Raw genomic sequence first — 72,089 nt, 5'->3', positions numbered from 1 at the left:
GAATAAGTTATCAAAATTATATTGACTAGTAGAAAAAAAAATAAACAGAAACTTTTTTTCGGACGATATTTTTTGTCCCACAACGTAATATTTTGACTAGTTTGGCTACAGCAACTAATTAATGACATGACTAAATGTTAAATTTAATTACAACTTGAGTAATTTTTGGTCATAACTTGTTACTAAATAATAGTAAAATACAAAATAGAATGTCATTATAAATTTTGTTCACCTTATATAAAGTCTCCTTACAACAAAGGAAAATCATTTCCTTTAGAAGAAATGTGATGCACTCAAAAAATAAAATAATACATACCATAACTCCTTGGTGAAAGACATATTCCATGAAATAGCCAAGTGGTAGCCCAACTAAATAATAGCAACCCAAGTTTATGTATGCAACATAAGATTGCCATCCAGATCCCACCGCAACACCTGCTCAAATTTTAATTATTTTAATTTTATTTATATTAAAATATAGGTATGAAAATTAATTAATATAAAATACAAATAGAAAGAAAAGTTCTTTACCAGAAAGAATAGGTTGAACACTATTGAGCAGAATTGTGAAGGCTAAGAGAACAGATAATTTGTTTACTTCTTGCAAAACAGGTTTGCTTGAGGAAAATATTAACGCGAGCTCATTGTGGAAAAGCATCACCAATAGCCAAAAGAATAGACCAATTGCAATGGATGTTACCACTGATACTGTTGCAGCAAATTTTGCACCTTTTCCATGCCCTGCTCCAAGCTCATTAGCCACCCTTACTCTGTATTAATTTATCACCAAAATCATTACAGGCACACATTTCTTTATGCATCAATTACCGAAACCAGATTGAAGATCCTAATATTCAAAATCTTATTTTATTGTTCGTTTGTAGACCAATGAACATCATGAAAATGGAATGTTTGCCACTTTAGAAGTTAAACATGTTGCAGAGGTGCCATCATTAATATTCTCAATCTGATTAATTGGTTCTTTAATACTTATATTTTTTCAATTGGATATTTAGTATTGAGAAATCACCTATCATTGGATTTCCACTGAATAAAGGAAAAGGGGGGAAAAAAGAAGTATTAAGAAATTATCTATCATTGTATTTCCACTAACAAAAGGAGGAGTTTAAAAAAAAAAAAAAAAAAAAAAAAAAGGAAAGAACGATAGGAAAGTACCCGGTTCCTGCAAAGAATCCCAAAGGAATCATCATCTCCCATCCATTTATATTCATACTGCCAAACAAGGCACATAAAAAATATGAGGCCACTAATTTGCACTTTGGTGTAAAAAAGTGGTCCAATGTAGATCTATAATTTATATTAACTTACAGATGTCTATACCTAAAAATTATTCAATATATATTTTTTTAATTACAAAAAGAATATATGTATTTATATATATATTTATATAAATAAATCAAACAAAGATACACGTTGCTCATACCATATGGACAAAGCATCGACCACAATTTCTGAATTCTCTAGATTCCCAGTCATCAATACTAGTATTTTGTAGTACCAGTACTCCAAGCTGTGGTTTTATACAAAACAAACAAACAGACTGTTGTAATCGAAAACGGTATTAAGCCAAACATTACCTAATTAGGTACTGACAGGATAGCAACATGTATGATTAATTGGACAAAGACGGAAAAAAAATTTTGAAAAAACAGATTTAAAATTATTTTTTTAAAAAAATAAAAAATTACCAGAGCATGACCCCTGAAGCAGCTGAGAGTTTGACAAACTCCCAGAGATCTGAAAATGCTGCAATTGAGAATCCATCCCATGTCAATGGACACCCACCAAAGACCGTGTAGAGCAATTGCAGAAGCACCATAACCCACCAAGAAAAGCCCAAAGTAATTACAGTAGCAACCAGTCCCAGTTGAAGCCGATAAACGAACAACCAATTCACAACCACATGCACCACAAGCGCTGCAAATGTTGACCAAGCAATCACGCTGTTCTTCCTCTGGCTCTGCAAGAACCTCTGCAATGGGCATTGAAATGCAAACGCAAAATGAAGCGGTAACAAACACAAGGCAACTTTCCCAGATAGCTCTGCTATATCTGTAGGCTGTCCCAACAGCTTTAGTACCGGAGACGCAAACACAAACATCGGCAACAGCAGAACGCAGCACAAAAACAGAACAATCCATGAACGTTGCATGTACACACCAAGCATGTAGTACTTCTTGGCCCCAAAAGCTTGCCCACATAGAGTCTCTAAAGCACTTGCCATTCCGAGCTGCCAGTCAAGAACATTAGAATAAGAGAATTTTACACAATTTTAAGATTTTTTTTTTTTTTTTTTTTTTTTTGGCATTTGAAAAGGCAAAATTAAGTCAGGGGAGGTGAAATTGATTAGTTACCAAGAAACCCAAGTCGAAGCCAATGATGACATTGCAGGCAATTGAGATTGCAGCTAGTTCAAGATCACCAAGATGACCAGCGAAGCCTTGAGTGATGACAATCATGGAACAGGAGGAGAGTCGGCTAAAGACTGCAGGACCTGTTACCTGCCAGAGCTTCTTTGATTCTATCCATACCCTCCTAGAAAGATCTTGTTCATCGTCATGATCTCCTTCTTCTTTCAATCTGATGGTTGGAGGTGAATCTTCCAACAATGGAACATTTTCTTCTTTTCTCACACTATTGTTGCTTGGCATGGTCTATGAAAGCTGTGTGGGTATTCCAAATGTTAAGAGAAAGAGGTGGCTCACTTTGTAGAACTAAGTTGACTCAAGAAGACAAGAACAATTTTGAGATGTTAATCTTTATATATTATGTTTTTTTTTTTTTAATACTTTTCTAAGACATTGTATTGAAAACAAAATTTAAAAACAGAAAACATGGTTGAAAAAGTCATTTCATCCGGCAAAAGCATGTTTAATTAGTGTACATGTACTTCTTTAAGGTAATATTGATGAGTATACCAAAAAGCAAAGTTTCTGTGCAAAAAAGAACTTATAAATGCCACTTATGTTTAACGTGTCCTGGACATCTGACTTGTAGACAAAATATCAAAACGCCAAAAACGCCAATTTCCTTCTTCCGTCTCTATTTTCGCTACCTTCACTCTTGAATCGGAAGCTTCCAACTTTGGCCGAATCTTTCATCACCTAGAGTTTTCTAAACCCAATCAAACTCTCAACAGATCTACCGACTTTGTTTTTTTATCAAAACAAAAATTTATAATTCAAAGAGGAGGAATGGTGTGTGTCAATCTCACAATTTCATGGATGTAAGTAATTATAAGAGTATCTTCCATGGAAACGTTTTTTCGTCACATCACAAATATAAGCAAAGATCTTAAAAAAAAAAAAAATTGGTTATGAACTTTTATAAGCTGATCATATGATAAAATATAAAATAGACATTGTTAAAAAAAATTATTTATTTTGGACTGTTACATAGTGTAAGTAATTAAATATTCCTTATAAATATATTTCTCAGAAGATAAAAAGTAAATAAATAAATTATTATTAAATATTATTATTTTAAGGAAAAAAAAATATGCAACAATGTCATTAAATTAATTGATATTTTGACGAAACCATTCAAGAATAATTTTTGAATCGACTGTTTATTAAATAGAAATTTATGCTATATAGACTAAAAGTTCTTTCAATAAATATGAGATATAAAAAAAAAAATATTACAAAGCTATTAAAGATGCTCAAAACTATACCAATTAAATCAATTTCACTTTATTAAATTTATCATATATGTATAAAAATTTAAATATGATAGACCGGCTATTTATTTATATATATAAGTAATGGGAAACGTCATGATATGGACCACGAAGCCCATAACAAATTTTATATTCTATTTTTTAAAACTTTGCCCATCGTCAAAAGTAAGTTTGTACAGGTAAAACACACATAGGGAAAAGATTTTTTTTGGTTGAGCATAATCATGTGTCTCATGAAAGTTCACAAAATATAAAATCAATATCTTTCCATTTTCTTATGTGCTTTGCTAGTTCCCGTCTGTCCCTTATTATACATACCGTGACCATCTTACTCTGTCGTATATATACCATTTTTCTATTCCCTAAATTTGGTTCCAATAATATCCCTAAATTTGGTTCCAATAATATTAACGTGCTATTCAGGAGTTTCAACCAAAATAAGTACGAAGTTTGGACCGGATAGAGACATTTTAATAATACTTGACAAGTTCACATGGCTTTTTATTATTATTATTATTATTTATTTTTATTTAACAATTTCACATGACTTGGCTACGTAGCTATGATATTCTTGACCTATATGATGGGTTCAGTCAATATTATGCAAGTCCGTACAAATTTGGACTTTAGGGATGTAAAATATTTTAGATGATTTAGGGATGAGAGTTATTTTATGCCATGGATCTAATGTGGCATCTACCATCTACTATTAAAATTTGTCTAGAAAAGTGTCATATGTCATTACTAGTGACTATTATCATTTATCATTAGTATTAGAATCCTTATATCCTCATGATAATTCGATGTTTATCCGGAAACGTTAATTGTCCCATATAGACTTTTAATTTTAAAGAAGCTAAAAAGCTTACATATGGAGCTAATCAGTTATTGTCAAATATCTTTGTGTGGTGCATGCTTTTCACTTTCCTTTTTTTTTTCTTTTTATTTGAATAATTTCACTTTCCTTGTTGAATTGCTTAAACAAACGACACATAAGTGCAATATAGTATAACTTTGGCGCATAAATGTCACATAAGTGCAAGATTATTATTTCCTTAGCTTTAAAGAAAAAGCTTGCATTAGGAAATTAAGTAAAGTGAAGGCTTTTTTTTTCGCCCCTCTTTTTTGAGCTTTTTTGTGGGTGAAGGCTTTGTTTGTTATTTGGGAAGCAAAATGAAAAATTTGTTTGTTATTATTTCCTTACCTTTGAAGAAAAAATTTGCATTAGGAAATTAAGTAACAGGAAGGCCTCATTTATATTTTTATTTTTGTTTTGGTGTGGGTGAAGGCTTTGTTTGTTATTTAGGAATCAAAATGAAAAATACATAATTTATTGAACTACCACTTATTTTTTTAATATTTCATTTTTCAATATGGACTTATATGTTTATATTTAACTTTTCGCTCATTTGATCGTTTTATATAATATGTACATATAAATATGTAACAATTCAACAGCATGAAATTGTGTGGGGCAAAAAAAAGGTTGGAAAATTAGAACGAGAAAGATGAGTGGTTATAATATTCTTCTTCTTTTTTTTTTTTTTTTTTTTTTGGGGGGGAGAAAATATAATATTCTTCTTTTGAAAATAACAATATGTTATTAACAATATTATACACCCTGTCAATATTTTTTTTTTTTTTTGTCAAACTGTCAATGCTTTTTTTTTTATAACACATCATGGCGCATTAATTGATGATTGATCTAATTTTTTTTTTTTGGCCAAACGATAATTAATACAATTTGATTCATTGATTAGTTAGATCTTATACATTATTTATCTTTTCTTATAAAAAGAAGAAATATATTTCAAACTGGAATCTTTAGTACTTAATAATTTAAACATTATCTTCATCGAAAGCCATGTGATCAAATGGACAATATTTAGGATGAAACAAAATATATCCCTAAATTTACAAGCCTGACTACATTCAATCTAATTAAGTTTATTTTTTATTTTTTTATTATTTTATTTTATTTTATTTTGTGTGTGTGTGAAAGTTTAATCTAATTAAGATTCATGTGAATAATAAATAAAGGGCCCAAGCCAACTGGCTCTGTTCATTAATATACAATAAATGGAATCAGAAGATTAACACAAATTGTATACATGTAGCTAATGAATGAGCTGTGTCGTTTCCTTGTCTCAGCAATGAGTCAGCTTCATTATCAGAAAGAAAGGTTGCAACTTGACTTATAAGACAATTGATTAATCTTCTGGCACCATCCTGGAATATATGCAAGAGTATGTCCTTCACCATCTGCAAAGTGTTCCTTTCTCCACTCCCCAAAGAAGAAAGTTTTATATTCAACTATTGTATAAATATTATGTTACGTTTAGTAAAACCATGGAGCATACATCTCCAAATCTGAAATCAACCAAGTTTGGAAAAAATATCCCCTCCCTTTTTATTAGAATATATATATATATATATATATACTCCTTTCTCCTCTCCTTCTCAAACAAAAAAGTTTTATATTTAACTACTAATTAATTTTATGATTTAACAAACAGTTCATAATCCAACATATTAGTATATTTGATTTAATGATCAAATTATTAAACATATATCTCCAAATATAAATTCTATCAAATTTAAATGAAATCTTCCTTTTCAGTTTATATAAAACATAAATATATATTGTAATCTTGTAAAAAAAAATAAAAAATTTCATAATTATTCAATAATTATTTTATAAATTTTATATTTTTTATTGTGATATTATTTATGTTTCAAAAAACTATTACTACAAAAAATAATAATAATAATAATAATAATAATTAAAAACTATTAGGCAGATGGACTTGCAAAACAGTTCCATGTATTTTTTTAATTTATTTTATTTTTTTGGGGTAATGCCTAAAAAGTATGTGGTTAAAGCCAGCTCAATTCCCAATTATAATCTTCCATTCGTAAGCCTAACATATCTCTATCGTATTGCCCTTTCCAATAAATGTGCTGCCATCGATCCGTCATTTCTTATGATTGTACATCCACACAGTATTCACATTTTCCAACCTACACCACATATAAAAAAATCATACAGAAAATTACCGACTGAGAGATTTAGAAAAGTACTCTGGCAACTTTTTGAAGGATAAAAAAGAAAAAGTCGGGCAACATATTTTTTCTTAGCGGTAAGGAAAAAAATTTATTCATCAACATTGATCATATACTATCGATCTTTCATGCCTTTTTCCCATCTCACGACTTTGTTCTTTTCAGTTTTCAGAATTATTTTAGCATCCCGAGGAACGTTTTCAAGATAACAGCTTTTTATTGTCATATATAGCATTTTTATTAAAGAAAGTCCAATAATATATACCTTTTTAAAATTATTACTTTCGTTACACTTTAAAGTGGTTTTATAATTATATTTTTTAACACTTTAATCCATAAGGATCTATTTGATAGCCAGGATTCAAATGAGTTGAGACTGAGATTTGGATTAAATGAAATAAAAAATAATTTAATTTTGTATTTGGTGTTAATTAGTTAAGATTAATTTTTTATATATATAATTATTATTAAATTGATTTTAAATGAAACAAAAGGATTTAAATTAGATAAGAACAATAAAAATAATATAAATTTTTTATTTAACTATTTTTTTTTAAAAAAATTATATAATAAATATACAAAATCATTAATATCAACTAGCATAGACATCCATAAATAGGCAAAAAGAACTGGAGAAACAAAAATAAAAAGCAAATTAAAAAAATTTAGAGGAAAAAAAAGAAAGAAATGGAAAGATAATAAGAAAAAAAAAGTAAAAGTAGAACTAGTGCAATAAAAAAATGAACAAAGATTTATTAAAAAAAAAAAAGGAAGAAGAAAAAGAAAATAACAAAGATTGAAAAAAATAAAATGATGACTAAAAAAAAGAAAAAAAAAAGCAAAGGAAAAGGAAGAAAATATCAAAAAATAAAGGACGATAAAATTTAAAAAAAAATACAAAAGAAAATGAAAAAGGAAAAGAAGAAAAAAAAAAGTGACATTGTAGGGGGAAAAAAAAAAGGAAAAAGAAACAAAGAAGTAAAAATAAAAAATAATCTGGGAACTAAAGAAACAAAGATTAAAAAAATAAAATAAAAATTTACAAAAATTCAAATTTGAGTGGGATAAAATTATCCCAACCTTTTGTAGGGAATTAGTTATCTCATTCTAATAATTTGATATGTCCAAGATTTTTTAATTATATCAGCTACTCACGTCAAATATGGAATTGGATAATCTTAATTTTGCCCTAAATATAAATTTTTGATGCATTTTAATTCTTGAATTATTTTTATTTTTATTTTAGTAATTTTGAATCGTGCAACATACTCGAAGCAACATATAAAAATCTTGTAATTTCATTGCTTTTAGTTACAGTAAATCTATTTAGATTAAAAAATAAAGAATCAAAATTTAAAAATAAAATAAAACTTTTGAGGATCAAAATGTAAAAAAAGAAAATAAAAAATTTAAAAAACAAAGTGCAACAACTATAACATAATTCAAAGAGAAATAGAGCAAATAATCTCTACTATTTCTCATGTTTTCTAATCTTTTTACCTTTCTTATTGAATTATTAGGAGTTATTTGTGCCTATTAAATAAACAATTTAATAAATAAAAATTATTGAATGGAATATCAATTGGGTAAGTGTAAGAGGGTTTAAAAATCTTAAACCCACTACACAATTGATAAAACAAAAATTTGAAAAGATTGAATTCACTTACAAGGATCTGGTCTAGAAAAACACCCCAAACTTAAATTTTTGAATGATTTGATTAGGATTGGTGAAGTTTGACTTTTTGTAAATTGGACCATATTTTACTCTGTTTTATTTAGAGGGAATTTGCTTTTGAATCTTGAACTATTTTGTAAAGCTTATTTATTAGAGTTCATAGATGCATGATGTGCCAAAATAAGAATTACGGTTTAAAAATTATGATAAAAACAAGTTAATATTATGGGCTATGAAATTAGGTCGTTTTCTCTATCTTCCCCATTCTTTTGTGCAGCCACCATTGCTATCCCTCTTTCTTTCTTTAGCTTGTACTTTCTCTCTTTATCCTTCAACTTCAAATTGCCATAATATGAGCTAAAAATTTCTATTTTCTTTCTCCTTTGGTCCATTGGAAAGCTTATGAAGTGAGGAACGATTGACATCTGACCAGAGTTTTGTCAAAATTTGGCCAAATTAGATGGATTTAGATTGTTCGATACTTAGGTTTTTGGAGACTAATTTAGTATTTTGATACTATTTTATGCATTTACAATGAGATTGGAGATGATTCTATTGAGCTAAAATCTAAGAGTGAATACTTTCTTTCAAAGCATATTTTGGGATAGTTATGTTTTCATATTTTAGTAGATTGTACTTCAAATGTTATTTGGAAACTATTGGTTTGATATTACTTTGATTAAATTTATGCAAAATTATTTGTTTTTAAACACTTTTGAATGTTTCAAATGAGTTGGATTTTTTAAAGGTTTCTAGATTTGTCATGGTTTGATTTTAAGGATTTATTTTCAAGAATTATCATGTTTTGGATTTTTCAAACTTTCAATTTCATATACATATATTTTGCAAGTATTCCACCAACTACATGGATTATGTATTTTTGGATTGAGATAATGGATATCAAGTATTTTTAGTGTTTTGAAAGGTTTATTGGATTTTAAATGAGTTCTTGAATGTTATGTTTTGATTTTATGCAATCAACTGAGTTCTTGGTATTTCATAGAAGCAATATTTTTTTTTATATCCAATGGAATCAATAAGTAATTTCTTACTATCCTCTAAAATCAACGAGTTTTTTGGTATTCTGTTAGATAAAAAGTTTTGAGTATAGTTGTGAAACCTTTTTCGTAATAACACAAATTTCTCATGTTTTTGGGCATAAAACGTTTTTATGATTATTGGTTTTATGGATTTGAATGATTTGGTTTTTAAAAGGACTTTGATTCATAACTTTATATTTGGGTCTATGACTATAAAGGATTTTTGGATGCTCTTGTACCTTTACAATACCAAGGATACAATTACATGGATATGGATAAATGGATATATGCGCTTATTATCATCATTTACTTTTATCATGTATTTTATTGAGGTTGGATGAAAGGTTTCAAGATACGACATCTTAGAATGTTAAGAGCCGATACATAGTTTGTCCTTCCCTGGTTCATCTGTGATGCCTTAAGATGCCGAGAATTGTATGGGAAGTTTTGGTATTTGGTATGGTACACTAGGATTTATATAGTACATTGGTTTCATGATTTCCTTATGGTTATGGTTTTCCTTTTATAATTTTGTATTGATTACCTGGAAAAATGATTTGTTTATGAAATTTGAGGATTTATATATATTTTCCTATATGAAATGTGTTTAGGGACTATTTGTTTCATAGTTTGGTTTACTTTCATGGATTATAATTTATTATGTTTTGGGAACTAATTGGGTTTTATGAAAGTCGTTTACAAAAGAGGGGAATTTTAAAAGGAATGAATTGAGAGAAATGTTTCGAAGATAAATGATTATTTCTATGTTATTTTCTTTTCATTCATTCATTGAGTTTATCTCATAGTTTTATTGTTTTAAACTTTCTTTTAAATCTCAACTGACAAGTTATACACATTACATCCAAATATTTTTATTGTTCGTATATTATTTCATTGTTAAAATATTACTTTCTTTATGTGACTTAAATGTATAAATCATATTAAGTACTATCGATCTTTAATATACTTTGTATTTTTTTTTTTTTTTTTAGTACTCGAAGGGACTGACTGACCTATTTATGCAGAAGTTATTTCTTGACTACATCCAATTATGAAACCATTGTAAATGTTTTTGTTGTTGTTGAATACTTTCGAAGTGGTTTTTCTTTCATATGTGTTATTCGGGTTATATCCAATTTATGAGGGATGTTCTCCGAAGTTTCAATAGAAATTTCGATAGAGTTTTCCCTAAACGGAACTACTTTAGATGTCCAAGAAAGATTCCAAAGAGATCTTATCACTATAACCCACTCAAATGATATGTTCACTCGCCCAAAATGTATCCAGACGAGTCAGGTTGGGCGGGTTAACAATTTTTTTTATTAGGCCTAATAACAATAAATGTACTGCATGTCTTAAAATATCTAAAGATTATATTTTAAAAATAGTTTAAAGAACAAAATGTATCAAAAAATGAAAACTATTGATCAAAATGCTAAAAAAAAAAAAATTAAAATTAAAATGCAACTGTGTATATAATTAAAAAATTAGCAGAGCCAATAATTTTTCTTTTCATTTTCTTTTACACTTTTTTATTGATTTTTTTTTTTTGGAAGAAACATTTTTTATTGAATTAATGAGGAGAAATGTGTACCCTATTAAATAAAAATAATTTATATTTAAATAAAAAATAAATTTTAAGTATAAAAAAAGTCAAATCAATTTTTTATTTTATTTTTTAAAATTAGGTAGTAGCTTAGAATCTCCTTTTCTTCACCACTGTTGAAATCTCCTTTTTTTTTTCTTTTTTTTTTCTTTTTTCGGTGAATAAAGTTGGAATCTCCTTTTGATAAAGAGGATGACTCGTTCAAAGAGACATGTTCTTACATGGCTATTATAAACTTTGGATAACCACTTGTGTGGTAATAATAATTTATTAATGTCTTTGTTCTTGTTTTATTACTATTTATTTACAGTAAAATAATTTGATAACTAAAAGCCACAGATATTAGGATAACATGAATAAAAATAGTCAGTCGATTTCCCACTAGCTTAATGGAATGTGGACCAACTATTTAACATATTATATCTTAACAAGTAAAGTATTATTGTTTCTTTTCGTACTTGGGGATGATACCACTATTTTAATTTAATAATCAGAAACTTTGAATCCATTTATTATTATGGAAGATTAAAATAATAGATCACCTGCTCTTTCCAATCAGAGAAAAGATAGCGATATATTACCAAACAAAAAATAAAAGAAACGATAGCAATATGTACTAGGTCTAGATTAAACGAAATTGAATTTCACCAAATTGACAAATAAATATTAGAGGAAGAAAGCTGATTAACCATTATACTTATAAATTCAAGAGTTTAAATTTTGATAAGCTTCATTGTTACCTTGGAAAGTTTCATATTGCATCGAGCTAGATATATCTATATATATATATATATATAAATAATGTCTTAACAAATCTAGTATTGTTGTTTCTTTTTGTATTGGGGACAGTACTATTGTTTTGTTTTTAATAATCTGAAATTTTGAATCTAAAGATTAAAATAATGCACATGTTCTTTCCAATAAAGGAAAAGTTATCAATATGTACTAGGTCCAGACAAATGGATATTGGATTTGGCTAGGTTGACATACAAGTGCCAGTGAAGCGAATCAACCATTACATTTGTAAGTTTGAAAATTATAATTTGAATCTTGACAAACTCTGCCATTGTCTCGAAAGATGCCATGCGGGATCATTGACTTGGGGTTTACGATACCATCAGAAGATGCCTTTTTCATTTACCAAAAAACAAAAAAAAAATGCTTCTACAATATTAATAATTTGATCGCAAACAACTAAGAGTAAAGCATTCCATCACAATTTTAGCAATAGTAAATGTTTAAAGACCAACTGCCTAAGAAACAATAACAGGTTCAACGAAAAGAGGAGAAAAATATAAAATTGCAAGCAATTTTTGCAATAAAGCTGTTGGCAATGGAGGAATAAGCTATATATATATATATATAATAACTCTCTAGTTTGTGATTTCTTAATTTTAATAAGAGATGGTTATATGATAAGGTTAAAGATTGTCACATCTCATTTAGGGTTAAATTTGCTAAGAAACTACAAAATGTTTAACGAAAAGAGGAGAAAAATATTAAATTGTAAGTAATTTTTGCAATAAAGTTGTTGGCAATGGAGGAATAAGCTATATATATATATATATATATATGTATAATAATAATAATTCTTTAGTATGTGATTCCCTAATCTTAATAAGTAATGGTTATATGGTAAATGTTAAGGTTGTCACATCTCATTTAAGGTTTTAAATTTGAATTTAAATATTAATTATTATTTTATCTAATAACAAATATTTGCCATGTAAGCATCCATAATTTTTTAAAAAAATTAGAAATTCCCTAATAAGAGACTTAAAATGTATTTATGCACCTGACAGCCTTTACAATAGGTGTAGTCTATCTTCTAACGAGATTACAAAGCAAAATACCTTCGTATACACTACAAAGAGATATCTAGTATTTAACCATAGCCTGTATGCCTAGAAATCCCAATATAGTCAATTCTCTCTATTAATTCTCAGATATGTTGAAGTTCATTCTTAAACATTAGAGAGATGCATATACTCATATCTAGGGTAAGACAATGGGGGTTATTAAATAGAGAAAACCTCTATTCATATTGGCGGCATTAATAAAATAATTAACCTGATCAAAGTTCGAATCAAGTTTAGATGTTACAGAACCCTACAAAACATTACAGAACATAAAAATTAATAACATAAGGGGAAAAAAAAGAAAAAAAAAAGAGAGAGGTTGTAATTTAGCATTTTACTATATATATATATATATATATATAGAAATTCTCCTATTATAGCATCCTGATGATTTTTTTATAAAAGCCCCACTTATGAGATGTGAATCGCTTAAAGGATTGACATTTAAAGATATGTTAGGGATTTAAATAAATCCATTCAAAGTTCACTTATATCCTTTTGGCATTTTAATATTTTATCAATTTCATATAGTCTAGTAAAACATCTTTAAATTTCAACCATTTCAATAGAAAAATAAAGTACTTAATAAAAACCATCAAGAGAGTAATGATTTTGTCGTAAGGTTATATGCATGAGGACATAAGAATAAATTATATCTAATGTTGAGTTTGTTGGCTTGGATCCTTCGGCCTACAGGGTGGTGTAAAGGGTGGTGTAAAATTTTAGGGAAGCACAATTTATATGTGTATATATATGTATAAATTAAACCCTACACAATTTTTTGGGGAATATTTTATTTACACTATTTGAAATAAATATAAAAACATCTTTCAAATTTCTAAGAAGTTATTTACACCCCTAGTGGCATTATAAATTACTTTTATACTCTTAGTAAAATTAAAGTATCTTTAAATGTTTTATTTTTCTTTTTCTTTTTGCAATTTTTTTATTTTTTTTTGGGGAAGATGTTGCAAAAATCAATTTGAAATTTTAGAAATTTTTTTAGTGTATATTTGTAATTAATTTTATTTAAACTATATGATAGTTTTTCAACTGAAAAAAGTATTTGATGATTTTAATATAAGCTTTTTTTAACTAGGTAATAATTTGTCACATATGTTTAACTAAATGTATTATAATTTGTTAAATATATGTAATACTGTATTTCTCAAATATATAATTTATTTAAAAATGATTATGTAATAAAAATTACCATATATTTTTTTAAGATAAAAATTTCACATATTTTAAACAAAATTTAATTAAAAATATTTTTAAAATTTTTGATGTTTTCAAATTAATTATTGCATAAAGAAAAATAAAAAATAAAGCTTTTAAAAATAATTTAAATTTACTAAAGGCATATAAAAGTAATTTGAATCGCTATAAAAAGGTGTGAATGATTTATTTAAATGTTATTTTTATATTTATTCCAAACTTCAGACAATGTAAATAAATATTTTTTTTATTGAAAATTGAAAATTGAATGGGAAAGTACAAGTTGAGAACCAGGCCGTGGCCCGTGGGTGTGAACAAATAGGTGAGGAAGACAGCCGTAAAGGCTGGGCTATTAAACTTCAACCCCCACGCATTGAACCACTTACGGGGGACGGAGACTTATAAAGTCCGTATTCAGGCCCACATATGACCCTTCAATTCTCGATAGTGACCCTTATTTTTAAAAACTAATTTTACGAAATATTGTTTCAATAATATTCATTTTTTTTTTCATTATTATGAAATATTGTTCCAATATTTTTTCCTCTACTAGGTTATTATTGTTTAAATTTATTTACATTTTTTTTTTTAAAATTTTGGGTGGAGGATTCAAACTTTATACCTATGACGGGGTTGCCAGTAGACTTAAGGAAAAGTTGTTTTATTGCCCCTTTTTTTTAATCATTAGGAAGTTATACATTTTCTATGTTTTTTTTTTTTTTTTTTTTTTTTTTTTTTTTGGTTTCTTTCTTTTTTTACGATTTTGTTGTGGTCCAACTTAAAAAGCATCAATTTATGGGTTTAATACATCATGACCTACCTCCATTGTATTGTCGCTAATATATTATCATTTAACACGTAAGTTAATTCAATACGCCGAAAATTGGTTGTCGGTGGCTATAGTAACTAATGCAAGAATTCTTTTGTGATTTTTTAAACAAACTGCGAAACATTATTATTATTCTCCAAAAAAAAAAAAAAAAGAAAGAATTATTATTGAATAAAAAAACAACTAAACATTATTATTGTAATTAGTACCAATATTCTGCCACTAAATGATAACATGATGATCAACATTATTTTTTGTGGTAAAGGACTACTAGAATTGGGACTTGGATGATAGCTTCATATCCAAAAGTTTTTGAAAGCTCAAAATTTTCAAGGATGCAAAGTCTATTAAATTTTTAATCACTAAACCAGAATTTTAATTAGACTTTAAAGAGAACTTTAATTAGTTTATCTATATTTTATACTTGAGAAAGTTTAAATTGGTGAATTGGTCACTAAAATAACACAATCTAGGTCCTAATTAATATTGGAAAATTTAATTGAGAATTGGATAGCCATAAAAAGAGGGGGTTTAAGGCATTACGGCTTAAGAATTTTGGGCAGAATTTCTAATTTCCATTAAGAACTCATAGATTCTAATTTCATTTTGAAAAAATAGATTAAATTAAATTAGAATTTCCCTAGGCTAGAAATTAGATCAAATTTGGTATTTTATCAACCTAATAAATTAAATATAGGAAGGGTAGAGGGTACATCAAAATCATAGGCTTTTAGTTTATTGTAATTCTATTTTAAGTTGTTGAATTGTGTGTTTATGACTTAATTTCTTTTCTTTTGTCATTTACTTGATTTTAGTTTACAACTTCATTGTTTAATTTCTTGCTTTGCTTTTAATTTCAATTTTCTCATATAAATTGTGTGCCTAGATAAAAACAATTAATCAAAATTTTGGTAATTAGTTAATATTAAAACCAATCCTCATGGGAACGATACTCTTTCATCACTCTATTACTTGATACGTCCCATATACTTGCGGAAACGTCTACATCAAGTTTTTGGCGCCTTTGCCGGGGATTGGAATTGGTTTCACTTGTAATTTTCCCCAAATCTTTACCCTTAACTTCATTTACAAATTGTCCCAATTGTGCTTCCAAAACTTTCTTTAAGGAACCTAAATCAACACAAAAAGTTTGAAGTTCGTCTATCCGAGATTCATACTCATTCATCTGGTTTTGAACCTCCTTTACAAGTATATACATCATATCCTCAAAAGACGGTTTATCTTCACTTGGCCTTGAAAATACCATTTGATGGAAGTTAGGCAATATGTCGGCCATAGCTCTTTGTAATAATCCTACAATCAAAAATTAACAACTTAAGAAAACAAAAATAAAAAGCCTAAATTAAGAAGATCTAATGCAATTCCAATATTAGCAAAGTATCTTATTGCTCAATCCCCAACAGTGGCGCCAAAAACTTGGTGCATTGATTACCGCAAGTATACGGATTGTACAAGTAATAAAGTGATAAGTGACTATCATTCTCTCGAGGATTGATGTTCGAAACTTTGCTAAGTACCAAAATTATCAATTAATTATTTTTATTTAGGCACCCAATTTAACTTAAAACTAGTGTAATGTAAATTAAAACTAATATTAAAATTAAATTAAAATAGTGGGACAAGAAATCAAGAGAAATTAAGGAGCTAATTTCTACCAAGTAAGCCATTTTCTTTGATCTTTAGAAGAATTGCTCCTTAATTTCATTGTAATTTTAATAAGTGTGTGGTATTGATTTCAAATTGAAGTTTGTGGGGTTTTGGTGATTAAACTGAAGTGCTTTGTTTATGCTCTATGAGCGATATGTGTTGTTAAAAATTGGATGATTTAAAGTTCAAGAAAAAAAGTGTTGAAAGAGATTGAATTGTTGCCCTTAGGGTGTTTGTTAAATTGCTTGTGAGAATGGAAATTTGTGATTGAATTGGTTATTTGGACTTCTTAAGACAATTATTCTTGAGGCATCATATTTTAGTCTTATTGAAAGCAATGGAGAAGAATAAGGCTTCCAAACAACTTGTGCCACAAAAAGCTAAGAAACCAAAGAAAGCTACATCAAGGGTGACAAGAACTACAAGTGCAAAATTCTTTATTTGACCCGATGCCCAAGCTTTTTTCAATGAGAAGCTTTTGGATAAATCCATTATAATGGAGAGGGTTTTAAGGCCAAGACCAAATAAGCTTACTTTGAGTCCTAATAAACCAATAGAGATGCAAATTGTAGCAAGAAAATGGGAGAAGTTCACCGAGCAACTAAGACCAGCGGTTTTGCAATTAATACGTAAATTTTATGCTAATGCAAAATTCCAATAAGAAGAGGATCAAGTAAATGTTCGAGGGGTAATGGTGTCATTCTCGGAGGAAACAACTAATAGACATTTCAAGCTAAGAGCACCGAAAGTGGATGAGTTCTCAAACTTTCTTGCTAGTAATATTGACTACAATGTAATCACGGAAGCTTTATGTCATCCGGGGACACAATGGAAACTTTCGAGGAAACAAGAAGGAGGCATCTCTTCCTTTCAAGAAAATACATTGAATCGTTTTGCTAAGGCTTGGAACAAATTCATTTGTGTTAGTATATTACCGATTGATCATACTTATGACATTACAAGGAAGCTTGGCATGCTTTTATATAAATTTGCTCGGATATGAAAATCAATGTAGGAAAAGTGCTTAGAAGTGCAATAATTCACACCATTGAGGGGAGAACAACCGAAGGTTTAACACACCCTTGCTTAATTACTGCTTTGTGTCGAAAGGCTGAGTGACAATTTATGAAAATATGGAGCAAGCCGAACATGATAGTTTAATTAATGGTGACATCATTAAATCTTTTAAATGCCATGAATATGGGAAGCCAAGGATCTCAGGGCTAGGATTTGAATTCAAAGAAGGAAAAACGATTCCTTCACCTCCCCCCGGCTTACAAAGGAAGGAAGCGTTACAAGGAAGATTTTGCCACATTCACTGATTTTTAAACAAGAGATAAGGAACGGAGGTAAGCCATGGATAGGGAATACCTCCAAGGTTTCATGCATAGTAAACAATCTCAATTTCAAGCAAGCAATGTGCAAGCTGATCCTTCTCATTCTAATTCCCATGAACAAATGAGTCAAGAATTCCCTTGGTTTAGCATGGAACAAATGCTAAGGGAACAAAAGCAAATGATGATGGAGCAAAACCAATTGCTCATGGGATTGACTTCGAAAATGAGTGCAATGGAGCTAAATTTCTTTTCCTTAACGCTAGAGGTGGGAGAGATTAAACAAAATGTAAAGGGAATTACGCAATGGATGTCCACTCGACCCTTCTATCGCCATCCTTGTGTTCAAGCACTAAGTCACCAAATCAAGAATTTGGGGATGTTTTCGAATCCTTTTGCTCCATTTCCTTCTGATTCTTCTCAAAATGTGGGGCCATGGGTACATGAAAATGTTAATATAGCGGACTCCAATGTACAACAATGTTTGAATCAAAATGATAATTTGGAGGATCCACATTTTGAGTACCAAAGTGGTAATCAAGGAGAAGATGACAATCAAGAAGCTTCAAATGATGAAGATGATGATCAAGGAACCTTAAATGATGCAAATGATGATGATGATCAAGGAGCTTCAAAAGAGGAACAAGATGAAGAGGATCAAGAAGAAAGTGAATACAAGAGCCCAAAAGATGATGTCCAAGATGATACTCACTTCACTTCCTCTTCGAAGCAAATTAGTCTTAAAGACCTTGACAATGTTAATGAGTACGAAATTTTCGAGCAAGATGAAGATGATGATGATGAGGACTTTGATGAGGATGACTAGGGGTGAGGAATATCTCACCCCAAGTAAGCCTTTCCCTCTCTCTCTCTCTCTCTCTCTCTCTCTCTCTCTCTCTCTCTCTCTCTCTTTCTCTCTCTCTCTTTTTATTTCTATTGAATACATTGAGGACAATGTATCTTTCAAGTTTGGGGGAGTTTAGGGTTTGAATCTAATTGGAGTCATTTTCGTTGTTTATCTCATCCCTTCTCCGGTTGTCATATGATGGAATTTGCTCTTCTTGTTTTAAAAATGGATATGGTGTGGGTGTTGTGAAGACTTGAACCAATTGTCAAGTATTTTTGTTAGTTTATTTAAAAGAAAAATTTATATTTGAGTTGTTTGTTTTTAGTAGTTTTTGGTTTTGGTAGAAAAAAATAATTGGCCAATGATGAATAAATTAATGATTGAATGCATATTCTTGTGATAATGGATTTGTAAATTGTTCATTTGATTACCGAAATATACACTTGGGCATTGTTGTTCTTGAGAAAATTTGAGCACTTAATGATTATTGGCATCATATAGCTTGTATTTTGATGAAAATTTGCATGCTTAGGGTATATTATTGGATTAGCTCTAAAACTTACATAATTTCAACTCGAGATGAAATCCTAGTTTTATGTTGAGCTTTAGGAGATGATTTAGGCCATCCTTGTTGAGTTTGAGCCTTTTGAAGCTAACCCTGTCATTTTATATCCGTAGTACCCTTTTTGAGCCTTTATGTTGCACATAGAGATGCATTTAGAGTCTTTTTGTTGATAAACTTCACTTAACTACCTTATGAACCTAATTAATATTCATTATCCCACCTTTTTCATACTTAAGGAATCTTAGTATTGAAATGAAACGAATTTTAGCTTGAGTATGTTTAGGTGAGGTGAGTGAGCAATCTAAGTTTGGGAGAGGAGAAATGGAGATGGGAATTTAGTGCATTTTCTATGAGGAGCTTGAATGTAGCTAAAGGAGTAAGAGTTCAATTTTGGGGCACACACAAAGTAGAAAGTGATGAGAGGGAGAGTATATTTGAGTTTCAAAAAAAAAAAAGGTCCTATATTGAGAGTTTGAAAACTCAAGGAAAGCAATGGAATTGCAATGAAGGATTTCCCTCTTTATTTATTAAAAAAAAAAAAAAGCAATGAAAAGAGGGATTAGCTTTCTTTAAGCTTGTAGAAATAGCTTCCTTGAGTTGTAATATTTATAATTTCAATACTTTTGGGACTTGTATATAAAATGAGCTCAAATATTTAGGGAATGCTTCATTAGTGAGAAATATATCTTTCAATAAGGGAGTATAGGTTGATCATGATTGGTGAAGAGTTTGTGAGTGAGAGTTGAAGTAAGAAAATGGGAAATTAAGGGTAAGAAGAGGGTAAAGCTTTAATTCATAATTTTTGGTACTAAGAATCCTTCTTGAATTTATTTATCCTTACCTTTTTCTTTCTATAAATCCCAATCTCGTAGCCTTTTCATTGCAAGCTTTTAAAGTCTTTTTGATCCTAAGCTTGACAATAATGCCACATCAGTGGAGAGTTTGAGATTGTGTCTTGCTTATGAAGCCAAGCTAATTTTTAAGACCCTAGTTGTGTGAATTGATTTAATTTCTTGTTATTAAATGCCTAAATCTATTCACACACACACACACACTTTGAAAACAATGATTTATAGTGAAAAATAAGGTAATTAGATGACATTTTACTTTGAAGTTCTCATATAGGATTGCATTTACTTATTCATGAGGCCATTAAATTATAATATCTACCTTAACTTGGATTTTGATATATAGGAATTAATCTTTAATTTTGCCTTTTTTTTTTTATTTAGTTTTAGGAGTGCCTTTTTGCTTGAGGACAAGCAATTGATCAAGTTTGGGGGAGTTTGATAAATGAGATTTTTACTCACTTAGTTAGCCCTTAAAGCTTGATTAATGGCTTAAAAACTCAAGCTTTACTTTATTTCTAATGCTTTTTGTTGAAAATCTTGAAGGAAAGCTTTAGATTGGAGATAATGGCATATTATTGAGGAAAATGACAAGTTTGAAGCAATTTTGGCAAAAGATGGAAAGGCTCCACGCCAAAATAATGTGTACCCCTACTCTACGCCACCCTCCACTCTACACCAAGGTCCATGCCAAACTCCCCTCCACGTCAAGGTCCACGCTATGCCTCACTCCACTCCACCTTCCATGCTTAAGTCCATGCTATCCATCAGCTTGTTTTCACAGAGACAGTGGTGTGGAGCCACGCCAAAATGGCGTGTACCCTTAAGCTCCACGCCACATTTTTTACATTTTCAACCTTTTTTTGGAGGATAAAAAAATGGATGTTAAGGTGTCAAATGGTGAGGGCTTTTAATCAAAACAGAAGGGTGGATCTTCAATCTTGGCTAGGATTTAATGAAAGGAGCAGCCACCATGGTAGAGGAAGGTGAAAAAAAGGGAGGCACATTTACTAAGGAAGATTTTAGAGAGAGAAGAAGAAGAACTGGAGAGAGAAAGATTGGATTGAAGGAGATTGAAGCTATTCAAGACAATGAAACATCAAGATTCTTCAACTACTTAGTTTTTCCTCTCCATCTCTTTTTCTCTAATTTGTATTGGATTTATTTGAATATTTTCTTGAATATTATGTCTTCCTTTATGGGTTTTTATTTGAATTTTGTTATGGTATTTACAAAGAACATGTGTAGCTAAATTTCTATCTAGGACTTTGATGGAACCTCTACTTGGATGATATTTAATTAATGGGTTGAATTTTATTTTGGTTTTTATCCAATTTGCTTGTGTGAGTCTTGTATTTATTATTCAATATACTCTTGCATTTAGGAATTTGCTTGGGTATTGGATAGATTCACTATTTTATACTTGGGAAAGTTTGAATTGGTGAATTGGTCACTAGAGTAACACAATCTATGTCCTAATTAATATTGGAAAATTTAATTGGGAATTGGGTAGCGATAAAAGAGGGGGTTTAAGGCATGAGGGCTTAAGAATTTTGGGAATGAATTTCTAATTTTCATTAAGAACTCATAGATTCTAATTACACTTTGGAAAAAAGGATTAGATTAAATTAGAAGTTCTCTAGGCTAGAAATTGAATAAAATTAGGTATTTTGTCAACCTAATGAGTTAAATATAGGAAGGGTATAGGGTACATCAAAATCCTAGATAGAAATTTAGCTACACATGTTTTTTGTAAATACCATAACAAAATTCAAAGAAAAACCTATAAAGGAAGACATAATATTCAAAAAAATATTCAAATAAATCCAATACAAATTAGAGAAAAAGAGATGGAGAGGAAAAACTAAGTAGTTGAAGAATCTTAATGTTTCAATGTCTTGAATAGCTTCAATCTCCTTCAATCCAAGCTTTCTCTCTCTAGTTCTTTTTCTTATCTCTCTAAAATCTTCCTTGGTAAATGTGCCTCCCTTTTTTTCACCTCCTTCTACCATGGTGGCTGCTCCTTTCATTAAACCCTAGCCAAGATTGAAAATCCGGCCTTCTTTTTTTATCAAAAGCCTTCACCATTTGACACCTCAACATCCATTTTTTTATCCTCCGAAAAAATGCTAAAAATGTGGCATGGAGCTTAAGGGCACACACCATTTTGGCATGGCTCCATGCCACTTTCTCTGTGAAAACAAGCTGATAGATAGCGTGGACTCAAGCGTGGAGGGTGGAGTGGAGTGACGCATAGTGTGGATCTTAGCGTGGACTTTGGCGTGGAGGGGAGTTTGTCGTGGACCTTGGTGTAGAGTGGAGGGTGGCGTGGAGCAAGGGTTCATTCCATTTTGGCGTGGACCATGGCATAGAGCAAGGGTACATGCTATTTTGGAGTGGAGCCTTTCCATCTTTTGCCAAAATTGCTCCAAACTTGCCATTTTCCTCAATAATATGCCATTATCTCCGACCTAAAACTTTCTTTTAAGATTTTCAACAAAAAACATTAGAAATAAAATAAAGCTTGAGATTTTTAGTCATTAATCAAACATTAAGGGCTAAATAAGTAAGTAAAAATCTAACCGGTGAATTCATATCTTTGAATCTTTTATGCTTTCTTCACTTTTATTTGTTGAAAGCAAATTCCGAATATGAATAAAGATTCATAAAGGAAAAGTGATCACAACAATCTTCGTTATTAAAACGGTGGTAGGTTTTCTTAAAAAATCTTTTGGCTTTCTCGTTAATTATATATATCATAAAAGAAGACATTTGATTCTAATATCTGTTATTTATATTTTACAATGTATGTTTTCCCATTCTAGGATTTTTAAACAAAATTGTTCCCTTTTATTTTAAAACTATTATTTTATTCAAAAAAACTTAATTTATCCTAGAAGTATTATTAAAGTAAAACATCAATATCACTATTTTTTTTTTTTTCCCTGTGTGATATATGAGGTCCATGTAATTAAATTTGGGTGTTCCTAATAATTTTGACAAAATACATGGGTAGTTAATGGTTGGTCCAAAAAAATTAGAATTAAAGATAATCTTTGAAGTTCTTTTTTCTTTTCAGAAAGAGAATCTTTGGCCCAAAACAAAATACAAAATAGTGGTAAAGAAAAGCAGAGAGCGATGCAAAAAAGTATGTCATAATCAAGACTATACAACATGCAGAAAATGACCAAGAAATTTAGGGGGACAAACTAAAATTTAAAATCAATAGCTAGCCATGTTGATATTGATGTACGTCACAGTCATGAAAAAGACCATGTCGTTCCTCTGCCACAAAATCATACAGAGGAGTGTAAATATTACTTATCTTAATCCGTGTACATCGTCGTACAAGAGTTCATTACAAATATATCTTCGTAATCGATCTTAGTCAAATTATAAAAACTTGGTAAATAATTAAGCCTGACAAAATGCCATTTTTGTTAATGTTGTATATACATATATATGGGAACCCAGAATCGGTATATTTATTTCAATGTAGTTGCTTTTTTTCTCCCCACTTCAATAAATGTGCACTTGCTTTCTCGGCCTGCAACGATACATAATCATTTCTCAGATTAAAAAATATAAAAAATAAAATGGAAAAGCAGATATAGCATCTAAATTTAAATTTAAAGGTTAAATAGAGAATAAATCCCTACCTCTTTATCCCAATCGCATCGAACGGTAATGAATATTAATACCAAGGTCTGAATTGCTGTCCCCCCAATCATGCCAGCCCAAATTCCCTAATATATAATATTTTTTAATTAATTTTCATAAATCAATGTCAGTTCACATTTCCAATTTACCATTCCACGCAAAATGAATTATAAGCATAAAAATTTGTTCTTGTTTTTTATTAATCTAAAGCTATTGTGCTTCACTTTTGCTCCTTTTGTTTCCTTAACTAGGAAATTGAATAATTAAGGTTAAGTTTCATATATATATATATATATATATGTTTACAATTATCAAATAATTAAAGATTAATTATATGTGTCATTAATTCTGTGAATAGAAATAATACATACCATGACTCCTTGATTGAAAATCCATCCCATAAAATATCCAATTGGTACTCCAATCAGATAATAGCAACCTATATTTATATAAGCAACATAGGATTGCCATCCAGATCCCACAGCCACTCCTGTTCAATATGGTTCACAATTAGATTAAATTAAAGTTAATTGAGGTTGTCAATTTCACATAGTGATGCAAAAAAAATTAGTGTAAATTAAAAAAAAATCTATAACATTAATTAACATTAATTAAAAAGGGAAATAAAATTATAAAAATTACCAGAGAGAATAGGCTGAACGCTATTGAGCAGAATTGTGACAGCTAAGAGGATGGAAAGTTTATTCACCTCTTGCAGGACAGGTTTACTCGTAGAAAATATTAAGGCAATCTCATTGTGGAATATCAGTATTAAAAACCAGAAGAAGATACCAATAATTATGGACGTCGTCACTGATACTATTGTGGCAAACTTGGCTCCTTTTCCATTCCCTGCTCCAAGCTCATTTGCCACCCTCACTCTGTATCATTTTCCAACAAATATCATTGCCAATTCAACTTTCTTTAAAAGCATATATATGCATATATATATATATATATATATTCATATACAGGCATATCCCAGCAAATACATATATATATATATATGCATATAATTGTTAATTAAATCAATATTCTCAGCTAAATATTGTTAATTAATGCAAAACTTCCAAAATATGGTATTATTCCCTTTGACAAAATGGGGATCATTAATATATATATATAGAGGCATATCCTAGCAAATATATATATATATATATATATACATATGCATATAATTGTTAATTAAATCAATATTCTCAGCTAAATATTGTTAATTAATGCAAAACTTCCAAAATATGGTATTATTCCCGTTGACAAAATGGGGATCATTAATTATATTAAATTCCTAATACGGAATAATAATTCTTTAAATGTATGATTTGGTAGTCTATCACTTTTCCACAGTATTTAATGAATTATAAAGATAGTTGAATTGATGGCTACCAACTGGTACTGGTTTGGTTTCCTTTCTCCATATATAGCCTCTGGTGACTTTGGCCATATTAAATATTAAGGCATCTGTAGTTCAGTAGTTTGTCGTTTGCTCCAGCTTTTCTTTTTTTCTTTTTTAAAGTCTGTTTATATATTTTCTCTATCAAAAAGTCTAAATCCTGAATATTCTTCGTCCACTCATTTAGCTAGACACCAAAACAAATCCCATCATGCCAGTGTAAAGCATTTTTTTTTTTTTTAATTGGTTAAAAGTCTATGAGTTATTTGGCGCTTATACATTAATTTATTAATGACAAAAAGACAACCATTTGGGTGATAGCATCCAGCTTAGAAATAAGAGTTCTAAAATGCTATCTTTCTCGCTTTTTTGGTGCTTTTTGTTTTTTCTTTTGATAAAACTAAAGGAAATGATTTATAAAATTAACATATATATATATATATATATACACATAAAAAATGACATGAGAAGAAATTTATAAGAAAAAATTGTAAAGAATAGTATTAAAATTTGTATTCTTTTTATGATTTGATAACTATACAGTTATCTTTTACAATTTGTTTATAAATTTTTTACTATATCAAAACTAGATATACACTAGAGAAATGCAAATTAACTTTCTAATAAAAATCCATAAGCAAGACAAAAAATAAAATGAAAGAGGCGTCTTTTTTTTTTTATTTTTTTTATGAATATAAAAGAGGCTTCTAAACTTTCTCAAGGAATGGAGAGTTTGAATGTTACAGGTTGGGAGTTTGAGGTCCACCCAAATTGCAGATACTACAATTTTTTTATTTGGTTACACATGAACAGATGACAAGTTTTATGATGAGGTACGCAAAAATGAGACAGAATAAATCCGAGGCCACACCAACTATTTGGCCATCTTATCATTTATTTACGTGTACAAAATGGAAAATGCAATTCTCGTACGTTTTACATTGCATTTTCCCTTATTTTTTAACTAAGAAAAATTATTAAATTAGTAAAAGTGTTTTTTTTTTTTATTTTTTTGAAACCCACTATTTATTTTTATCATAGTTTTAATATGAGACCAATAAATTCATATATATATATATATATATATTTTACTCAAAGACCAATAAATTCATATATAATGCATATTAAAATAACCCAATTAATTCAATAAAAAAAAAAAGAGACCAAATGAAAATGGTGATGGAAAGTTAAATTACCCTGTAGCAGCAAAAAATCCGAAAGGAATCATCATTTCCCAACCGTTAATTGACATGCTGCCAAAGAAAACCAACTTTATCCACTTAAAATTATTATTCAATAAAACAAAGTTTGTGCACGGTACGTGTGTGTGTGTGTGTACATTATATTATATATAGATATCTAAACCACAAAATAATTATTATAATACAGACAGTGAAAGCTTCAATAATTCTTCAAACACAACAAATACGAGCCACCAGATTATAAAATATAACAAAATAAAATATAAAAGAAAGAGCAAAATCAATCAGAAAAAATAAAAAAATAAAAAAGGTACAAATTGCATACCATATTGATAACGCATCCACCGCAATCTCGGCATTGCTTAGATTTCCTGTCAGCACTATCAGTATTCTATAATACCAGTTTTCCAAGCTGTGGAATTAAAAAAATGTCCAAAAAAAAAAAAAAAAACAAATATAACTTGTGAGATTAAATTAAACAAATAAATTGTATATGAAAAAAAAGATGATTAAACAATTTTATATAAGGGACATAAACCTAACCAGATCGATCAAAATCAAATCAAACGGATTCAGTTTGATTTTTTTTTTTTTTTTTGGTTTATAATAGATTTGCATATATACTATATAGAACTTTTTATTATTTTATTTTTATTAATTATATTTTAATATATTAATAATATTAAATTCAAATAATTAAAAATAAAAATATATTTTTAAAAAAATTAAACATAATAAAATGTCAATAAACCAATTCGGTTTAATATGGGTTTCCTCTATCATTCGATTTAGTTTGGATTGAAAAAAAATTAAAAAACGACGCGCACCCCTGAATTCATAAAAAATAATAATAATAAAAAGCTGATTAAACAGAGGCATTCATATTTACCAGAGCATAACCCCGGAAGAAGCAGAAAGTTTCGTAAACTCCCAAAGGCCTGAAAATGCTTCAATGGAGAAACCAGACCAAGTCAATGGACACCCACCAAACAGGGTGTAAACCAGAAGACCGAGCACCAACACCCACCAAGAGACACTGAGAGTTAGTGCAGTTCCAATAACTCCAAGCTGAAATTTATACACAAACAACCAACTGACAATCACATGGACAACCAGAGCTGCAAAAGACACCACAGCTATCACATTGTTCTTCAGCTGGCTCTGCAAGAATCTCTGCAGAGGGAACTGAAACGCAAAGCTGAAGTGGACAGGTAAAAAACACAGGGAAGCCACTCCGGATAGCTCTGCCACATCATGAGGCTGACCCAAAAGCTTTAGTATTGGAGAGGCAAAGAGATACAGAGGCAAAAGCAGAATGCAGCAGATGAACAGAACAATCCATGAACGTTGCAGGTATACACCCATCATGTAATACTGCTTGGCTCCGTATGCTTGCCCACATAGAGTTTCCAAAGCGCTTGCCATACCCAGCTGGTGATGATAAAAAAGAATACAAATTAAGGGAGCTTAAAAAAAATAAAATTAAACGTATATCGTCTGTTTGTGAAATATACCAAGAGACCAAAATCGAAGGAAACGATGACATTGGTAGCTATGGAGATTGCAGCGAGTTCAAGGTCACCCATATGGCCAGCAAAGGCTTGGGTGATGACGAACATGGAGAAAGAAGCAAGGCGGCTGAAGATTGCAGGACCAACTATGTGCCATAGCTTCTTTGATTCAATCCAAACCCTTTTAACAAGAACTCCTTCTTCTTCTTCTTTCAATGGAACTGTTGAAGCTAAGTCTTGCAGCAATGGAACGTTTGCTTCCTCTATGACACCGTTTGTGTTTGTAGTCATTTTTTTATTTATTTGGGTTTTCTTTTTCCGCCTTCCCTTCTCTCTCTGTATATATATGAACCAGTCTCAACCTCAAATTTTAAAAGGGAGAGAGAGAGAGAGAGAGAGAGAGGGAGAGGGGGGGGGGGGGGGGGGGGGGGGGGGGGGGGGGCGCGCGGGGAGAGCCTGATTTCAGAAAACATAAGCTTTGGATTCTTATAGATATACCGTGGAAACAAAATGATAAGAAAGCAGAGGTTCAAGCACCCCCACTATCGTCTGATTAAAAACTTGTTATTTCATATGTGTGGAAACTGTAAGTGTTGAACTCTGACCACAACAAAATATCAGACACAAAATCAAAATGCAATAGACCGCGTTGATAAAATTGATCAGGATTAGGCTTCAAATTTTTTCTTTTTTTAACGTTTTGTAGAGAGCCAACTGGAGATAAAACTCTTGGGGATCACGCAAAGCTAGCTTTGTGGGGTATTAGCAGAAGAAAAGAAGAAAATTTACGCCAACATTGGTATAGAGACTAATAAAACAGACATATATATATATATATATATATAATCGTACGTCATGGGTGACCAAATTTGAGTTTGATTGGACTTGGTCACACAGCATTTTATTCAGTACATACCACCAGCATTTTATTTAGTACATACCACGAACCTACCTAGACAAAATTATTTTATTTAGTCAAAAGTATGTTAACACACATTTTAGGAATACCAATCACTGTCTCACTGACACATTAGTAAACACGATGCGAAAATGGAGAAAATCTTCAGTGCAAGGGTGGTACCAGCTGATTCGGTACCACTTCAAATAACTGCCATTTGTTAAAAATAAACATAATTTAATGACATATGTTAAGTTTGCCATGTCAATTAAAAATGTCCAAATTAAAAATGTCCAATTTACTATTTTAAAATATTTTCTTCTTTTATCCAAAAGATAAACCTTTATAGAAGAATAAATAAATAGAAAAATTTAAATATTTTAGCCAGCCATTTAGGATTTCATTGTTTTCCTCTTCAGCTGTGCCTGAAGTCACTGGCGGCTATTGTGAGACCGGTAGAAAATTTTCAAGAAACAGGACTCCGACTCAAATTCACAAACAGCCGATGGCAGGCCATCGCTGTTACTTTTGTTGCCGATGATTGAGCTGCAGCTTGAAAATATCACTTCTTCTAGAGTCATCTTGCTGGTCATTCAAGGCAGAAAGCATTACTAAACTTCGGTTTGGCAATGGGGATTCTTCTTCAGCTCTATTGCTTCTTTTGGAGAAGTTCGTTCTTCAACTTAATTTTAGTCTCTGTTTATCTAGTTTCAAATTTAATTGGTAATTTTTTGTAAAAGCAATAAAATAAGATTATAATATTTTAAGCAGACTATTCACCCAGAAACATTCACATTTAAAATCATCTGAAATACTAACTCCCAAAAAAGAAAAAAGAAAAAAAAAAAAAAACAGTATCCCAAATCTGGTAAATCGAAAATGATTGCTGTTGTTGGCTTTCTCGTGTCCACAACAACCATAATATTTTAGAAGAAGTCTTCAAAGAAATTATGTTGATAATAGGCTCCTCGAGTTTTGAACGACAAGGGTAATGAGAGATTTGAATATAATTATTTTATCGGCAAAATAATTAAATAAATAGGTTGGTCTTAAAACTTTAGAAATTCAAACCAGCATTAAGCATGCCAATAGGGGAAGGAAAGCCAGTGAGCAGCTGGGGGCAGCCACCTACTTCTAGTAGTTTTCGGTAATGCCAATGGTGTTATTATTATTATTATTATTATTTTTATTATTTAAGTGTTTTGAAAACTTTTAATAAGAGCAACACAGACCCAAAAAGGGTTTGTTCCCACCAGTGGAGATCGCCACAGTAGTTTGATGGGGGCTAACAGCCGTCGTTAGAGACCTTTGCCAACGGAAGTAGACTTTACTATTGGATTTTTCTTTTCTTTTTTCTTTCAAAAAAATGGACATTGTTGGCGCTGGAAAATCAACAGCAACTTGCAGGAGTTCCAGTAGTCAACCCCGACGGCTCTTGGGCGTTACTTTGATGGTGTCAGATACGTGGTGATTTGCTCTATTAGAAGAGAAATATATTAAAAGAGTAATTTTACACTCATCAAACTTATTAATCAAATTTTTTGTATTTAATTAATTGTCATTATTTTGTTGAATTTACATTTTATAATTTTAGATTATTATTATTAATTTATCAATTATTAATAAGCTAATCCATTATTTTATAATGAACAATCATTCCTAACCATTAAATAATCATACAAATCATATAAATATAATAATAATAAATAATTATCACCTATAATAACAATATAGTATTCTAATAATATAAAATTTATTAGATTGCCTAAAATTTGTTACAGTACAAGCAGAATATCACTATTCAAGAAAGGAAAAAAACAAAAAAACAAAGGCAGAATTTCACACATTGATCCTGGTCAATCACATGGTAGCGTTTCCACCAAAAAAACAAAAATCACATGATAGAATTAGCGAAAAGGAAAAAGCAAAATAAATTAATGAGCACGTTGTATCTTACAAAATATCAATGTTCCTCAGAAGTTGTCTAAACAATAGGTTTGAGGCATAGACTTAACCAATCACTCATCAAAATTACAAGCGACATCCACAAGCCTGTTCGGTGATCCTATTATCGTTGGCCAACATGGCTTTGACCCTATTGGTCATGTAAAGACCAGTTCATATATTGGTCGCAAAATTTTTCACCAAAAAAAGATACTGGTCACTAATTCTTGGATTGGAGCATACTGATGTTGCAAGTTGACAGTAGAAAACTATTCCTTTTATGCCTCCATTATTACTATTTTTAAGGAGTCTCCCATTCTTAATCATATTTTGCTAGGATTGCGCATCAATTATTGTAATTCCAAACAAAGAAATTAATATATATATATATATATTTGTTTTTGGCTAAGATAATTAATGAATACCTTTGATTAATATTGCATGGCAATTTCAACTTCAATTTATTTTATTTTTGTGTTAATTACTGATTAGTATTTTGAAATTTCGAAATTTTAAAATTATACGAACCAAATTTTAAATTTTAAATTACTTAAATTGAATTCAAAAATTTTAAATTTATTACAAGTCAAACTGATTAATTATGTTAATTTTGCCATAGATAATGTTAGTATGTTAGTCTGCTGATATCATAATTTATTTTTTAATAAAAATAAAAATTTTTAAAAATAAACTTCTTATCTTTTTCATTTTGTAATTATAGTTTTTTATGTGAAAAATTCTATTCATTTCTATTTTTTTTAAATTTAAATTCTAAAAAAATTAAATATTTTTGAACCAAGAATTAAAACAAATATAAGAATAAAAATAAATTTTAATTTTTATAATTTTTATGCTTTTTTTTTAATTTTGATCTAACATAAAAAAAAATTATTATTATTGATTTTATTTTTTATTTTTTATTTTTATTTGGTCTAATAATTTATTTTTATTATTTTTAGATACTTATCTTTTTAAGTAAAAATGGTTTATTTTATTTTTAATTTTTCTAGAATCAAGTAATCTGCATGTAAGTATAGGTGGATGTATCATTCTTTTTTTATTAGATCAAAATAAAATAAAATTAAAATTAAAATTTATTTTTAATTTGTCTAATTTTTATTTTTTGTTTTGGACTAAATTTTTTATGGTTTGGGCATAAAAAATTATTATTAATTTTTGGTCTATTAAAATTATTTTATTTAATTTTTGGTCTAATAAAAATATTTTTACTAGATCAAAATTCTAATTTTATTTTAACTTTTTATTTTTGATTTAATTTTAGGATGAAAAATATTTAATTTTTTTTGGATTTTTAGTTTAAATAAAATTGGATACAGTTTTTCAAATAAAAAATCATGAATATAAGATGGAAAATAAAAGAAATTATTTTTAAAAAATATTTTTTTTTTTATTTTTTGATCAAAAACAAATTATGATATCTGCATGCTAGCATCATCTAATGGTAAAATTATCAACATTAATCAATTTAACTGATTTATAACAAATTTGAAATTTCAATATTTAATTCAAACAATATCAAATATTAAAGTTCAAATATATATAAAATACAACCAATTAATATTTACCAAATAATCATGAATAATAACAAATAGCAAAACTTAAACCTTCCTCAAAGATCATTCATGGACAGACTCAGTGCTATGAAGTGTGAATCATGACCAGTCCGTACCCTTTTACAGTGACAAAGGAAAACTACTATAATACATGAGCTTTTTAGTGAGTAAAGCTTTACTGGGTCAAGGGAAGCATGCTACAGCATATACATATACCGTACAGATACAAAACGAAAAAAAAAAAAAAAAAAAAAGAAAGGTTTACTTCAAATTCTAATTCTCTCACCTTCTAAATTAAAAAAAACATTTGTAAAAAATTAAGGAATTAAAAATTTAAATTTTTTAATTAGTTCGATTGAACAATTTGTATATATATATATATATATATAGAGAGAGAGAGAGAGAGAGAGAGAGAGTCATCATATTCTTTTTTGATAGTCATAACGATTAACACAAAAAAAAAAAGAAAATAAAATAAAAAAAGGAAAAACTCAAGAGTTCTTAAAAAATCAATAATATGAGATATGAGAATTCATATGTATAATAATATAAAGTGATAAAATAATACACATTATATTCTACTGTATAATATATACCATACAAAACATATACGTAATTCAAAATATAGTATATAAATATTATCATATACTATAGTATGCTACAGCATATGTACCATACAGATAACACAAAAAATAAAATAATAATAAAAATAAAATTTTAAAAATAAAAATCTAAGTAAGAAATCCAAAATTGCTATTATCAAAATATCAATGAGAAATCCATTTTTTTTTTCAGAAACTAAATTCACATCAAAATTGCAGAAAATATGTTGAGAAAAATACCAAAGTTTCACGGAAATTTCCAAGAAAATTTGATAATAGGAAATTTCTATGAATATAATTACAAATAAAAATATTTCCATACATATATTTTTTCAGTACACAAAAAAATTTAAAATTTTCAATAAATTTCTATGAAAATTTAGATTTTACTTTATTATGATTACTTGCAAAATGTATTACAAATATGGCTTTATAACGCCAATCAACTTTCATATTATATTAACCTTTTGCAAATGGATTGTAGGAAAGGTATTTAAGGGAATGGAACAGTATGGTACCGTAATTGTCACCCTATGTAAAAACCATATGCATCTTACATTTTGACTTATAATGGCCACTTTGAAATGGATCGAAAGAAATATCAATTTCTATAATGGGGCACAAAAATAAAACTCAGATTTCTTATAAATCCATATTCCATATCTAGCTAAATATCATTGTTCTTGCTCCATTTTCGACCACTTCATTATATTCTTACTTGCTTTCTCTGCCTGCACATTTAGCCCATAAAACAATAAATATATGAACATATATAATATCTAAGTGTAATATGATTAAATTAAAGGGTGAATGATTGAATTTGAAGGAATCTCACCTCTTTTTCCCATTCACATCGTATGGTAAGAATGGCCAACATCACCGTTTGAACTGTTGTCCCACCGAACATCATGCCAGCCCAAATTCCCTAATTTTATTTATTTTCAAAAGAAATTTTGTCAATATTCTGTTTTTGGTAAATCATTTTACAGTAAGCTAGATCTAAAAGTTATCTAGAGAACTTTATTTTTGTTTTATTTATTTACTTATTTTTCTTGTGACCCACGCTGTTTCTTAGAGATAATATTATGTGTCCTTGAAAAATCTAATTGTCACATCTTAGCTTTGAGCAAATGGTATTTAGTATTAAATATGTAATTTCCCCCTGTAGCCATAACTCATAATCGTCTTTCTAAATCAAGAATTACAGGGTGTTTGCAGAGAACTAACGGGTTAGGACGTTTTACTATCTTTGCAGTTTGAGGCAATGGCCAAAACAATCACCATATGAGAATTCATATATTAATGTATATGTTATTGAATTTTTCAAAATGCTTCCCAACATTTTGATGTACTTTATAGTGTTTTCTAGACAATCTGATAGCCAATAATACTTTTTTGTTCTGTTCTTCTTTTTGTCATACCTTAAAATGATTCTTCTCTCGACCATATCACAAAAGTTTATCCATATGTGTTCATTATAGTTATATTTGCTTTTTATATCTTTATCTTATTTCCTGCCAAGTGCCAACGTCTACATTTCTTTTTTTTTTTTCTTATCTTTTTCGTCATCAATGAGAGACGCTCAACAAAAATAGAATACATACCTTGACTCCATTGTGAAAGCCCCAACCCATCATATAACCAAGCGGTAATCCAACCAGATAATAGCAGCCTATATTTATATATGCAACGTAGGATTGCCATCCAGATCCCACAGCCACTCCTGTTTACAATTTAATCATTTTCTTTTAATTAAATAGTTTCATTTCAATTAAATAAAAATAATGAGGTATAATAATAATTTATGGAAAAATTAATGTAAAAAATCCAAATGTTGAAAGAAAAAGTTACCAGAAAGAATAGGTTGAATACTGTTGAGCAGAACTGTGAAGGCTAAAAGAAAAGTCAGTTTGCTTACTTCTTCCAAAACAGGTTTACTTGTAGAAAATATCATGGCAATCTCATTATGGAATATCATAATTATGAGCCAGAAGAATAGCCCAATTATTGTGGATGTCACTACGGATACTATTGTAGCAAACTTGGCTGCTTTTCCATTTCCTGCTCCAAGCTCATTTGCCACTCTCACTCTGCATTATTTATCATTAAAATTCATTACCAACTCAACTTTTCTTATTTATCCCCCACAAAAATAAATAAATAATTAAAAAAATCTCAAGTTCTCACTGTCATCTACCAAATGCTCTTCCAAAATTTTAATATATATCTATTTACATACAATCAGTATCATATATGACAATAAATTGATTTAAAAATTTTATTATTAATTATTGGATTATTCTAAACTTGAATTTAAAATATATATGTATATATATATATATATATATATGTTTCACGTGAATATTGGAAATCCATTATGTTTAGAGTAGCATTATGTTTCACGTGAATATTGGAAATCCATCCATATGAACTGCACAAATTTCTAATGCTCTGCTACAGATTAAACTTGTAGACCAAGTAGTCAAAAGTAAGATGGTATCCCATCATATTGCTAAATTTTCAAAACATTAATAAACCAAAGCAAGCTGTCAATCATTCAAAATGAAGCGCTACTCTAAACCAAAAGTTAGCAGAACTTTTCTGACTTAGTTAAAATGTTGTCACTTTTCCATAATATTGTTCAATGAACTTAAAGAAATAGACAAATGTTGACTAAGTCGTCCATACCCCACAGAGGACAAGCAAATTAGATTGTGTGGTTCATTTTAATGATTCACTAATTATTTATTTTGGTCTTAGATGTTTAATTCCAGAGTCTAATGTCTTAACCCTTATATGATTTGTATACGTATGATAAGATAAGCATATTGAATTATCTAATATTGAAAGGGTAATATCAGTGCACGGAATGACAAACTAGACCTATGAAAATGATGCAGAAATTTCCAAATTGTCGGTAGGGGTGGAAAGCAAGGTTGAAAAACATTGTCAGGTTCTATGCCAAACATAGATTCTTAGTTATAAAATTACTAGACTAAATTATCTTTCTTAAATTCTACAAATTAATTATACAAAAACTGTTTTTGGAATACTGCACAGACCAAACCTCTTCCCTATAATCCAAATTGTAAAACCCATCCTTTTGGTTCGCAAGAAACTTTTCTAATCAATAGCTCAATCAGAGAGCTTAGTAAAAGTGTCGATGATGGGATATTGTAGGCCACTGTTTTTATTAAAAGTTAAAAGTTGAAGCCCAATTAGTCAATGGTTAGGGAAAGAATTATACAATTGATCATCTCTAATGATCATCAGTGGAACTGTGGCAGCGTGATTATAATTAATTGGGTTTTGTTTAAAACTAAAAATCTGTGGGAAAGTAAGCTCTTAAAACCTGCAAATTAAATTGTCACTTTTCACTGACAATGCATCACTAGCTATAATATAAAGGATTTTTCATCAATAATTAAATACAAAAGAGAAAATGCGAAAAAAAAAAAAATGAAGGACAAAAACAAGGAGTAGTAGTAGCAGTAATACCCGGTTCCAACAAAAAATGCCAGAGGAATCATCATCTCCCATCCATTGATACTCATGCTGTCAAAAAAGAGAAAGTGGAGAATAGTCAACATATTTTTTGTGTACAGTACCTTGAATACATCCGGATTAATCTTCCAAAAATCTTATTAGATCCTCGTTGAAAAGGCAGATCTTACATTGATTCATGAGATTAGTTTAATAATCAAATGTATGTATAATTATTTTCCCATTTGGACATCCTGATGGTACAACCATCAAAACTTTTATTATTACGCTTTAAATTCTTAAAAAACTGAGATATAAAAATATTTAATAATTGAGATTTATGTAAATCTATATAAAATTTACTCGGCTGTTCTAAAAACGTAGTATTTCACTGGACTCATAGTCCACCAATGTATTCTTGAACAGCAATCTAAACGATAATAAGAGAAGTCTTGATAATTTTCTATAAAAATAGTCCATAGAGGAGGACGCTTGCATAATATATAACTTAATAAAAGAAAGTGATATATTGATTAGACAAAAGTACCATATGGACAAAGCATCCACTTCAATCTCTGCATTCTTTAAATTTCCAGTCATCACTATCAGTATTCTGTAATACCAATGCTCCAAGCTGCACATGTCAAGTACCAAAACAAATATATCACCCTCACAAACAGCAAGTAAAAACTATAGAAATTTCCATGGAGATTTTTTTAGAGAGAGAGAGAGAGAGAGAGAAGAGAGTGAAATTACCAGAGCATGACACCAGAAGCAGCAGAGAGTTTGAGAAACTCCCAGAGACCTGAAAATGCTTCCATTGAGAAGCCAGCCCAAGTTAACGGACACCCACCACAGAATATGTAAACCAGAAGAATCAGCACCAGCAACCACCATGAAAAGTTCAAAATAAGGACGGTAGCAACCAGTCCATATTTGAGCTTATAAACAAACAACCAGCTCAGAACCACATGCACCACAAACACTGCCAGTGACATCCAAGCAATCATTTTATTCTTCAGCTGGCTCTGCAAGAACCTCTGCAATGGAAACTGAAGCGTGAAGCAGAAATGAAGCGGTATCAAATACAGAGCTACTACCCCTGATAGTTCTGCTACATTTGTAGGCTGTCCCAAAAGCTTTAGTAACGGGCTGGCAAACAGAAACATCGGCAAAAGCACAATACCACTAAGGAACAGGACAATCCATGAACGTTGCATGTATACACCCAACATGTAGTAATTTTTGGCCCCAAAGGCTTGCCCACAGAGTGTCTCTAAAGCACTTGCCATCCCCAACTGTTTGATAAAAAATTTCAGAGAGACAAAAATATATAATTAAGACATTAATAAATTTCCGCGTTGATATTCAAGAACCATAATATCTATGGCATGCATATGATAGGTGCTCAAGTCAAAATTACGGTAGGTATAGGTAATAGGATGCAACTACAGTAATTTGAAAAGTGTGACACCTATAACAGCATTTATATGCGCTTGTGTATTGCGCAAACCTTTGACGATATATATACATATACAATTTTGTTAAAATAGGTGTTTGTCCCTCGTTATAAGGTGGACGTTTTATATTAACATGTTGCTAATTTGAGGCAGCCATTATGTATATATACAAAGGAGAAAACACAAATTACCATAAGACCGATGTCGAAGCCAAGGATGACATTGAGACCAATGGATAGAGCAGCGAATTCAACGTCTCCGAGATGGCCAGCAAAGGCTTGGGTGATGATGAACATGGAGTAGGAAGAAACTCGGGTAAAGATTGCTGGGCCGACTATTTGCCAGAGCTTCTTTGATTCATTCCACACCCTCCGCGAAAGAGGTAATCCTTCTTCATATTCCCTTGCTTGTTGCTCTTCGTTTAATGGGACGGTTAAATCCGAGTCTTCCAAAAATGATGAAAGCCTTGCTTGCTCTATAGGACCTAAATCACTAAGCGACATTGTTATTGTTTAATTACTTTTGTTTCCTCAACCCTTGTCTATGAACTTCCTTAGAATTTGAAATATCAAAAAGAAAGATAAAAGGAAGGTGGACAGAGACAAACTACAAAGCAAATTTCTAATTAATAATGAACCAGCTAGCTCTTGTGTGTGACCACAGAATTATAGAGGTATCGAACAAGGGTTTTTAAACAAACTATGTCTCTACTACTCCAAATTAAGAAACATAGCAATGGTAAGAAATCATTATAATCGAAACAGACTCTTTAATTATGTTACTTTTTAGTTGGTAAAAAAGATATAAAGGAAAAAGCTCATGAACAAATAATTAATAATATAATTTTGTGGCCTTGGTTTTTTTTTTTTTTTTGGGTTTTTATTACTGTCTTGCTAGCTTCTCTCCAAGCAATCAATATTGGCAATGCTGGTTCCAGCTAAATTTAGCTCTGTAACTGTAGGCTATACATTATTGGTTACCATAGTTTTATTAATACCTCCAGTGTGTATACATATATAATATGTAGGTACTAATCGGTATTTTCCAGCGTTTCTTTTTCTGTTGCTTCATTACTGCACCATTTGTATTCTTTCTGGTTTTATTTTTATTTTTAATTTTTAATTTTTCTTTTTATTTTTATAATATATTCATGTATAAATTGAAAATTTGAAGAACAACTGGATTAATATTTATAATTAAATTACTTTATATATAATTACCATACCAAATTCATGTTTAACGAAGAATTTTCATTTAATAATTTTCCATATTTGATGGCTAGCTGTACATACTATCCCTTACATCCCTCATTGTACAATAATTATATGTATACATACAGTATATAGTGCTCAGATTAATATATACCAAAATAACTTTCAGATTATGTATCTCATATAGGAGCGTCACTTTTTGGCTAGAAAAATCAACCATATATAAATGTAAGAAATTATTTATTTATATATATTTGGTCTTGGCTAATAAAAAAAACAAAAATTGGTACCATAATAGTATTAATGTAAGTAAATCAAAGCAAGTAAAATTAACCAAGCTTGTTAACAATTAAAATGTGAGATGGACGAGACCAAAGAAAAGGTCACTAAGGCTCTGTATGTTATTTTTGCTTTTACTTCGCTTTTTCTACTTTTTTAAAAGTATTTTATGAAGAAACTATATTTTATTGGTTTTCGTTAGAATTCAAAAAAGCATCTAAAAGTTCGAAGAACTTTTTAAAAATTATTCAAATATTTCAAAAAGCAGTTTTTAAAATTTTAAAATTATTTTTTAGTTTTTTAAAAATTATGCTAAACAGATATAAAAAGCATCAAAGTAAAAAAAAAAAAAAATGACAAACTGTTTTTTTATATTATTATGAGAAATGATGTACAAACGAACTCATCTACAAATGGAAACACGTAAAGCCAAATAATGGATCACCACCTGACTCAAACCAAATCACAATAAAGAAAAATGTAAAATAAACAGAATATCAGTGTTCTTGCATCCTTGTTGACCACTTTCTCACACGTACATTTGCTTTCTCTGCCTGCATTTTAGCCCGCAACATGAAAGATATGATCATGGTATCTTTGTACATAAATTTAAGAAAAAATATTATTTGTTACTAGTGATCTTATATACCACATATCACAATTTAATTAACTATCATTAAATGATTCAATTTTCCTTTTTCAATATTAAAAAATAAAAAAATTAATTGCACTTTAAAACCATTTACTACGGTCAGATTGCACATCAAAATTTAAATGTTTCACATGGGTTCTCAATTTACAATTTATTTTATATTGTCCAATTTTCAAATTGATTCTCAAATTGACCAATAGAAAGTTTAAAAATTAAAAAAAGGAACTAGGTTTCTCATTAATTAATTAATCAATTATTTTACCTCATCTTGTTCGTAAATTAAAAAAATTGTCATTTTTTTTAAAATTTATTTATTGTTTAATTTGGAAATCAATTTAAAAATTGGACTAATGTGAAACAATTTTTAACTTGACATCTAACATAAATCACTTTAAACTTCAGCTCAATGTTCAATCTGACTATTTTATAGAGAGTACTAAAATGTAATTAATCCAAAATAAAAAATAAATAAATATCATCAATTGCCATATTAACATAAAGTCCCATGATAAAAAATGGTGGGATAGAGGAAAATTTGAAATTTAAAAACTAAATGAGCTCAGAATTTAGAATATAATCTCACCTCTTTTTCCCATTCACATCTCATGGTTATAATGGCCAATATCACCGTCTGAACTGCTGTCCCACCAAATATCATGCCAGCCCAAATTCCCTAATTTCATTTATTTACAAAATAGATATTTGTGTCAATATATTTTTTTTGGTTGACCATTTTATTCTAAATGCAGATAATATATATATATATATATATATATATATGTATATTTGGATCTAATCTGATCATGAGAATTTTTTGTGATCCAATTAGCTGTTTCTTAATTAGTGATGATGATATTATCCATCTGAGAAGAATTTTTATTTTTTCTGTATTTAGAGTCAAATTTAGTAAGTTATCAATATATATATATGTATGTATATTAGTAAAATTTAATAGCAACGTCTTATAGTTTGTCAACAATTGTATTTTAGCATTAAGTTGTAAACTCAGTGCAAATCACAATTTTATTCTATATTTAATTATTTTGCGTTTTCATTGTTTTTAAGTATTATAATCTATTTGCTGCTATCTTTTATCTCATTATTAGCTGCCAACATATCCTTGTTTTAAGAGCAAGGACCTTGTGCATGGTTTTGTCAAAGTGTTTTTGTCTTTTTGGTTATCAAAGTGAAAGGTGGTTACAAATTACAATTACATACCTTGACTCCTGTGTGAAAGCTCCAACCCATAAAATAGCCAAGCGGTAATCTAATTAAATAATAGCAACCCAAATTTATGTACGCCACATAAGATTGCCATCCAGATCCGACAGCCACTCCTATTCAGGTACAATTTTAAACATTTTAATTTTCTCAAGTGAGAAGGTATAACATATAACATTTTATGGAAAATTAACGCAAATCTAACAAATTTTGAAAGAAAAATAAACAAAGCTATACCAGAAAGAATAGGTTGAACACTGTTAAGCAAAACTGTGAAGGCTAAGAGAATAGCCAATTTGCTTACTTCTTTCAAAACAGGTTTGCTTGTTGAAAATATCAAGGCAAGCTCATTATGGAATATCATAATCAGTAGCCAAAAGAATAGCCCAATTATAATGGATGTTGTTACTGAAACTATTACAGCAAATTTCGCTCCTCTCCCATTTCCTGCTCCAAGCTCATTTGCGACTCTCACTCTGCATTATAATCATTCAAATCCATTAGCAATTCAAATTTTCTTTATCATATACCAAATGCTCTTTCAAAGTTCTTAAAATATATAGCTATATGTATGTATAATCCAATTAAATTCTCTTGCTTACTTAGCATTATGAATTTTCTAGTGAATATTGAACTCAACACGCAATCAAGAAGTCAAGCGCACCTCTAAAATCAAGTTTAGCAGAACTTTGCTCGCTTAATTAAAATCTTGTCCCTTTCACGTAATATTATTCAATGAAGTAAAGAAATGAGTATGCGTTGACCAACTAGCACTCCATAACCCAAATTGGACAAGCACATTTTTAACCTTTAATTTTGTTTGTTCATTTAGTCTTAATAATTTAATTCTAGAGTCCAAAACCTCGTTATTCACGCACCTTTACATCATCGTGAACGTATTAATGATTAAAAAAATGATAAGCATATTGATATGTTTCTCTTTACTTAATGACTTTTTAACAGTAATAATATATGACATTATGTCTACTAATAATTAGAAGTGAAAAACCAGTGCTAAAGGCAATGAATTCTAGGAGGATAATCAAACTAATTAATCAGAGGTTTTAGCAAAACTGTGGATGAAGGGGATATGGCGGGCCATAGTTCATTAATAGATTCCCTACTTTTGATTACTTGTAACTACAAGTTGGAGCCCAATTAGCCAATGGTGGCTTGAGAGTTCAATAATTAAATATTTTGCTATTTTCCATGTAATTAATTGAATTTTTTTTTTCTGGTCTAGATTTCATTAATATTCTAATGTACACGGAAAGGGCGTGATTACCTATCTTGTCATTAATTTTTGTTTTTTTGATGCATCTCTCGTCATTAATTAATTGTCTTTAAAACTAAAAAATTAGATGGAAAAATAACCCCTTCGCATGTGCCAATTATTCTCCTCCCACTTATGCGTACCACCCATGATGATGAATATTATTTTTCAATAATTAAATATAACCAAATAAAAAATAAAAAAGGACAAGAGCTGGTAATAGCAGTACCCGGTTCCAGCAAAAAACCCCAGAGGAATCATCATCTCCCAACCATTGATGCTCATACTGCCAAATAAAGACAAATCAGAACTCAGAACCCATTAGAAATTGTTGAACAAATCAAACAGCTTGTGTGTACAGTAGCACATTGAATGCTTCCTGATTAATCTTCTAAAATCCAATTACATCATCGCCTAAAACGCCAAATCTCACATGATTCACCAGTTTAATTTAATAATCAAATATGTTTAATTATATATACAGGAGTTATCTCTGTCAAAGCAAAAAAAGGTCTAGCACCACTCATCAGATAAGTTAAGACGTTGTCTATCATTGAAAAATTGCATATTATATATGATCAAAGAAAGAGATGTCTTGATTAGACAAAGTTACCAAATGGACAAAGCATCCACTTCAATCTTTGCATTCTCTAGATTGCCAGTCATTACTATCAATATTCTGTAATACCAATTCTCTAAGCTGTAGATTTCAAAAACAGAAAACAAATATCACACTCAGAACAACCTGAACAGGAAGTGAAAAAGTACAACATACAATATTTAGGCACTTCAATTGAGATTTTGTTTGTGAATATTACCAGAGCATGACCCCAGAAGCAGCAGAGAGTTTGAGAAAATCCCAGAGACCTGAAAAAGCTTCCATTGAGAATCCAGTCCAAGTCAAGGGACACCCACCACAGAATATGTAAACCAAAAGAGTAACCACCAACAACCACCATGAAAAGTTCAAAATAAGGATAGTGGCAAGCAGTCCATATTTGAGCTTATAAACAAACAACCAACTCAAAAACACATGCACCACCAGCACTAGCAGTGCTGTCCAAGCAATCACTCTGTTCTTCACCTGACTCTGCAAGAATCTCTGAATCGGAAACTGAACCGCGAAGCAGAAGTGAAGCGGTATAAAATACAGGGCAACTTGCCCTGATAGTTCTGCTACATCTGAAGGCTGTCCCAGAAGCTTTAGGATCGGAGTGGCTAAGATTAATATCGGCAAAAGCACAACAGCGCAAAGGATGAGAACAATCCATGAACGCTGCATGTATACACCCAACATGTAGTACTTTTTGGCACCAAAGGCTTGGCCACATAGCGTCTCCAAAGCGCTTGCCATCCCCAACTGTTTGATAAAAAAACAAAATATATGATCAAGACAAATGAATTTCCTGATTGATTTTGAGCAACATATTAGAATTTAAGAGAAAAACACAAGTACCATAAGACCAATATCGAAACCGAGTATGACATTGGAAGCAATGGACATAGCAGCGAGTTCAAGATCTCCAAGATGGCCAGCAAAAGCTTGGCTGATGACAAACATGGAGTAGGTGGAAACCCGACTAAAGATTCCTGGTCCAACTATTTGCCACAGATTCTTTGATTCATTCCACACTCTCGTTGAAAGAGCTTCATCTTCTTTCCATTCCCTTCTTTGTTCTTCTTTAATCGGCTCGATTGAAGCCGAGTCTTCCAACAATGGAACTTTTGCTTCCTCTGTTCCAACATCTCTACTACTTGGCATTGATCTTTTTTCACTTTTGCTTCCTCTCCCTTGTCTATGAATTCACGAGTATTTCAAATATTAGAGAGAAAGCAAAACTAAGAAGGAAATATAGATAAGAGAAAAATCACCCGCGCACACACGCACATAAATCTAATAAAGAAGGAGGAGATGGCAAAGCTGAAGCCACTTATATAAGGGGCGTGAATTTTGAAGCTGTTGGGGAGCTAACACGCCCTCCTAGAACCCAATAAACAACGTAACACGTTGCTGGGTTGGTGTGGGACAGGTCGGCTTCAATCGCTGGATTAGAACCCAACACCCAACACAAACTCAAAAATAGATGCAGTCATTGCTTACGGCATATGTACATACGCCATATGTGAATTTTTTATTTTTTTGGGTTTCATCTAAGAAAATGAGAAGTGTTTTTGTGGAAAAAAAAGAAAAGAAAAATTAACAGTACACCTTTAGAAAAGTACTAAGGTTGGTTGATATTTCTACAAATAAGTTCTTTGAATAAGAAAATAAAAAAGCATCAATACATTAATTAAAATATTAAAATATCTAAAATAATCTTCTTTTATTTTCATTAGGTTTTATGTTTACATTAAATTTCTTCCATTTGAATGGTTTTTACTATTTTAAACGACTTCTCCAACATCTTCTTGTGATTTCCTTTTTTTCTTCACGGTAATCATTTCCATTGGTTTCTGGTACTAAATCTCATTTCCATATATAGTTCTTACCTTTTTTTTTTTTTTTTTTTTTTTTTTTGAGGCGCTGGAAACAACCATGTCAATTGAATCCAACCATATCTAGGGAATTATAGATAAGAATTAATTATATATTTATATATATATATATATAATTGGTATTTTACTAGATGGTACCAGAAACAAAAAACAACAAAAATAAAAATAAAAAATGAAGTCATGCATGCACATGCGGGCATGTCTTTGCTACCGCCTTCATGTTATCATGTAATCAAATTATCAATCCTATCCCATAATATGTAGCATCATTTCATTTTCATTGTGTTGGGAATTTTTCTATTTTTCTATTTTCCTCTGAAATAAATAAATAAGAAATAATAAAAGTAGTTGGTTTATCATACCATATTAATGAGAAAAGACCATCTAAAAATATATGAGTTTCTAAAGAGAAAATCTTCTATGCATCATCGGTGTTACCAACTTGGCACCACCCTAAGTGATTAAAGGCCATGGGTTTAAAATTTGCCATGTCATTTTAATTGGTTTTAAGTATGTTTTTTTTTTTTTTTTTTTTTTTTTTTTTTGGTTTGTGGGGGGGGGGGGGGGGACGTGAATTCCCTGCATGCCTTCTTTATCTTCTATGGAAGCTGGTACCGCCAAGTGCACATGATTTTCTTATATTTTCCTTAAGTGGACCCTCGGATTCAACTAGCATTGCGGCGTTGTAGCTGTGCAATCACGCCTGTACTGCGAAAAATTAATTTATGTCTCCTTCGAATCAATTACCAGAGGCCAAACAAAACATCAAACCTCATCCCCTTCTTCTCTAATTAAGAAATTTGTAGATAAACTACAAAACTGCTCATGACGATATAATTAAATAATATATTTTAAAATATGAAAATTTATATATTTATTATTTACCAATACTTCAGCCCATACTATGTTAGAGAAAATATAAATGATATGATGATCCAGCTTTTAACAATTTAAATTTTTAAATTCAATAATAATTTAACAGTTAAAGATTTTACAACTCCATTCAAAAATCATAAAAAGTATGTAAGAATTCAAAATAGGCTCAAAAGAATAATCAATGTTTATTTACCATATTAGATCACCAATGATACTGATAAGTAGCAAAATTTGAAAACATATATGCAACACCACCCAAATAAAATGTACGTAGTACTCCAGCAGTTGATTGAACGCTTAAAAGACAGTCCATCAGTAAAGATTTTGTTTTTTCTATGCAAAGATAATGAATACAAATTTTTAGTTTCAAATTATAAAACCGAACCAACCAAAAAAAAAAACAAAAAAGGGGAAAACACTAAAGAGTCAACTCATTATGTTAAAGGAATGACCTAATATTTTTTTTGCTAAAGAGAAGGTTTTATACCCGAAAGAAACCAGAGGAAAAACTCCCACTGGCAGGAGCTGGCTCATATGCCTTTCTCCTGAGTTACAAAAGAAATAAAGATGCTAGGAAGAGACTCGACCTCTAATGTTCCAGTTACATCAATTTGCATGCACCAATTACAAACAAAGTGTGCCAAAAAATTATTTTTTCTTGGGGTCCACGTAAATTGCACTTGCTGAAACTTTTCCTTTAGGGGAAGAACATCATTGATTAAGCCTTCAGCTGTCCAGCGTGAAGCTTGGGAATCTGGGTTATTAATGCTCAAAATGACATTTCTGGCGTCTGATTCACACCATATGTTATCCCATCCTTCCTCTTTAGCCATGATCAAAGCTTGAAGGACGCCATAAGTTTCAGCCAATTCTGGCAAGTTTGTCCTAAACAGGACCAACTTGATTCTCAACACTGCACCCTTCCAATTTCTTGCCACAATGCCTATCATGCTAACTTCTTTTTGAACCGTGGCATCAGTGTTTAATTTTATCACCTAGGGAGGTGGTTTGCTCCAAGACAACCTCCTGGGATGTGTAGTCAATTCTTTATAACAGCTCACTGTAGATAGAGCTTTTTCCTCTCTGAATCTGAGATTTATGCTATCCATTGATTCGGCCAAAGAGAAATGTTCGTTGTTGAACAAGAGTTTATTTCTAATTTTCCGGATATGGTTCAATAAAATAGCTACGTAGACAAAGAAGTCCTCTTTGTCATTGTCATGAACTGGGAGGCCCCCTCCTGGGCTCATAATTAAGCTGAACTTTTCTTCTATGGACAAATGAGTTAGAGAATCCCATTTAACACTCCAGGGAGTTGCAAACCATAAAGCTTTAGCAACTTGACAGTGAAAAAAAAGATGATTATCGGATTCTAAGCAACCACATCCATGAATGCAGTCCTTGTAGACTACTTCTAAGTCACGACGGAGAAGATTAGACATAGTCAGGCCCTGGTTCATCAGCTTCCAAAGAAAGAACTTTAATCTTTCATGCAGCTTAGAGTTCCAAATGTGTTTGGCCCATGGTGATACCGGATAGGTTCCCCAATACTCCATCATGTACGCTGATATCACCGAAAAACATCCGTTATGATTCCCTGTCCAAATAAATTTATCCTTCATATTGGTATTAGTACAAGGAATCTTGCATATGTTTCCTACGGTAATATTCTTGAACAGAAGTTGCAGCTTCTTTGTATCCCAACTGCCATTCGAGCATCTTAAGGAGTCAACCATGCCACATTGCCAGCCAGCTAGCTTTGTTGATAGGAATGGGCCAGAATTTTGGGTTGTTGGGGATCCAAGGGTCTTCCCAAATATTGATTCTATCTCCCTTGCCCACTCTGTAGCAGAGGCCGTTCATAAGAAGTTTTCTGGATGTTAATATGTCATTCCAAGACCAAGAGCAGTGCTTCTTCTTCTTGCATGTCAAAAAAGAGTTCCTAGCAAAATATTTAGATTTTAAGGCTTGAGTCCAGAGTCTGGTTGAATCGGTAGCCAGAAACCAACCCAACTTGCACAGCAAAGCCAAATTCATATCGTTGAGTTTTCTTAAACCTAAACCTCCAGTACTTTTAGGTCTACAAATCCTAGACCAAGAAACTGGTATAAATGTCCTTCCGTGACTCTCTCTGCCCCAAAGGATCTTACTGGCCATACTTTCTACTTCTTGGCACCATTTCAGAGGTAATTTAACAGCAGACATTGCATACAGAGGCATTGGACTCACAACAGATTTTATTAACGTGCTTCTTCCCGCCTGAGAGAGTAATTTGGCCTTCCATCCTTGACGTTTTGCTTCGATCTTACTTTGCAGATCCTCATAAGCTTTCGAGTGACTCCTACCACCAAAGATTTGGTTTCCAAGGTACTTTGCCTCATTTGGCAACTCATTCATCTCCAGAATCTTTTCGATATTGACCTTGGTTTTGTCTCTTGTGTTTTTGGAGAAAAAGCAGCCAGATTTTGAAAGATTTATCTTTTGTCCCGTCCATCTACAGTATGTATTAAGACATTTTTCTAGCTCTTTTACTTCTTCCAAATTAGCCCTACAAAACAGAAGTATATCACCAGCAAAAAATAAGCGAGAAATTGTAGGACTAGTCTTTCCAAGCTTTATTTCGTGGATTTTTCCTTCGTTTTCGAGCTTAAGGAGCATTCTCAAGAGAAGTTCGGAGTACAAAATCATTAAAAAATGTGACAGAGGATCGCCCTGTCTGAGTCCTCTTTGCATTGGCACTCTACTAAACCCGCTGCCATTCAACAGTAACTCCACCTCCTCTATTGATATGCAACCCATCACCAAAGTGCTGAACCTGTGAGAGAATCCCAGCTTGGTAATGATTCTAGATATGACTCCCTAATCTACTCTATCGTATGCTTTCATCATGTCAATTTTAATTCCGACTAGCCCATTTCCAGTCTTCTTCCTCTTCATTGTGTGCACAATTTTGTTGACTAGGATAGTATTTTCGCCTATCCATCTACCTGGGATGAAAGTAGCTTGGGAAGGGGATACAAGTTTGTCTATCACGGGCCGCATTCTTTCCACAATAAGTTTGGAGATGATTTTGTAGACCGAGTTGCATAGACTTATAGGCCTAAGGTGGTTGAAATGGGCAATTTTCTTGGCCTTAGGGACAAGGACCATAAAAGTTTTATTGATCGAACTTGGGATAATCAACGACCGAAAGGCATTCTGGGTCGTTTGAATAATGTCAGGCCCTACTGTGCTCCAATATTTTTGGTAGAAAAGAGCAAGCATCCTATCAGGTCCGGAGGCTTTAATGGGATGCATGCTCTTAACTATCTTATAAATTTCATTTGTTGTGGGAATGGCATCGATTCTTTCATTGTCTAAATCAGATACGCCTCCCTGAAAGTAAGCATCTAGGCAATCATAGAAGACAATCGGTTCCTCTTGGAAAAGATTCATGAATTTAGTTCTCAGGTAGTTCCCAATATCTATTCTTGACTCCAGCCACTGACCTGAGTCATCTTTAATGGCAGCAATGAAGTTCTTCCTTCTATTAGTAATCGTTGATGCATGGAAGAATTTAGAATTTCAGTCTCCAGCCTTTAACTAGGTTTCCCTAGATTTCTGCCTCCAAACCAGTTCTAGCCTTAATCTCCATTCATCAATTTAAAATTGGATATCCCGTTGTGTTTTGATATTTTCCTCAAAGGGAGGAAGGTTGTAAACCCAAGCTTAGAAAATCCTCCTACTCTTTTAATCGGGTATGAAAGAATCTGAAACTTCCTCTATTCCAAAATTTTAAAGCTTTCGCAGTGTTACTTATTCTGACAGTTAGAGGAATCCTTTACCACATCCTATCACGACACCACCAAGCTTCACTGATAATTTTTTCACAAGAGTGGTCACGGGTCCATATTTCCAAAAAGCAAAACAGTCTTGGTAAGGATGGATGGTTTTGCTTCAAGGATAGATGAATCGGAGTGTGGTCTGAACCTGCCAGGGAAAGATGTATCACACCCGCTTGATTGAAGAGAATCCTCCACTCGGCATTAACTACCACTCTGTTTAACCTCTCTCTAATGTTTACATTGCCCCATTGTCTGTTACACCAGGTATAAGCAATGCCACTAAACCAAAGATCAAAGGCCCCCATCTCAATAATGAAATTTCAAAGGAAAAAATTAGATTTTTGAGATACTCTGATAGGACCCGCCCCGGGAACCTTCTTAGGATCTCCTGGGTGGCCCCACCTAGTGAAGTCCCACTGAATAATCCCTAGAGAATATCCAATGGAATCTCACCCTAAAACGTGGATAACAAACACAAGCGATAACAATAATACCTCAATATGTATATAAAAATAAATAAATCCACAACAGGGTAAAGTCCACAACCGGCCTACTGTACTACAGGCCATAATATACGCATAAGTACCATGGTCTCTACTGAGTCCCATATCTAAAATCAGAGCGTTCTAAAAGTATCAACGAAGCCCAAGAGTACAAATAAGTAATAAATAAATCCAGAAGATAATATTAGATAAAGGAAAGATAAATACGGCTGCTGTCGTGGAAGGAACAAAACGATAAGCTATACGCGAGGTAGACTACTACTAACTGCATGGGCCTAGGGGAACGAATTTAAAACAATAAAACGTGAGATAAAGAAATCTCAGTGAGTGGTATAGTATAATAGAAAATTAATAATTTATTTCTGAAAAGCCTTTCTCTCAAGACCTTTGGCTTCACTCATTTGAAAAATTCCCCGTTTAAAAATCATTTCACAAAACCAAAACTTATATCCCAATTTAATATATCATAAAACCAATACTCAAATACAAAATGAACGATCATTGTAATATTATAAAATGTCTCAAATTAAGATATAAATATTTGAGCATAAAATATAATAATTACAGTTCCACCAAATAAATATGAAAATACAGAAATCACCACAATATTTGTAAATCAACAATATGTTCAAACGTACACAATGTACCAAATGATGTATCAATCTATAAACAGTGGGATACCCCCACCTCACGACCCTCAATATCCGAAGCATATCGTGGAAATAGCAAATCGTCAGGACGTACCCAACCTTACGGTCCGTGGCAATAATATCCTGCGGGCAGAGCCCAACCTCACGGTACCGTGGCTATAATAACCCGTGGGATAGACCCAACCTCACGGTTCGTGGCAATAATATCTTGTGGGCTGAGCCCAACCTCACTGTACCGTGGCAATAGTAATAAACCGTCGAATAAACCTGACCTCACGGTCTGTGGTAATAATATCCTATGGGCTGAGTCCAACCTCACGATACCGTGGCGAAAACCCAGCGCGTTATAATATAATATAATATATTATTGATCCATGATATTAGCACTACATGGTACATCAATTTAAAAATAACCGATACAGTATCCTTAAAACAATCTTGTAATATCTTAAATACTTTTTCCGAACAATACTGTATCATGAGTCTTTATTTAATTTCCAAATTTATCTGCTTATTTAAATATTCCAAAAATTTCAAATAATCGTTTCATATAAAACCAAAAATACCACAGTGAAACATATTCACCATAACCAATTTTAAGCATATAAAATTTTAAAATACTTGAACATGCTTAAAATCATATAATTTTCAATCTGCTTTCTCAAATCAATTATTTTCCAAAGTGATTTAAAACCTTAATTCAAATACCAAATATTTAAATACCACAAGTTCATTCATGAACTCATTAGAATTGTCAAACGTTTAAAACATTGACGAAAGTTATATAAAATGATAACACATATATGTAAAAGCAGATCTTCATATATCCATAAAATGAACATTCAAATCAAATGATAGGTATAAGTAAAATACTCAAACCACATATATATTATATTATATACCCAAAACATTTTTAAAATTATAATCACTCACAGTACTGTAGATGCTCATGTATGCTCCTCTACAAGATCATCTGAAGGCTCAACTCAAGTGCCTGTAATTGATAACATAACTCTCAGGCTCCAATTAACTAAACCAAAGACACTTGTACGATACAAATATCTTAATATAATTTATGGTACAATAAAACTACATAAATTGGATATCGAACAGTGCAATTATACTGCGTACCCTTAAGATTTGGTATCCAAAATTGGAGATTTTCACCCAAAACCTAATCTTTTGAAATTGAGCCTCCCTATGGGTCCTAATAATATCCAATTTCACTAATTCAACTCCAATTTTAACCAATTTGACCAATTTTATCCAAACACAATCCCAACTTATTCGAAAAATTAACTAATTGACCCAAAAATAGAAAAATTACCAAACGACCTCCAAAATTCATGAACTTTATATTGACGGAAAGCCCAAGAGACAAGAAACTCATCAGTATGCTCACCTTGGTCCAAAGTTTCCTTTGGTGGCCGAAAAACACAGTTGAAACGTTGACCGAACTTCCCGTTATCGGATCTTTCAAACGGTGGGGAATCTGGACAAAATAACCACGGAAATGAGCTCAGAGGGGTCAAAAATAGTAAAAAAGGTGTATGGGTTGGCCTAAAACGGCCAGAAAATGAGAAAATCTGGCAACCCACCTCGCCGGCCGCCGTAGACTTCGCCGGCCCGATCTAGGTGCGTCCAGGTGCTGCTCGCCGTGAAATTTCACGGCTGAGCTCACCTTCAAGTGACCTTTCTACTTGGCTGGTGCATGTAGGCCGTGGTTGGTCGGAAATGGGCAAAATGGCGATAACCCAGTTCGACAGTAAACAGGTTGAAACGACCCAATTTAAACCCACGGGTCTGGAGGGAGAATATCTCAGGTTTGGTAGATGAAATGGATATTTTGGATTTTGCTTCCTGTTTGGAATGCTTACCAAGGCTTATATAGAGCCTAAGGTCACTAACAGATAAAAACTGGGGATTGATCTAGACAGTGATATAAAACTTATGCTTAAAACTTCTCATAACCATAATTTTTTATCCGTAACTCGGAATTTGACATGCTACCAGTCTATAAACTCGTATCGACGAGATCTACTCAATGGTATCTCAGTCAAACAAAAAATATTGACTATCAAAAAGTCAACTTGGACCCCCATATTATTCACTTGGTCAAACTTGATCAAATTTAGTCAAGTTGGTCAAACTTGTTTAATCATGTGTATTTTTGGTACGGAGTGTTATATACTCTCTTGCCTCCTTGTTTTTCTTCTTGATAGGTGACATCGTTAAAATCTCCCATGCACATCCAAATATTGATGCCTGATTTCACTCTCCCTTCCAGTTCAAGCCAGAAATTTCTTCTTTGAGTCCTCTTCGCAGGACAATAGCAAAAGCAGCAGTTGCAAGTTGAGCCATTAGAAAGTAGTACAGACACTCCCATAATCCATTTGAATTTATAAAGAACTGATCATCCTGTTTCAGATTTCCAGAAAAAGGCTAGACCCCCTACTCTTTGTTCTGCTTCTACAAAGGTGAAGTTATCAAAAGGTAATCCTTTAGCAATTTTCGTCATTTTAGCTCCATCCACTTTGGTTTCAATGAGAAATAAACCAAGTGAGGAAGAATTTTGAACGAGGCTTTTTAATCCTCGTACTGCCGAGGCTCTTCCTAGATCCTGACAGTTCCAGGAGCTGAAATTCATGAGGAAGGGGGGCATATATTGGCCCGCCTTTTCAGCTGAGTTAAAACCAGATATTGCTCCCTTCTCTGTATTGCCTAGCCTTCTTGGTGATTGTCTCGGGTTCCTTACTCCCCTAGCAAGGTCTTTCATTCTGATTTTAGGTGAATCTATCTGGTGGTCAACCTTCTGGATTTCTTTATTGGGATGGGAAATTGAGACTTCTGTTGTCTTTGATGTGCAATCTTCTGTCGAGTTTAGACTTCGTGAGGTTGGAAGAAGTCTAAAAGAATCGCACTTACCCTTGCTTAATACTTCTGTGATACGCACTTATTTGTTGTTACTCTTGGATTGGGCCTTGACTTGAAGAACTCGGTCCTCTCTTTTTCTCTTACCACCTGTTCTCTTAGGATGATTAGATATGATTGTGAATGAAGGCCCAGGATCAACTTGACCCAAATTGATGTTACTACTAGTTTCAGTTGTTTGGGCCCTAACAAAGGGGCTTGGCCCCTTCTCCTTTTTTTCAGAGTTGAAAAAGGGAGGGAAAAAATCCTCTTTATTGCAAATTCAAAATTCTTCTCATAATTACCTGACAGCAAACTCTGGTTTGTTGTGATGTTTGAGTTCTCAGTCAGGTCAGTGTGGCATGGTGTATTGTCCACGTGTTGTTTACTCATTGGACTCTGTTTTGGCCCGTTGCCTGCTTCCTGAGCCATGCCATCCTTCTCACTCGGTTCTTGACTCAATTGGGTTGACTCAGTTTCATCTTTGTTCTTCGCCTCGGTGTTACCCGGTGCTTGCTCTTGACTGCCTTCTGTCCATCTCGGAAACATGTTCTCTTTTACCCCTAAAGATGCATGCACTTCAGCCCTCAGCCATGGACCGAATAGATTTCCTTTTGGTTCTTGATCTTTAGCTTGTTGACCACTCTGTTGGTTTGGGCATAAGCTTTTGCCATGGCCTAATATTTGACATGAGTAACAGAAATCTGGTATTGTTCATAGGCAAAATGAACCCATGAAGTTTCTTTCCCACCTTTGTGAAGAAAACCCGTTGGAACTGGTGAAGAGGTGTCAACCTCTACTTGGAGACGCATATATTTTATCCCAATAGCATTCGTGTGAGATGTGGTTTCACATTTTAACACCTCCGGGAATAGGCCTCCAATCTGCATGGCATTTTCTCTTGTCATAAATTGCAGAGGCAGTCCGTGAACTTGAGTCCAAAAGGTGGAGCATTTGAAGCTGAGATCATCGAAGGAAAGCTCTGGCTTCCATTCTCACAGAGCTAGGTGAGCGCCGCCTATGGACCAGGGTCTCCTGTTCCAGATTCGGTTTCTATCAACAGCAGACTTGAAGCAAAATAGAAAAATATTATGTGTATTTGTTCTACCCTTACCAGTTCATCGGTGAACTATATTCGTCGGATAATGGACTGAACCACGTTTGTTCTGATGGGTTTTGTAGATAGTACTTTACCCATCAGTCGTAGTTGGGAAATTCGGGAGGCATTTACTTCATCTGTCACTAACTCCAGTTGTGGGCCTTCAAATTGTGCATATGATGCACTATTTTGCTTCATTACAAGAGAGAGATCTTAACTATATCACCATTAAGGTGTAGTCCAGGTTATCAGAAACCTACATTCAGAAGCGTTTGGGAGCTCTGAAAGTGTTTTTCTTTTTCTTTTTTTTCTACAAAAGAGACACTCCTCTGTTCAAAGTAATGACCTAATATTTATATCTCCTTCCTTACCCAATTTCTAACCAACAAAAAACAAAATGAGTGTATTCGATGTTGCCTTGACCAGGACCTGACGTTTTAATGCAATGATTTTATAGACCATACGTTTGGAATCTTTGTATACGATCAGAGCTTTAATTTAATTTTCCCCTTTGTTTTATATTTTATTTAATATTTTTTGGGTACTGTTCGGAGCTTTTATTTGGGTCCCTGCTTGTTTGATTGGAAGCTATTGGCAATCATTTAACAATATTCAGAAATTTTGTCTTTTTTACCTTAATTTTAACCGGACTAACTGGGTTGGGGCCAAGTGTCCATTTTGGTTTGGACAGAATGTACAAAAAATTGAAACGCATTTAAGAGGACACGCCAAAAATTAAAAAACAACAACAATAAAAAAAAATAATAATAATAACAAAACATTATGGATGCATATACATATATATGTATATATATATATATATCAAATCTCTTATTGAACCCAGTTGACAATAATATGCTAAAATTTTTAATCATAGTTGTTGGATTTTTTAGAATTTGTTTAATTAGGTTTTACCTATGTTTTATATTTGAGTTTATAAAGTTCATCTAATAGGTTTTTCGTATGATGTTATGGCGGTACAGCAAGTGGTAAAAGATAACTTAACAGAACTTTATAACATCACACTTATTTGTGGGACAAAAACCTCAAATTGATACCACCTTTTTATTGCAGTTGTCTATTTCTTATTAAATTTCAATCACAATTTTTGAACTGCCCCCAACCAATCATCATAATCAAGCTTTAGGCCTTGCAAGTTTTGATAACGATATGTAGGAAGTTTGAAAAACATATACCCAAAAAAACAAACAAAAAAAAAAATCCACAAAGATAAGTGACCAAGAACACATCATTATGTCATTCAATAAACTTTTATTATATCATTTGTGCCCTTTTCTTCAATATACATTCATAAAAATAAAAATTAAAAATTAAGGAAGAAGATTTTATATGCAAAATAAGAATTTACTTGTGAAAATTTGTGGAAAAGTACAAAGGAAGTTGAAGATTTGAGCATACATATACCACTCTGATAAAATTATAAAATATCATTGTTCAAAGTCCAAACTTATAAAACATCGTGTGTTTATATATCAACTTAATTAGTAGTTCCACAAAAATCAACTACTATTCCTGATCAATCTATGCCTACAATATTGAGGCTGACACACTTAAGAAAACTGCTAACAGTAGAACAAAAACCAATTAGAAACCTTTTTTTTTTTTTTTTCCTTTCTTCAATTAGGATTAAAATAACTTTTAATTAAAGGGAGAATGACATGACTCAAATCCATGACTTTAAAAGTTTGGACGTGCAAGGCATATTACTAGATCAACTTCACTGGTAATTCAATTATAACCTTAAACTATTTACTTGTCAACCAATTTTATCGGAACCAATTAGATACTTGAGTTACAAGAAAATGCTCACTAAGTGTAAACTAACATAATATGTAAAAGGACTTTTTTTTTTTTTTTTGAAGCAATGTAAAAGGACATTTATTAATTGAGTTTTCCCTTTCAAGACCAATATTTTAAAAATACAAGTAAATTATTTGAATTGGGCCAAGAGAAGAAAGGGTAGATAACTGGGGACTAGGGTCTCAACCGTTGGTCATATCCTGTAATGAATCTTGAAGGGTAATTTGGCCCAATATCCTTTTCGGATGAGCTTAATGATATTTGCCTTTTCATTTGCTATTATTTTTTTTTCTACCCTTCAATATCTATTTTAACCTTAAAACAATAAAAAATGACTTAGGTATCATTTTATATTTTAAATAAACAAAGAACAAAAATCTACTTTTTAGAAAATGAAAACAAAGTACATCAAGTAATTGTTTTTACAAGAATACACAAAAATCCAAAAAAACAAAACTTGTCATGGAAAAATCAAAGGAAGCTTCATCTCACCCTTAAAAATACAAAGAAAAAACAAAAAAACAAAACTTCATCTTATCTCAGCACCCTTGAACGGCTATCTTTGAGGTAATTGTTTTAATATTTTTGTTTATTTGTTGCCGTGGCCCGGTGTGGGTTTGTTTTTGTGTTAATTTTTTGCCTTGCCGTGACCGGTGTGGATTTGTTTTTGTGTTTATTTGTTGCCTTGCCATGGACCTGTATAGGTTTTTTTTTTGTGTTTATTTGTTGCCTTACCATTAAATACTTACAAATTTAGTACAATGTGATACATTGAAACTTTTGATTTGTGTTTAGAACGGGTTAAAAATGTGGAATTTTTGAAGTTTATTTGAAATTTGGGTTTTTGTATAAAAGTGATTATAACCTAGGTTTTAGGATAGATTGATACTGGGTATCAGTAGGAAATTAAGAGAGGAAAAAAATGGGACCGGTTTGGCCTTAACGGGTGGCCAGAGGTGGGAGAAATAACCATGTCAAAAATCAGATCGGGACCGGTTCACGCAGGTTCGGGTCAACCCGGCTAAAGGTTGAAGATGGAACGAATGACATGTCGTCTGGGATGAACGACACGTCGTTTTTAATTTTTTTAATTTTTTTTTTTTTTGGGTTCCATCGACATCCCTAAGCATGGAAAATAAATAAAGGATGAAGGCAGGGAAATCAGTGAATTTGATGAAGAATAATGTTAGTTTGTAATAATGTTAGTTTGTAATAAATAAACATAATATATGTATATATATATATATGTATATTTGTTACAACTTAGGGATATAAGGATTTTTACCCTGATCGAAGTCTAAATCCTAAAGCTAAAGGTGTTATCTCACTAGTGCATGATACTCAAACTCTGTCTAGAAAACTGCTTTTGTGGGTTGAAAAGAAGAATTTTTATAAAAATGTACTTGACCCTTAAGAAACTAATTATTTTTCTTTTTTTATTTGTATACAGATAAATCCTTGACCTTAAACTAATTATACAGATAAAATAAATATAAAGTGAATGATTTGTATAGCATATATAGGTGTCGGTAGGTCTGAGCTTTTATAACCAAATCAGGTTAAACACAAGCAATATGGGGAAGAGATGTAGCTACATTAGTTGACATACTCATATAGAAGTGGTGGACATGTTGCAGTCCAGCTTAACCTATATGTTCAGATTATAGTCTGCAACTTTCTGTGCACATTTTTTAAACATATATTGTATGTTAAGAAATAATTAAATATAACATGAATATGATATGCATATATACAATCTAGCGGCTGCTTTTGATTGGCTTACAACAATCTGTCTGTTGCATAGCTTCTATGTAGTCTTCCACCTCTATACTTCACTTTCTTGTTTTTCTTTATTGGGTGAATTGACTACTTCTTCTCCAGTCATTTCAATATTTTTTCACTTTATCTGCTTCTACATGTAGCATCATAATTGGCCAAATTGTGGGTTGCTCTATTAAAACCCCACTTTAGACTATAGCTGCATTAGAAATCTTAGTTGCTTTTCAGACATTTTTTTTCTTTTAAGTTTTTTCTTCTTCCTTTTTGCTAGGGAATTTATTACTAAAAATCAGTACTTGGAGATAAGAGAAAAATACTTTATGATTAATTAGAATTGAAGTTGAGATTTCTAGAGTTAGTACTTGTTAATTGTTAGTACTTTCTAAAGGTATAGAGAGAGAGATATATATATATAGAGAGAGAGAGAGAGAGAGAAGATCGATGCATAAAATTTTAGGTACATGGTTAGTTAGAAGCAAACACGCAAACACTTTATCCCCAAAAAAAATAAATAAATAAAGAAGAAGGAGAAGATAGAAAGAGTTAGAAGTAAACACACTGCTATACAGTAAATGTTTTGTAGATGGCATACACAATATCCTTAGGAAAAGAGCGTATGAAATTGAGGATTGCGGATATTTATATATGTATACATAGTTGACAATGTGGTTAAAGGTAGATAAAAATTTATTAATGTTGTCAATGTACATTTGTAGGTTGTACTTTATAATGGCACCAAAGAGGAAGTTGCGAGCTCAACCGAAGAAGGGAGGTAAGAAGGTGCAAAGTAAGAGACGCGGTGGTAGCACATCAGCACCCGACTCTAAGCGTCGACGAACTACTAGGCAGTAATCCAAAGCTGAGATGGAAAGCATCAAACTTCCAGGGCACATTCCACTCTCCTCTCCCCCACCTGAGATGGTAAGTTTCATATTCATTTATGTTGTTTTGTGCGGTAAATGATAAGACATCTGTCAGGATTTATTCATGAATGTGAAAACTCGAGAAAAACTTCATCCGATGGCCATCGGTAATTGCCGATAGGCCATCAGGATTTTTTTTAGTTCATTGTAGGTTGATTACCAATGGTTTCATCGGTAATTACCACTAGTGCAAAAATGTGAACCCATATGTCTTAAGATTTGGTTGGAAATTATTATTATCAAGTTAGGGTGGAAAAATTGGATATGATTAAATGGTTGACGTCCATTCGATTTATGTAATTCATTTTGCAGCCCATCGACGCTCCAAAGGAACAGATCTTTCAGGATGCCGATATATTTAAAGTTAGGGCACATTCATTCGGGAATCCAATAGAAGCGAACAAAGTACAAGTGTCCTTACAAGTGAGCAGCTGGAAAAGTATAGACAAACCTGTTTTGGACACTTACTTGACATGAAGAACCTCAGGTTCTCTGGTCATCTAGTGCATCACCTGCTTTGCAGACGAGTTGTGTCCAACAATCCAGAAGTACTGGAGTTTAACTTCGGCGGATCTGGAGTGCGGTTTATGAAGTGGGAATTCGCACTCATTAGTGGCTTAAAGTTTTGTAGGTACCCTTCCATGTATGATATGCAAATTTCAAAAGGATAGGAGCTGCTCACGAGGTTGCTAGATGACAAGATTGACTTGAAACCGCCCGAACTGGAATGAATATTCAAGGGTACACATTTTGTGGATGATTGGGATGCTGTAAGAATTGCGTTACTATATTTCTTAGTTCATGGTGTACCCGGAATGGATCCAAGGATTCAAATAAATATAAAATTCATTGATTTGGTTGCTGATATCGAGGTACTTAATTCCTACCCTTGGGGCATTCTGAGCTACAAGGAGACGATCAACTCATTCCACAATGCATTCCAGCATAGAGAACATGCAATAAAGAATAAATCACAGTCGTATGACCTAAAAGGTTTTCCATTAGCGTTTCAGGTACGGTAATATATTTAATACATGTAGCATTTATTTAAAAATTATATTTAATAACCTATAATTTATATTTTGTAGTTGTGGGGGTTTGAAGCAATCCCTGATTTTGGTAACCATTTTGGTGAGCGGTGGGAAATCCGTTGTCCAACGATCCTTGGATGGCATGCTACAAGTCAACCGAACCATTTTGCTCTCCATAATTGGTTCACCTCAAATAGCAATGTAAGGCAAATTTATTTAGACTACATGGTACGACTACATTCAAGTTACATTACCAAAGTCATTTTCCAAATTTACTTTTTTTTCCTTTCTTCATTTCATGTAGTATGTTGTGCACTGGAGGTTAGATGCTACCGATGAGGAGAAGACTATGGATTACTGACGAACAATAGCAGTGAATATACATGAAGTTCGCTATACGGCACCACCACTTGTAGCACCGATAGCCACCGTTGGCGCTAAAGATGCGTCCAAAGCTGAGGAGCATTCTAATGGCCCTCCAGATGCTAATTTCAGGGTATGCAATTGTTACTTGCACACAAATTTGTATTTCATATGTTGTACTAATATATATTGACTTATGTTTTGGATATTGATAGTGATTAGCTTGCTTGCTTGGAGGTAAAATTTGATGAATTAAAGAAAGAGATGGAATCGTTAAGGAAGATGCTTAGTTCTGTTATTGACTAACAAAAGCATCAGGTATCATTTAGACAACTTAGTATACTTTAGGGTTTCAGCATTATTAAATTATATATTGTAATTCAGCAATTATTTGTTGTTAGGGTTTGAGAACTGCAAAATAACCATTGTGTTTTGCAGGCCGAACATCATATGCACACCCATTCACCGTCATCTTAGGTGCAACCATCATCCCCTGTGGCACCTTTATTTGGAGAGCAAGCCGAAGAATTTGATGCACCCATAGACAATTCCAATGGTAGGAAGGAGGATGAGGATTATCCAACACCGTTTGAGCCTATCGTACCTGGAGGATCCTATGTGGAGGGTTCCTGGGCTTTGGTACTATATTGGCCTTTGCATTTGGGGTGGGATATCAGTGCTTTAGCTGACAATCCACATCATGACCAATCAGTTGAGATTGAGGTGGAGGATTGGATGCATAATGTTGGTGATACAAGCCGATTCGGTAGAGTTTACCACCAGTCACATCATGTCATCTCTCCTTACACCGACCCATGTAAGAAGAAGGTCAATTTAATCTTAATCGACATATTGATGCATCAAAGGAGAGGGCGTTCGATGAGTGGTATAGGGTAGCACCGAACGAAGTGACCGTGTGTACATCTTATATGATGGTGAAGAAGAAATTTTTTGCTGAGCTACTTACCTCTGAAGGATGGTTGACTTCCGATGTAAGTTACATACTTTATTTTCATGTAGATTCATTGTGTTCCTACGTTTGGAATGATGTTTTATTTATCACCTCGCACTTGTTATTTATTTCCTTTAATGTGATTTTGCAGAATATTGACACTATTTTGTATTTCATACGAAAAAAAGCGGTTTGAGAATGAAAAGATGTTCACCCACACCTGTGTCATATTAGACGTGTTATTTTGGGTAAGATGATGGGATGTTACTGTGTTGCTTAATGTTATATTGATGACATTTTATATTGTATCTATTTCATTATTTGGCAGTCATCCATCAAAAGGCGTTATCCCATATGGGGGGCATCTCGAAGCACATATTCATGCGATTCGACACTTCGTAGTTATGTGCGTGGGAAGTCACCCAAACCTAGCGTGCCATGGTGGAGATGTGATTATGTAAGTCCCCACATATATTTAAAAAAATTCTGACTAAGTTTCCCAATTTGTGGATAATGAGGTTATGTTCTAATTTGCAGGTGTACATCCCTGTCAACAATGGAGGTGCCCGTTGGTTGGCAGCATGTGTGGACTTGAAGGCACAACATATTGATTTATACGATCCAAATATGGAAAATAAATATGTCCAGAATAAAGAGTTGAAAAAAGCAGAATGCCTTAAGTATATGCTGCCTTACCTATTGAGGGATGGGGGATATTACGAGAAGAATCCAGACGTGCCTCCCACTTTAGAGCCGTTCACGATGACCATGATCAAAGATGCAGCCCGCCAAGATAATGGGTATGAATGTGTTGTCATTTCAAACCACTTCTATTACTGCTGTTTAATTGTGCTTACGTGTGGAAATACACGTGGTTGGTTTTCATTAATGCTAATCATTAATGCTATTCTGCAGGGGTGATTGTGGTGTCTACGGTTTGAAATTTATTGAATACAAGAGCAGTGAGGAGAATCTTTCATTTGGCCCGGAAGACATTAGCTTTTTTAGAAAAAAAAATATGTTGTTGATTTGTACTTTAATAAACTTTCAATGTAGATTGTATGTTTAATGTTATGACACCCTATACTAATGTTATCTGAATATGCTGAATCTAGTTTTAGTAATGATAACCGTTAACAAAAAAGAAAAAAGAGAAAAGATGACTCTCGATTGTGATAAAAATTCAAACAAAGATGATTACCGATGGTGCATCGGTAATTACCGATACGCTTTCGATAATATCAATTCACATATTTTTTTTACTCCAAAGAGTCCGCTAATCGGTGTTTCTGGCAACAACATGCAAAATTTTCATTCATCAATGCCCTCAAATAGAAAAAACCCCAAAAGTTCAGAAAACGTTCTCCAAGTGGCAAAAAATTTGATTACTGTAGGTTTCATCAGTAATTACCGAAACCCCTATGATAATCACATTTTACCAATGTTATGGCCCCCACAAGTCCCCTAATGTGTGTTAAATGCAAGAACATGCAAAATATGGATTCTTAAATGATCCTAAGGAGAAAAAACTCCAAAAGTTCTGAAAACGTTCTCAAATTGGCAAACAAATTTGATTATTGTTGGCCTTTGGTAATTACCGATGAAACCTACGGTAATCAATATATACTTGCTAAAAAATTACCATAGGTTTCATCAATAATTACCGAAACCTCTATGGTAATCATATTTTACCAATTTTTTGGCCCCCACAAGTCCCCTAATGTGTGTTAAATGCAAAAACATGCAAAATATAGATTCTTAAATGATCCTAAGAAGAAAAAACCCCAAAAATTCTGAAAAAGTTCTCAAATTGGCAAAAAAATTTGATTATTGTTGGCCTTCGGTAATTACCGATGAAACCTATGGTAATCAATATATATTTACTGGAAAAATTACCGTAAGTTTCATCGGTAATAACCAAAACCCCTATGATAATCATATTTTACCAATTTTTTGGCCCCCACAAGTCCCCTAATGTGTGTTGAATGTAAAAACATGCAAAATATAGATTCTTAAATGATCCTAAGGAGAAAAAACCCCAAAAGGTTTGAAAAAGTTCTCAAATTGGCAAAAAAAATACGATTACTGTAGGCCTTCGGTAATTACCGATGAAACCCACGGTAATCAATATATACTTGCTGGAAAAATTATCGTAGGTTTCAACAGTAATTACTGAAACCCCTATGGTAATTACATTGTACCCATTTTTTGGCCCCCAAAAGTCCCCTAATGTGTGTTAAATGCAAAAACATGCAAAATATGGATTCTTCAATGATCCTGAGGAGAAAAAACCCAATAGTTTGGAAAATTTTGACAATTTCATAACTTTTTCTGAACTTTTTGGGTGTTTTCTCCTTAGGATCATTGAAGAATCCATATTTTGCATATTTGTGCATTTAACACACATTAGGGGACTTTTGGGGCCAAAACATGGGTAAAATGTGATTACCATAGGTAATTCGGTAATTACCGATGAAATCTACGGTAATTTTTCCAGCAAGTATAAATTTATTGCCGTAGGTTTCATCAGTAATTACCGAAAGCCTACAATAATCGTACTTTTTTGCCAGTTTTAGAACTTTTTCAGAACTTTTGGAATTTTTTCTCCTTAGGATCATTTAAGAATCTATATTTTGCATATTTTTGCATTTAACACACAATAGGGGACTTGTGGAGGCCAAAAAATTGATAAAATATGATTACCATAGGGGTTTGGGTAATTACCGATGAAACCTATGGTAATTTTTCCAGCAAATATATACCGTAAGTTTCATGGTAATTACCGAAGGCCTATTGTAATCATATTTTTTTGCCAATTTGAGAACTTTTTCGGAACTTTTGGGGTTTTTTCTCCTTAGGATCACTTAAGAATCTATATTTTGCTTGTTTTTTCATTTAACACACATTAAGGGACTTGTGGGGGCCAAAATATTGGTAAAATATGATTACCATCGGGGTTTCGATATTTACCAATGAAACCTACGATAATTTTTCCAAAAAGTATAATTTGATTACTGTAGGTTTCATCGATAATTACCGAAGGCCTACAGTAATCAATTTTTTTTGCCAATTTAAGAACTTTTTTGGACCTTTTGGGGCTTTTTCTCCTTAGGATCATCTAAGAATCTATATTTTGCATGTTTTTTCATTTAACACACATTGGGTGACTTGTGGGGGCCAAAATATTACTAAAATGTGATTACCATAGGGGTTTCAATAATTGCTGATGAAACCTACGGTAATTTTTCCAGCAAGTATAAATTGATTACCATAGGTTTCATCGGTAATTACCAAAGGCCTACAGTAATCGTATTTTTTTGCCAATTTGAGAGCTTTTTTAAATCGTTTGGGGTTTTTTCTCCTTAGGATCATTTACGAATCTATATTTTGCATGTTTTTGCATTTAACACACATTAAGGGACTTGTAGGAGCCAAAATATTGGTAAAATGTGATTACCATAGGGGTTTCAGTAATTACCTATGAAACCTACGGTAAGTTTTCCAGCAAGTATAAAATGATTACTGTAGGTTTCATCGGTAATTATCGAAGGCCTACAGTAATCATATTTTTTGGCCAATTAAAGAACTTTTTCAGAACTTTTGGGGTTTTTTCTCCGTAGGATCATTTACTAATCTATATTTTGCATGTTTTTTCATTTAACACACATTAGGTGACTTGTGGGGGCCATAAAATTTGTAAAATATGATTACCACAAGGGTTTCGATAATTACCGAAGAAACCTATGGTAATGTTTGAAGCAAAAACAAATTGAATGTTTTCACTTATTAATGTCATTTTTTTCTCTTACTTTGTCAGCAGTTATCATTAGTAATGCTCCATTTAACATGTTCTTGGTTGGAACACACATGATTGAAGTTGTCGGATGGAATTGTGGTGATTTTTTTACGACGGTGTACAAATGTCAAATACCGATGATGCATTGGTCATTACCAGTGGGCACTAATATCATCCGTGCAACAGTAAGAAACCTACAAAAAACTGAACCAAAAACTGAACACAGAATGATATGTTATCAACACAATACGACATATGAGTTTGACAACAAAAGAACACACAAAACCAACGTCTATTATGCCAAAACACATGTTATGTGGTTGAGCTACTAATTGCATTCCTGACTACATTGCATAACACACGCATACCACATAACATGCCCCCATTGTCTTAATATAGCGTCGAGCGATTTATGGTCCTTAGGTTGAATGGTGTTGTTGGTTGGTAGTGCTATCAAGAGGTACGGCGGCCGAACATGATCGGCTGCTGTGACCAATCTGTTTGCACCTCTCTTATCTATATTGATTATGCTCCTTTCCTTGAGATTGAATCCTCTTCTTTCTTGGTCATCCTGGCTGTTTGCCAATCTGAGGTGGAAGTACAACCTAGTTTATGATATCATATGGAGCATGCCACTAACATTTATCTTCAAGTGGATATATGGTTTCCGAATATGCGACATGGAGTGAGGCAACTGAGTAATGCGCCGAGCAAAGGATATATGGACAAATATGTCGATGCTTACATGCTGCAATTGCATGAACACAAGGAAATCCATCAATGTCAAATTCCTTGCATGAGCAAGTCTTATTTTCTAAGTTGACAACTCTAACGAACACGCCATGGCTAACAACTTGAAACTCATATAAGTTCAATGGAATAACACGTAAGCCTCTGCCATTATTTGAGCGCTCTTGCATGATATTTTCCAACCAATTAGTCATAGGAGTTTGCATTGCAGCTACGTTAGTTCGACGTTCATACCACCACTTTTGCAAGACATCACGAATGTGATATAGTAAGGGCAAAACAGGTTTATCCCTAGCAATAAAAAGCACAGAGTTCATGCTCTCTGCGATGTTAGTGGTCATTACATTGTATCTATTGCCTGGAAAATGTGATCTAGCCCATTTTGTAGGATTTGCATCCTTGAGATATTGTACAACTTCAATATTAACCCCTTCTAAAAGCTGCATGGCCTTATCAAAATCCTCAACAATATATGCTCTAGCTGCATCATTAAAAGTTGATATAATCGCATTGATATTACCTTTAAACTTCTTAGCACGCAAATTTGTACCAAGATGATATGTGCAGTGGCCATGGTGATTATTAGGGAAAAGTGTACGTATCACTTTTGCAATGCTCTTGTGTCTGTCCGATATAAAAGCTATATTCGGATCATCCCCAAACGCCTCTTTAAATCTCTCAAAAAACCACGTGTAAGCTGCATCTGTCTCCCTAAGGCCTATTCCATAAGCAAGTGGATAAATTTAATTTTTCCCATTCAAACATGATGCAATATATAACAAACCTCTGTATCTATTCTTCAGCATAGTTCCATCGACAGCTACGACTCTTCGCATATGCTGAAACCTTCTAATGCTAGCTTCAAGTGCCATGAAAAAATATAAAAATTTGTTTTGATCGTCAGCTTCAATTTGAGTAAATGTGCCCAGATGTTTGCTCTTCAAAACGTGACTCCATAAAGGAAGTTTTGCATATAACTCTTCTAGCGTGCCCCACAAACCTGATAGTGCAACTTCCTTAGTGGCCCATGCTTTGTTGTAGCTTATGTTTACTCCGTAATTAGAGCGAATGTCATGCACGATATCCCGGGGTTTGTATTGCCGTGAAATCCCATCAAACGTTGGCTGGATGATGTCTCCGATAACTGAACTTGTTGCTTGACGATGATCCATTTTCATGATATTTACAGAGCAAATATGCTCATCCTTGAAAGCCCTAATCATGAAGGCCTCTGTATTATCACCATGTAGCTTGGTAGCATGCAATCGCCACATGCAATTGTCGTTTACACGTACAACCTCATATCGGACCCTATCTGACTTTTTGACCTTGAATTCAAAATTTCTCCTTAATGCATAAAGACTAAGCTTCTTCTGTAGCGCATTCTTACTCATAAAGAGTTGGTTGATTCGAATGATTTATTGACAGATGAGACGCGACCGTTAACCCTATGTTTAGGCATGGATGCGGTAGAATCCTATCGAATGTCCAAATGGTTCTCAGTATAAGGAGAAGCAAGCACATCATCATTCACATTACCAATTGGACTCTTACCATAAGGAGAATCACCATGTCGACTATCACCAACTGAAAGTCTCGAATGTTAGGTCCAACAATTGTCACGTAACCTATCTTCACTACAATCAGTGCTGACCTCAACCTCAAATTGTTCATCTTTATCATAATCATGTCCACGATATTCATTCATATCATTAATGTCGAAGCACTCATTATCATGATCATGTTCCACAAATTGCACATCGTTTTCATAAATTTGATTTTCAGAGAATCCAAGTTGAGTTTCCAGCACATGAAGTTCGGTCGCTGGGGACTGCATGTCAGCATCAGAGGTACATATAGCTGTCTCTAGAATAGTGGGGCAACAGTTATAAATCCTGACCTTGTAGGTATCCTATTCACAACACATCCAGCAGTATTAATACTCTGTGGAACCCTGGATAACACATCAACAATAAGTGGAGATCTGTCTTGAGGTCTGTGTGAACTATACTCTTCTATAAAACTTTGTAGGTCTTCCTCATTTTGCACAACGTACGGCTCACATGACAAATATACATGGTATATAAACTTGAAGATTAATTGATGTTGTGTAGAATCTAAGTTGAAAGCGTTGTAGACAACATCTTCAAGTTCTGCCAGCGTACAATTCCTTTTGATACGTATAATCTTCGTTCTTTGACGTTGGTATCTATAAGTATCTTCAAAACATAAACTCCATGTTCCATCATAGAACAGTAAAATTGAAATTTATGACATTGAGCACAAAGGATTTACCAATTCAAAACATAATAAGCATCTCCTTGTCACAAGCTTATGGTAATTCGTGAGGTCATATGACTAAAAATAATAGCAATCGTAGAATCTTTGCTGGAAGGTTTAACTATAATCCTGAAGCAAAAGTAATGAAAAAATACAAATGCATTTTTAGAAAATGAGTACATAAAATAAGCCAAACAATTATGTTTAAATGTTGCATATTAACGCCTAGTAGAATAGCTACTCCTGACAGACATAGTGGATCAAGTAGATTAAGATGTCAAGTTTGTGGCACATGTGCTAAATCATAACATAACATTAGCTTGAATGGATGCAATGTTGACATTGTGGTGTTTTATGGATTATTTTGTTCAAGATCATAAATATAGTTACATTTAGCATGTCATTCGTATACAATAACATTATCAAAGTGGACAAATTCGATTGAAGTGGTTTGCTTTTAGAAAATGAAAAAATTAAATATTCCGATGGAACTGCCGTTAAATTTTCCAACAAGCAAGTGTTTTGTAATTACCGATGGACCGTATGTAACGAACAAAGGTGTAACTTTCAAATGGAAATTTCCGAACCATTTATGGATTGTTTTACATAAAATAACACCAACATAGAACTTGCATTTATATATCATGTCAAAATGTGACAAACAATGAATCCGATATAAGAGAAAAATATATACGTATCTATACATATATTTATATATATATACACATACCAAAAAATCTTTAACTCTGATCCGCACAAACGTATGCTTTAATTACACCCTTTTGAAGTCTATGGGCTCCACAATGAAGATTTTCTGTCTTGTTGTTATCACAAAAGGTTGGGGGTATGCAGAGAGAGTGAACTGAACTGAAAGTGGTATTGTGTTTTCTGCAATGGTTGGTCAGTGCGAAGAAAGGCTGAAAGATACGTAACCAACAAAAGAGAAAGAGAGAGGGAGACACACAAGATTCATTGAATGTGGTAGCAAGGAGAGTAAGAGAGAGGGATAGAAGTTAATGAGGGTAGATGAGAAATGGGAGATGGTAAAAAAATTTGTTTAAATATTTTCCACTTTATTCGACAGTTAATGAGAAATGAGGGTAGATGAGGAATGGGAGACTGTTCCATTTATTCTACACTTTCATATCCATTTATTTAAATATTTTCCACAAATGCATAATTAATTCCCTCCTGACAACTCTCGTTTGGACATACTGCCATGGAGCCACATTTTAAAAATGATTGGAATAAGCTTTCAAGCTAGGAATAGTTTGCAATCTAAAACTAACTACATTTTAATGCATACCATTCAAACAAGTTCAAATGGTCAAAAACTAGAAAGCCAATATTTGAGAACTCAATTACCATCTATTTAAATTCTCATCCTTCTTATTTATTGCTTTTCCACGTCTCAAATAATATGGAGAATTTAATAATGAAATTGGGTCCTTACACATCATCTTGACATGAGAATCATGTACAAAAACTAAAAACTAAATCTGAATTAGCAAGAGAAAATTGTACAAGTGTTTTATGAATTAAAACTAGAGAATATTACAACTTCTACAAAATGCTCTGTTGGTATCAATCCCGAATTGACCCAATGTTCCCCATCAATGTCAAAATCTCGAACACCAATGGGCACCACAATTGGTATAATGACAAACTTTAGTGACAGCATTAAAAGCATATGGGGCACCTCCACTAAAATGGAGATCAATTTGATACCTGGATGAAATCAAATGAAATATCTACAGTTAGTTACAATATTTAGCATATAAGTTTCAAAGAAAATAATTAAATAACTTGAGATCCATAAAGAAGTATAAAGGTTCAAATCTAACAATTGAGGCAATAGCTCATACCCAGTAATATCCTTTGCTCTCTATGAATTGTATAGAACCAAAATCCAATCTCATAAACTGATTTGCTAAAGGATGCCTAAATCTCCAAAACAGCAAAAAAAACATCAATTTCAATCAATACATTGAGTAGATGGCCAACCTGCAACCAATATTAATCCAGATTGCCAGAAAAATATAAATATTAAAAAAAGATACTCAAGTCATTTTTAATTTTTTTTCAAGGATAAAATAGGTATAAGAAAGTAGATAAAAAAATTTTGAAAGGGAAAAGGTATATTAACATATACATGTCAACACAAGGAGGAGTATTTTTCATTAAAGCTTTCAAAATAAGGGCACTCACCCAAATTCGTTTCAAAAAATAATATCTAATTTCATACATCTTAAGGAACTAAAAGAGTCAGAAAAATATGCTAAAATGATGTCCGCAAATACATTTTATGAATTTCCTAAAGGCAAGACAAATAACATAAGATATAATTAAAAATAACACAAGAAACATTTTCATGTCAAGTAACACATTCAAACTTATAAACATGTCAAATTCAAATAACAATGAAAAAATTCCATCAATGGCATGGAAAATGCTATAAATGTTGGAAGCTATCTACGAATGAGTATAATGAAGGAAAAAACACTCACAAATAAAATACACACTTACAATGAAATAAAGGAATGGAAACAGAGATGCTATTGGTAGCACCGCAAACGAATCGAGAAAGACAGTCAGTCATAAACAATTAATATGCTGAGAAAATCATAGAGATCATAGATCATACAAGTGGTCCCAGACATGTGTGATTCAAGCAAGAAATGAAGAAGAGATCATTTCTTAAACAAATTCGATAAAAACATGGTACAAATAAGATTGATCCAAGTAAAAAGTACCAAATGACAAAAAATATCAATGTGATGTACAACTAAATTCTGTTTGAAAAGGAAAACAAAAGGCAATAATAAATGTCTAATCTATTTACAGATAAAATATAATAACTTGAAAAAAAAAAAGAAGGATGAAGAAAGAGAAAAAGAAACAAGACTATAAGTCTGACATCAAAAAGGTGTAACTGAATTAAATGAATTAAAGTTAAAGATGTTTGTTGGATCTCATTCAATCCTATTTCAAAGCATGTCTATCAAAAACAGAGTGTCAAGAAGAAGGAAGAATGTGAAAATGTTTTCCATCAAATTCTTTTGCTACTTCCTTGTCAACCTCTACCAACCTTCCAAAGTGCAGCATCAAATTCATCCACTAGTAATCTAACAAGTACAAAACATGTAGCAGAGAACAAAATACACATCACAGATGCAACAAATCAAACAAAACATCAACATGATCAACATTCAACAATGCTTTAGAATGCCAAAAACCAAAAATTAATAAAAATAAATAAATAACAAACAATAGAAGAATAAGAAAAAGCATACCATTACACAACACAACAATCCAAATAAAAAGAAGGCCTCGAATTGGTAAACCACGTTGTATATCTTTATACTGTTCCACCTTACAACCTAGGCAATTCTCGTAGTAAACCACATTCTTCAGCAGCCTC

At 32.1% G+C, this 72,089-nt stretch overlaps 4 protein-coding genes across 7 annotated transcripts in view; all 4 read right to left on the bottom strand.

Moving 5' to 3' along the window:
* LOC107425217 (protein DETOXIFICATION 27) overlaps positions 1-2,903 on the bottom strand; it is a 3,478-nt gene extending 575 nt beyond the window's left edge. The window contains exons 1-6 of the mRNA XM_016035170.4: positions 2,376-2,903; positions 1,710-2,251; positions 1,445-1,531; positions 1,177-1,233; positions 532-770; positions 317-435 (exon numbers count right to left, since the gene is read on the bottom strand). Of these exons, the coding sequence (XP_015890656.1) occupies positions 317-435; positions 532-770; positions 1,177-1,233; positions 1,445-1,531; positions 1,710-2,251; positions 2,376-2,672 (1,341 nt within the window). The 5' untranslated portion in view covers positions 2,673-2,903. The remainder of the gene's footprint in view (positions 1-316; positions 436-531; positions 771-1,176; positions 1,234-1,444; positions 1,532-1,709; positions 2,252-2,375) is intronic.
* A 20,559-nt stretch (positions 2,904-23,462) lies between these two features.
* Positions 23,463-28,448, bottom strand: LOC125418089 (protein DETOXIFICATION 27). Its single transcript, XM_048478818.2, has 8 exons — positions 28,022-28,448; positions 27,397-27,938; positions 26,833-26,919; positions 26,502-26,558; positions 24,555-24,793; positions 24,284-24,402; positions 23,912-23,998; positions 23,463-23,799 (listed from the first exon to the last, which is right to left on the bottom strand). Exons 1-8 carry the CDS (start codon positions 28,307-28,309, stop codon positions 23,743-23,745), a joined length of 1,476 nt encoding a protein of 491 aa, XP_048334775.2. The 5' UTR covers positions 28,310-28,448; the 3' UTR covers positions 23,463-23,742.
* A 4,967-nt stretch (positions 28,449-33,415) lies between these two features.
* LOC112489614 (protein DETOXIFICATION 27) lies at positions 33,416-38,733 on the bottom strand. The gene is made up of 8 exons (XM_048479752.2): positions 38,171-38,733; positions 37,276-37,817; positions 37,067-37,153; positions 36,535-36,591; positions 34,888-35,126; positions 34,641-34,759; positions 33,872-33,961; positions 33,416-33,767 (listed from the first exon to the last, which is right to left on the bottom strand). Exons 1-8 carry the CDS (start codon positions 38,480-38,482, stop codon positions 33,711-33,713), a joined length of 1,503 nt encoding a protein of 500 aa, XP_048335709.2. The 5' UTR covers positions 38,483-38,733; the 3' UTR covers positions 33,416-33,710.
* A 1,090-nt stretch (positions 38,734-39,823) lies between these two features.
* Positions 39,824-44,584, bottom strand: LOC107403871 (protein DETOXIFICATION 27). Of its 4 annotated transcripts, XM_048478689.2 has the most exons (8): positions 44,072-44,579; positions 43,434-43,975; positions 43,229-43,315; positions 42,845-42,901; positions 41,580-41,818; positions 41,340-41,458; positions 40,705-40,794; positions 39,824-40,023 (listed from the first exon to the last, which is right to left on the bottom strand). In XM_048478689.2, exons 1-8 carry the CDS (start codon positions 44,375-44,377, stop codon positions 39,967-39,969), a joined length of 1,497 nt encoding a protein of 498 aa, XP_048334646.2. In that variant the 5' UTR covers positions 44,378-44,579; the 3' UTR covers positions 39,824-39,966. The 4 variants fall into 4 exon arrangements, 2 of the variants coding, with proteins under 2 accessions (XP_048334646.2, XP_048334647.2); XM_048478690.2 differs by lacking the exon at positions 43,229-43,315 and having other exon boundaries at positions 44,072-44,584; XR_007242411.2 differs by lacking the exon at positions 39,824-40,023 and having other exon boundaries at positions 41,340-41,455; positions 41,647-41,818; positions 44,072-44,572.
* Positions 44,585-72,089: the final 27,505 nt, after the last annotated feature.

The sequence above is a fragment of the Ziziphus jujuba genome, chromosome 7 (assembly GCF_031755915.1).
Source record: "Ziziphus jujuba cultivar Dongzao chromosome 7, ASM3175591v1".
Lineage (NCBI taxonomy): Eukaryota > Viridiplantae > Streptophyta > Magnoliopsida > Rosales > Rhamnaceae > Ziziphus > Ziziphus jujuba.
Note: the sequence above shows the minus strand (reverse complement) of the source record. Positions and strands in the feature narration are given on the sequence as shown.

Coding starts and splice junctions, on each gene's coding strand:
- LOC107403871 (XM_048478689.2), bottom strand. CDS start 44,377: ATGCCAAGTAGTAGAGATGTTGGAACAGAGGAAGCAAAAGTTCCATTG. Junction 42,902..43,228: donor GTGGATGCTTTGTCCATTTG/GTAACTTTGTCT, acceptor TTTATTTGGCAG/TATGAGCATCAATGGTTGGG. Junction 40,795..41,339: donor GCTTTCACACAGGAGTCAAG/GTATGTAATTGT, acceptor AAATGAAATTAG/GGAATTTGGGCTGGCATGAT.
- LOC112489614 (XM_048479752.2), bottom strand. CDS start 38,482: ATGTCGCTTAGTGATTTAGGTCCTATAGAGCAAGCAAGGCTTTCATCA. Junction 37,154..37,275: donor GCTTCTGGTGTCATGCTCTG/GTAATTTCACTC, acceptor TGACATGTGCAG/CTTGGAGCATTGGTATTACA. Junction 33,768..33,871: donor GATGTGAATGGGAAAAAGAG/GTGAGATTCCTT, acceptor CTAAATGTGCAG/GCAGAGAAAGCAAGTAAGAA.
- LOC125418089 (XM_048478818.2), bottom strand. CDS start 28,309: ATGACTACAAACACAAACGGTGTCATAGAGGAAGCAAACGTTCCATTG. Junction 27,939..28,021: donor CCTTCGATTTTGGTCTCTTG/GTATATTTCACA, acceptor TATCATCACCAG/CTGGGTATGGCAAGCGCTTT. Junction 23,800..23,911: donor GATGCGATTGGGATAAAGAG/GTAGGGATTTAT, acceptor GTATCGTTGCAG/GCCGAGAAAGCAAGTGCACA.